The following is a 72,089-nucleotide window of genomic DNA, read 5'->3' as shown; positions in this document are numbered from 1 at the left end:
TTAACCAGAGCCCTGAGCTGAGTGGGGATAGAGTGGGGCTTTTCCAGCTTTTTGAGCCTCTTACTCTCCAGGCAGAGACAGCAGCAACCTCATAGCTGGATCATCAGGCTGCTAATTCAGGATGGAGAGATTAGGAGAGAGGCTCCGGAAAAAACAGATTCTCCCATTGTTGGTGCCTGCAAATGATAACAAGCCACAACTACCAAAGAGACTGAGGCCTAGTATTTGACACCACCATAGCAACGCTACAACTGCAAATCTCTACCTAAGCATGACATAGGGGTAGATCCTGGGGTACAGTGCCACCGACCAGGAAGAGGGAGAAGAAAGAAAAAGGAAGAAGATACCCTCTGAAAATCAAGAATAATCCACAGTCTTTATAACTGTTTCCACTTTTTTTTTGTTACTTTCATATTCTTATCTTTATTTTTTTCTTCCATCTTGATCCTTTTATCTTCTGCCCGTCTTATTCTTTTATCTTCATCTTGAACTACATTACCCATAAGTGTTACATTTTCCTTTTTTTTTTTCTTTTCTTTTTTCTTTCTCTCTATAAGGGTTACATTTCAAAACCCTTAACTCTACTTTATTGGGGGGGTTCACTTTTTTTCTCCCTCTCTCTTAGTTTCTTCTTTTCTCCTTTACTTTTTCTCTCATTCGATCCTTACTCACAAACAAATTATTTTATTTTGGATTCAAATTTTTTCTTTGTGGCATTTTGTGTGCTTTTTACTTCAATTTTTAACTCATTAGCATTCTCCCAACCTCAGCTCTCCATTCTATGTACTTTTTGTTCCACTTAATACAATACTATTTTTTTTCTTTTTATTGTTTTTTTCTTTTCTCTTACCCTATATCTCTCATTCTACCATCATTTACAAGCAAATCATTTTATTCTAGATCCAAATTTTTTCCTTTTTTGCATTTTGTGGGTCTCTACCTCCTTTTTGCCCCTTTGTCACTTCTCCCCAACTCAGGCCATTCGTTACAGGTAGTTTTTGTTTCATTTAGCACAATATACTTCTCAGTTTTTCATGGTATTTTTTCAAGGGAAAAAAAGAGAAATAATAAAATTTTTAAAATTATTTTATTGTCTATTTTTTTACTTTTTATTCTTTATTAATTCTTATTAGTGTTATTAACAAAACCACCCTCAGATGCCATTAAGAAAAAAAAATTGAATATCATGGATACAAAAGACAGAAATGTAGCACAGATAGATGAGAAAAAATCTATAGAAAAATTCTAATAGATTAGAAATCTTGGAGTTAAATGACAAAGAATTTAAAATAGAAATCCTAAAAATATTCAGAGATATACAAGAAAACACAGTAAGGCAATTTAGGGAGCTCAAAAAATAACTCAATGAACAAAAAGAATATATTACCAAGGAAGTTGAAATATGAAAACAAATCAAACAGAGATGAAAAACTCAATTCATGAACTGAAAAATTAGGTAATAAGCTTAGAACAGGCCAGATAGAAGAGACGATTAGTGACATAGAAGACAGGCAACTTGAGACACAACTGAGAGAAGAAGACAGAGACTCAAGAATTTTAAAAAATGAGAAAACCCTACAGGAATTCTCTAACTCCATCAAAAAGACTAACATAAGAATAATAGGTATAGTAGAAAGAGAAGAGAGAGAAAATGGAATGGAGAACATATTCAACCAAATAATAAACAAGAACTTCCCAAGCCTGTGGAAAGAACTAAAGCCTCAAATTCAAGAAGCAAACAGAACACCGAGTTATCTTAACCCAAACAAATCTACTCCAAGGCACATCATAATAAAATTAGCACAAACCAACGACAAAGAAAAAATTCTCAAGGCAGCCAGGGAAAAGAAGAATACAACATTTAAAGGAAGGCCTATTAGATTATCATCAGATTTCTCAGCAGACACTCTACAAGCTAGAAGAGAGTGAACTCCAATATTTAAAGCACTGAAAGAGAGAAACTTTCACCCAAGAATACTATACCCGTCAAAGCTATCCTTCAAATATGAAGGAGAAATAAAAACATTCACAGACACAGAAAAGATGAGGAAATTTATCATCAGAAAATATCCACTTCAGGAAATACTAAAGGGGGTTTTCCAACCAGATACAAAGAACAAAACAAAACCACAAATAAAAGCTCCACCAAGAACACAATAAAACCAAATTTAAACAGTGACAACAAAAACAAATAAGTGGAGAGGACGAAGGTAAACAGTAGCAAAGGATGATGGAGTGCAGAAGCACTCATAAGATAGTGTACTACAAGGAACATGGTAGGTACCCTTTTCATTACTTAACGGTAGCCACCCCAGATAAAACGACCACAGAAGCACATGACTTGAAAAAGGAAGTTGCCCTGGCCGGTTGGCTCAGCGGTAGAGCGACGGCCTAGCGTGCGGAGGACCCGGGTTCGATTCCAGCCAGGGCACACAGGAGAAGCGCCCATTTGCTTCTCCACCCCTCCGCCGCGCTTTCCTTTCTGTCTCTCTCTTCCCCTCCCGCAGCCAAGGCTCCATTGGAGCAAAGATGGCCCGGGCGCTGGGGATGGCTCTGTGGCCTCTGCCTCAGGCGCTAGAGTGGCTCTGGTCGCAACATGGTGACGCCCAGGATGGGCAGAGCATCGCCCCCTGGTGGGCAGAGCGTCGCCCCCTGGTGGGCGTGCCGGGTGGATCCCGGTCGGGCGCATGCGGGAGTCTGTCTGACTGTCTCTCCCCGTTTCCAGCTCCAGAAAAAATGAAAAAAAAAAAAAAAAAAGAAAAAGGAAGTAACAGAGGAAAGAAGTATGGATTATAACCAAATAAAAACAAATGACAGAAAATCTAAAGAGAGGAATGAAACAAGATACAAAATTAACAAAAAGCAATATATAAAATGGCAATAGGAAAACCTCAAGTGTCGATAATTACACTAAATGTAAATGGATTGAACTCACCAATAAAAAGACACAGAGTAGCAAAATGAATTAAAAAAGAAAATCCAACTGTATGCTGCCTACAAAAAACTCATCTAAGCAACAAGGATAAAAAAAAATTCAAAGTGAAAGGCTGGAAAATAATATGCCAAGCAAATAATATCCAAAACAAAGCAGGTGTAGCAATACTCATACCCAACAATGCTGACTACAAGACAGCAAAAGTAATCAGAAACAAAAATGGATATTTCATAATGATTAAGGGGACACTGAATCAAGAAGACATAACAGCTCTTAATATATATGCACCAAACCAAGGAGCGCCAAAATATATAAGACGGCTACTTATTGAACTAAAAACAAAAACTGACAAAAATACAATCACAGTACACTGCTGAGAGCTCTAGATCATATATCCAAACAGAAAATCAATAAAGAAATATTGACCTTAAACAAAACACTAGAGCAATTGGATATGATAGACATTTACAAGACATTTCATCCGAAAGTGACACAGTACACATTTCTCTCTAATGTACAAGAAACATTCTCAAGAATTGACCATATGTTGGGCCATAAAAACAACATCAACAAATTCAGAAAAATTGAAATTGTACCAAGCATATTTTCTGATTATAAAGCCTTGAAACTACAACTCAATAGCAAAAAAGAGGTAAAAAAAAAAACCACAAAAATGTGGAAACTAAACAACATACTTTTAAAAAATGAGTGGGTCGGCCCTGGCCGGTTGGCTCAGTGGTAGAGCATCAGCCTGGCGTGCAGAAGTCCTGGGTTCGATTCCCAGCCAGGGCACACAGGAGAAGTGCCCATCTGCTTCTCCACCCCTTCCCCTCTCTTTCCTCTCTGTCTCTCTCTTCCCCTCCCGCAGCGAGGTTCCATTGGAGCAAAGATGGCCCGGGCGCTGGGGATGGCTCCTTGGCCTCTGCCCCAGGTGCTAGAGTGGCTCTGGTTGCAAAGGAGCGACGCCCCAGAGGGGCAGAGCATTGCCCCCCTGATGGGCAGAGCGTCGCCCCCTGGGGGGCGTGCTGGGTGGATCCCGGTCGGGCACATGCAGGAGTCTGTCTGACTGTCTCTCCCCGTTTCCAGCTTCAAAAAAAATACAAAAAAAAATGAGTGGGTCATAGAAGAAATAACCACAGATATCAAAAGATACAGACTAATGAAAATACATACAGACAGACTAATGAAAATAAAAATACGACGTATCAGAATTTCTGGGATGAAGCAAAAGCATTAATATGAGGGAAGTTCATATCACTTCAGGCTTATATGAACAAACAAGAGAGAGCCCAAGTAAACCACTTAACTTCACACCTTAAGGAACTAGAAGAAGAAGAACAAAGACAACCCAAAACCAGCTGAAGAAAGGAAATAATAAAAATCAGAGCAGAAATAAATGAAATGGAGAACAAAAAAACTTTAGAAAAAATTAATAAAACAAAAAGCTGGTTCTTTGAAAAGATCAACAAAATTGACAAACCCTTGGCAAGACTCACCAAGAAAAAATAAGAAAGGACTCACATAAACAAAATCTAAAATGAAAGAGGAGAAATCACCACAAATATCATAGATATACAAAAATTTATTGTAGAATACTATGAAAAACTATATGCCATCAAATTCAAAAATCTAGAAGAAATGGATAAATTTCTAAAACAATACAACCTTCCTAGACTGAGTCATAAAGAAGCAGAGAGCCTAAATAAACCAATTCGCAGGGAAGAAATAAAAGAATTATTAAAAACCTCTCCCTAAATAAAAGTTCAGGCCCAGATGGCTATACTAGTGAATTCTATCAAACATTCAAAGAATATTTGGTTTCTATTCAACTCAAAGTCTTACAAAAAATTGAAGAAGAAGCAATACTTCCAAACACTATTTATGAGGCCAACATAACCCTCATACTGAAACCTGGCAAGGATGGCACAAAAAAAGAAAACTACAGACCAATATCTCTAATGAATACAGGTGCTAAAATACTAAACAAAATACTAGCAAATTGAATACAACAGCAAATTAAAAAATAATACATCATGATCAAGTGGGATTCATCTTAGAATCTCAAGGATGGTTCAATATACATAAAACAGATAACGTAATACACCATATCAAGAAAAGAAAGAACAAAAACCACACGATCATATCAATAGATGCAGAAAAGGCATTCGATAAAATACAGCACAATTTTATGTTTAAAACACTCAACAAAATGTGTATAGAAGGAAAATCTCTCAACATGATAAGGCCATTTATGATAAACCATCAGCTAACATCATAGTAAGTGGCATAAAACTGAGGACGTTCCCCCTTAAATCAGGAACAAGACAGGGTTGTGTACTCTCTCCACTCTTGTTTAATGTGGTGCTAGAAGTACTAGCCACAGGAATCAGACAAGATAAATAAAAAGCACTCATATGAGAAAAAAAGAAGTAAATGTTTTACTTTTTTCAGACAATATAATCCTATACATCAAAAACTCCAAAGACTCCACAAAAAGATTACTAGAAACAATAAACCAATACAGTAATGTCGCAGGATACAAAATTAATATTCAAAAGTCCATAGTCTTTGTATATGCCAAGAACAAAACATTAGAAAACGAACTCAAAAAATAATCCCCTTCACGGTTGCAACAAAAAAATTAAAGTACCTAGGAATAAACATAACAAAGAATGTAAAGGACTATATGATGAAAACTACAAAGCATTGTTAAAGGAAATAGAAAAAGATACAATGAAATGGAAAAATATTTCTTGCTCTTGGATAGAAAGAATAAATATAATCAAAATGACCATATTACCCAAAGCAATATACAAATTTAATGCAATTTCCATCAAAATTCCAATGACTTTTTTTTTAAATGGAACAAAAAATCATCAGATCTATATGGAAGTATAAAAAAACTCGAATAGCCAAAGCAATCCTAAGGAAAAAGAATGAAGCTGGGGGCATTACAATACTTGACTTCAAATTATATTATAGAGCCACAACAATCAGAACAGCATGATATTGGCAGAAAAAGAGACACTCAGATCAATGGAACAGAATAGAAAGTCCAGAAATAAAACCACATATATATGGTCAAATAATTTTCATTAAAGGGGCCAACAACACACAATGGAGAAAAGAAAGCCTCTTCAAAAAATGGTGCTGGGAAAACTGGAAGGCCACATGCAAAAGAATGAGATTCGACTACATTTTGTCCCCTTGTACTAAAATTAATTCAAAATGGATCAAAGACCTAAATATAAGACCTGAAAAAATAAAGTACATAGAAGAAGACATAGGTACTAAACTCATGGACCTTGGTTTTAAAGAGCATTTAATGAATTTGACTCAAAAGGCAAGGGAAGTGAAGGCAAAGATAAATGAATGGGACCACATCAGACTAAGAAGTTTTTGCACAGCAAGAGAAACTGACAAAAAATTAAACAGAGAGCCAACTAAATGGGAGATGATATTTTCAAACAACAGCTCAGATAAGGGCCTAATATCCAAAATATACAAAGAACTCATAAAACTCAACAACAAACAAAAAACAATCCAATAAAAAAATGGGAAGAGGACATAAACAGACACTTCTCCCAGGAAGAAATACAAATGGCCAACAGATATATAAAAAGATGCTCATCTTCATTAGTTATTAGATAAATGCAAATCAAAACTACAATGAGATACCACCTCACACCTGTTAGATTAGCTATTATCAAAAAGACAGTTAATAGCAAGTGATGGAAAGTCAGTGGAGAAAAAGGAACCCTCATCCACTGTTTGTTGGAATGTAAAGTAATACAACCATTATGGAATAAAGTATGGTTGTTCCTCAAAAAACTAAAAATAGAACTACCATATGACCCAGCAATCCCTCTACTGGTATATACCCCCCAAACTCAAAAACATTGGTATGTAAAGACACATGCAGCCCCATGTTTATTGCAGCATTGTTCACAGTGGCCAAGACATAGAAACAACCAAAAAGCCCTTCAATAGATGACTGGATAAAGAAAATGTGGTACATATACACCAGGGGTTTCCAAACTTTTTACACAGGGGGCCAGTTCACTGTCACTCAGACCATTGGAGGGCCGGACTATAAAAAAACTATGAACAAATCCCTATGCACACTGCACATATCTTATTTTAAAGTAAAAAAACAAAACGGGAACAAATACAATATTTAAAATAACGAACAAGTAAATTTAAATCAACAAACTGACCAGCATTTCAATGGGGACTATGCTCCTCTCACTGACCACCAATGAAAGAGGTGCCCCTTCCGGAAGTGCGGTGGGGGCTGGATAAATGGCCTCAGGGGGCCGCATGCAGCCCGCGGGCCGTAGTTTGGGGACCCCTGATATACACTATGGAATACTACTCAGCCATAAGAAATGATGACATCGGATCATTTACAACAACATGGATGGACCTTGATAACATTATATGGAGTGAAATAAGTAAATCAGAAAAAAACTAAGAACTGCATGATTCCATACATAGGTGGGACATAAAAAGGAGACTAAGAGACATGGACAAGAGTGTGGTGGTTACGGGGGTGGGGGAGGAGGAGGGAGAGGGGGAGTGGGAGGGGCACAAAGAAAACTAGATAGAAGGTGACAGAGGACAATCTGACTTTGGGTGATGGGTATGCAACATAATTGAATGACAAGATAACCTGGAGATGTTTTCCTTGAACATATGTACCCTGATTTATTAATGACACCCCATTAAAATTAATAAAAAAAAGAAAAATGATAAAAAAGTAAATGAAAAGTTATTTTACCAAAGGATAAACAAATGGCCAATTAACATATAAAAACTATTTTACCTCAATATGAAATGCAAATTATTTAGCATAATAAGAAATAATTTGTCATCAAAAACCTGACAGAAAAATTAAGACTAAAAATATCAGGTTTGTGAATGTGGAAGAAAACGGGCATATTCTATGGTAGCGTAGATCAGTACAGTCTTTTTTATGGTAAATTTTTCATTACTATCAAAATTTACAATGTGCATATTCTCTGCCTCAGAAATCTGACTTCTAGAAATACAACCTAGAGAAATATTTACGTATGTCCACTAAGATAGATGTACACAGATGTTCACTGCAGCATTGACTGTAATTGCACAATTGGAAAAAACTTAAATGCCCCTAAAGAGTCAGGTTAAATAAATTATGATACATTCTTACACTGGAAGGTTAAAAAGTCATTATAAAGAAATAGATAGATTTATAGATACTACTTGAAATCTCTCTTTGGTATACTCTTAAGGAAAGAAGACAAGTTGTAGAATAAAATTTATAATCCCATTATATGTAAAATTTTAAAAGATGCACATGTATCTATGTATACAAAGAGTAAGGTATAACAAAGTTACTTAGTAGTTACTGCATGTAGGGGTCTAAGAGTTGGAGTCTGCTGAGACAGAGACCTTCCAAATTTTGTTCTGTGAACTTATGTACTGTATGAATCTTACAACAAAAGTGTATCCATCTCTCACTTCTATATTAAGAAATGTTTGGTGCATGAGGCTGGTAGATGAAGCTGAAAGGGCTTGGAAGGACAGTCTTTAACTGGGACTACTTATGGATCCAAAGGGGCACAGACTTGGTAGTTAGTGGGGACCTGAGTTCAAATCTTTACCACTTCCCAGTTGTGTGTTAGTGGGAAAATTATTTAGCCTCTCTGAGATTGTTCTCCCATCTGTCTACAAAATGAGAATTAAAATAGTATCTCACCACAGGGTGGTGGAGAAAAATTTATTTTTTATTTTTTTTATTTTTAAATGGGCTTTTTATTTTTTTATTTTTTTTAATAATTTTATTTTTAATGGGGCGACATCAATAAATCAGGATACATATATTCAAAGATAACAACTCCAGGTTATCTCGTCGTTCACTTATGTTGCATACCCACCACCCAAAGTCAGATTGTCCTGTCACCTTCTATCTAGTTTTCTTTGTGCCCTCCCCCTCCCCCTTTCCCTCTCCCTCTCCCCCCACCTCCCTTAACCACCACACTCTTATCAATGTCTCTTAGTTTCACTTTTTTTTTTTTTTTTTGCATTTTTCTGAAGCTGGAAACAGGGAGAGATAGTCAGACAGACTCCCGCATGCGCCCGACCGGGATCCACCCGGCACGCCCACCATGGGGCGACGCTCTGCCCACCAGGGGGCGATGCTCTGCCCATCCTGGGCGTCGCCATGTTGCGACCAGAGCCACTCTAGCGCCTGGGGCAGAGGCCACAGAGCCATCCCCAGCGCCCGGGCCATCTTTGCTCCAATGGAGACTTGGCTGCGGGAGGGGAAGAGAGAGACAGAGAGGAAGGTGCAGCGGAGGGGTGGAGAAGCAAATGGGCGCTTCTCCTGTGTGCCCTGGCCGGGAATCGAACCCAGGTCCTCCGCACGCTAGGCCGATGCTCTACCGCTGAGCCAACCGGCCAGGGCCGTAGTTTCACTTTTATGTCCCACCTACGTATGAAATAATGCAGTTCCTGTTTTTTTTCCGATTTACTTATTTCACTTCGTATAATGTTATCAAGATCCCACCATTTTGCGGTAAATGATTCGATGTCATCATTTCTTATGGTTGAGTAGTATTCCATAGTGTATATGTGCCACATCTTCTTTATCCAGTCACCTATTGACGGGCTTTTTGGTTGTTTCCACGTCCTGGCCACTGTGAACAATGCTGCAATAAACATAGGGCTGCATGTGTCTTTACGTATCAATGTTTCTGAGTTTTTGGGGTATATACCCAGTAGAGGGATTGCTGGGTCATAAGGTAATTCTGTTTTCAGTTTTTTGAGGAACCACCATACTTTCCTCCATAATGGTTGTACTACTTTACATTCCCACCAACAGTGTATGAGGGTTCCTTTTTCTCCACAGCCTCTCCAACATTTGTTATTACCTGTCTTGTTAATAATAGCTAATCTAACAGGTGTGAGGTGGTATCTTATTGCAGTTTTGATTTGCATTTCTCTAATAACTAACAAAGATGAGCATCTTTTCATATATCTGTTGGCCATTTGTATTTCTTCCTGGGAAAAGTGTCTGTTCATGTCCTCTTCCCATTTTTTTATTGGATTCTTTGTTTGTTTGTTGATGAGTTTTATGAGTTCTTTGTATATTTTGGATATTAGGCCCTTATCTGAGCTGTTGTTTGAAAATATCATTTCCCATTTAGTTGGCTGTCTGTTTATTTTGTTATCAGTTTCTCTTGCTGAACAAAAACTCTTTAGTCTGATGCAGTCCAATTCATTAATTTTTGCCTTTACTTCTCTTGCCATTGGAGTCAAATTCATAAAATGCTCTTTAAAACCTAGGTCCATGAGTTTAGTACCTATGTCTTCTTCTATGCACTTAATTGTTTCAGGTCTTATGTTTAGATCTTTGATCCATTTTGAGTTAATTTCAGTACAGGGGGACAGACTGTAGTCCAGTTTCATTCTTTTACATGTGGCTTTCCAGTTTTCCCAGCACCATTTATTGAAGAGGCTTTCTTTTCGGTGGAGAAAATTAAATGAAATAATTAATATGCTCAGCACTGTGTCCAACCCATTATATAAGAGTACCAGATGATAACTTTATCTTTCTCTCTCTCTCTCTCTTTTATTGATAAAATGAGGAAAGTATTGTTGTAAAGTACCCAATTCACAATTCTGCAGGTTTTCATAGAGACACTATTGGGCAGATAAAATATATTATGCTCACTTTGTTAAAGATGGCGCTGCCTACATGGAAGCCCATCACCCAGGTGCTATTGGTTGCCCTTCTTGCTTGAGATGGGCATGATTATGTTAATATGCATTGGGGGAGGGCTTTCACGCCAAAAGGTTTTAAAAAGAGAGATCACATTTTTCTGGGAGAGGAGTGATTATGTTCTAGAAGGAGCCTATGCTAGAGGAAAGCAGAGAAAGGCCACGTGAAGGAGAGGAGAGGCATCCAAGATGGCGGAGTGCTGAAGGAGAAGCCAGTTTGTGCAGAGTTGTGCAGAGATAAGGAGATGGGGAACAGAGGTAAATAAGGCTGGTGAGGTAGAAATCTTTGATTCTAGGAAACTCGGATAAGTCAGTAGCTTTGTGAGCACTGAATGAGTGGGTTTTGGAGCCCAGTGTGTGTTTTTACTTGTCCAGCAGTGCAAGCTAGGATTAAAGCTAATGGAGCACCAGTTATTGGCTCCATTGTTTCACTACCATCTGTCTGAATCTAATGCGAACCTGCATGGGCCAGGCAGCTGTGATGGTGGCTATGCCTACTGGCTTTACAGACACCACGTCCAAATGAGTTTTTGAAGAGTTTTATTAAAAGAGGAAATTTATTAAATATGTCGGCCACCTATAGCTTACATGGGCAGTCCCAAATAATATTCTAGGGGCTGGTTATAGACCCTTAATTATACATGGGCACAAAAAAAAAAAAGCCTGACATCATGGCATAAGCTTATAACCTTTATTTTCACCTACACAGGTTTGGGGAAAGGATGAAGGCGGGATGGGACACAATTCATTAGCAAGTTTATAACATCTGTCTATAGGATTCATAAAAAGACATTTCTTCACATTAAAACTTACAAGGTAACACAATGGTAAAAATGTCACTTTACATGTTAAAAGACATTTGTATATTTTCTAGTGTTCACTTGCTATTCCTTTGTCCAGAGATGCATACACCAACTACATGCTTTCAGGAAGAGAGAGGTAGTTTCCATGGGGACAAATGCCTGTAAATGGCCCATTAATATAAGGAAAGATTTAATTTAATCTTTCTCTGCCTGCACCTGGCTAGCTATTCACCCATTTCCCCACAGGTGTGGGGAAATTCAGAGAATCCAAGTCTCCTTCCCCTTGGCATTTACAGCACAATGCCATCAGCCATCTTGGCTTTATGCTAATCACACACAAGTACAAAGACCATTTAAAAATCTCTGCATGCCTAGCCCAAATTAATAAAATGTTCTTCAAGCTTCCTAAAATATTAATTTTGTAGCTTTTGGTCCCTTACAACAAACCCCACTGGTTCTATTTCCTAAGTCAAATCCTTTACTTAATTTACTGATAAGCATAAGGAATATTAGTCTAGGAATATTAACTTATAACAGATATTTAACAAACAATATTAATAGTTCACTAAAGAAGCAAATATTATTGATTGATTTTCTATAAACTGCACAAACCTTTTGAAACTTACACAAAATTAACTGGCTTTTATAACAAGTTACTTTTAGTCAGAAATTTATTTTAAAACCTTTAACTTTTAGTGACAATTAAGTTGGTTTTCATTTTACCCTAGTTTCCCTTTTCCCAAAGTCTAATTAAAAAGAGTCCTTAGTTTCTTCATACATTCACCGTATGTAGACCAACCAGCTTCCAGTTTGTGGTTGGAGTAAGGCACGCCTTCTATTGTGGCATCAGTAGGAGTTGTCAGGATCATGGTGTGTGGACCCGTCTACATGAGAGTCCATCCTTGGGTGATGCACTGGATCTCCTAATAACGCTGGAAGCACCTCTTGAACAGTCTTTTGAACAGTTTGCTGAGTAACCTGTAAATCCTGCAAGTACTTAGGGAAGGGGTGGTTACATTTCTTTTACTATTTGATTTATGCATTTTATTCACCCTGAACCTTTGGGTACCTGTGAATACAATGTAACTTTAAATTAGCTTCTAATTAATATTGAGTTCCTTTCTTACTAGCTTTGAGACTTTGGACACAAATGCAGGTCCAATATTAGAATAGGCAAGCTAAACCTGGAAAGAACCATGTATAGCAATTTCCTAACAATTGCCAATTATTTTATTAAAGTCTCTTTTAAATGTTTACTTGGGAAAATTCCTTTTTTCCCTGTTTTTTTCTATAATTTCCTTATTTCACTTAGTATTCACTTGGACACAAACTAAATACTCAGATATTATGCCTTCTGTAATCCATTCTATGTCTGGCTTTCTTAATTATCCCTTTCATGTTGGAAAAATCTTTTTCTAATTGGTTTCAAATAAACCTTTGGCAATAAGGGTCCTAAGACCCCACTGTTTTTGGGTGGTATCTATTCATTTAAATTACTATGTTCCAATTTTGAGGTAAACTGGAAAAATATACAATTAACAATAAAATTTAAATAGCTAATGTTAACAAATACTATAACAAACATCGTACTATAATAAAGTGACTAAAGCCTACTAGAGGAGTGACATCACGGAAATGGCGCCGTGAGCAGCGCGTCTGACAGATCTCCCCAAAATCTCAACAAATCTCAGAAAAAGAAAAATTTATCCTCGGAGCATTCCAGAGTTCCACACACACTGAAAGCAAAAGGACTGTTATCACTTGAATCTGATAGATGGGTCGGAGCTGAGGGTGTGGAAGAAGCTAACTACCACACGGACGTTCATTCAAGCCGAGGAGGGAGTACGCCTGTGGTGAGTCAACCCACGAGTGCAACTGCCCACCCACACTCTGTGAGCAGCCGCCGGCATGCCGTGATAAACCATGCGCACGTGCCACCCTGTGCCGTGGTCCAGTCGCAGAGCGAGCTCCCTTGCACCGCGAGCGTCCCCAGCGGTCCGCGCACTGCGAATGAGAGTCCCCAGCCACCGGTGTGCCTAGAGCACCCCATTCACTCAGACGCCCTGAACGTCCCACTCACCCACATGCCCAGAGCACCCCACTCACCTGCACACCCAGAGTGCCCCATTCTCCCGCGCGCCCAGTGTACCCCAGCCGCCAGCAGCAAGGCAAGCGGGAAGGGCACCAAAGCTATCTTTCCTACTCCGGAGATTCTCTCCATGGACGGGGCACCTCACCCAGCCATTCAAGCTAACAATCAAGTGTTGGGGGAGGGGCGCACGGGCAGCTTGAAATACTTTCTGGAGCACAGCTGTGGATCCAATCACTGAAATTAGCTTAACCCATGAAATCTGCGCACCCACGGGGCTCTAATTGATAAGACCTCTCTCAGTTCAGTGATCCAAGACAAGAGGCGTGATATTTTTTAGTGCCTCTCGCTAAAGGGGTGGGGGCAACTTCTGATTGACAGAGCCTTCATAGTCAGAGATATATGCTAACAAGAGAGACTTGGCAGATGTTAAGATCTATACAGCAAGCAGCGACCAGTGCCACTTCTTCCCAGTCAAAAGAGGCTACAAAGTGTGGAAAGCCTGGGTTGAGTGGTCCAACTGAATGCTAGGCGCTGAACAGTCACCTTGACAACAATTGACTCCCAGCCCCACCTGATTACGCTGGAGGCTCTGACTGCCAGAGCCTTACCCAGAGCCTTGCGCTGAGTGGGGATAGAGTGGGGATTTCCCAGCTCTTTGAGCCTCTTACTCCCCAGGCAGAAGCAGTGGTAGCCTCATAGCTGGATCACCAGGCTGCTAATTCAGGAAGGGGAGACTAGGAGAGAGACTCTGGGAAAGCAAACTCTCTCATTGTTGGACCCTGCAAATGCCAACAAGCCTTGACTACCAACGAGACTAAAGCCAATTATATGACATTGCCATAGAATCCCATCAACTGCAAATCCCTACCTAAGCATGACACAGGGGCAGAGCCTGGGGTACAGAGTCACTGACCAGGAAGAGGGAGAGAAAAGAAAAAGGAAGAAGTTAACCTCTCAAAATCAAGAAAAATCCACAGACTTTATAACTTGTTCCACTATTTTTTTTTTGTTGTTGTTTGTTTCTTTTACCTTATTGCCTTTATTATTATTACTTCTATTTCCTCCACCTCGGTCCTTTTATTCTCTGCCCATCTTATGCTTTCCTTTTTTTCAACTACACTACCCATGAGTGTTACATTTTATTTCCTTTCTTCATCCTTACTCCCCTTTAGGGTTACACTCCAAAACCCTTAACTCTCACTCTCTCCCCTTTTGTTTTTTTTTTCTTTTCCTTTTTTTCTTCCTTCATTTTTCTCTTTTTCTTATTTTTTCCTTTCTATTCGTTTCTTCCTTTCTCCTTTTACTTTTCCTCCCATTCAATCCTCAATCACGAACAAATTATTTAATTTAGGACTCAAGTTTTTTTGAGGATTGTTTTTTTTTTTTTTTGCTTTTGTTTTTGGTTTTCTTTTGTTTGTTTGTTTTTGTGGCATTTTGGGTACTTTTTACTTTGCTTTTTGACTCATTAGCATTCCTCCCAACCCAAGGTTTCCATTGTATTTAGTCTTTGCTCCACTTAATACAACAGATTTTTACTTATTTCTATTTTTTTCTTCTTTATTTTTTTCTCCTTTTTTCTGTTTCCCTCTTATCCCTCTAATTATATCTCTTAGTTCACCATCACTTCCAAGCAAATCATTTTATACTGGTCTAAGATTTTCTTCTTTTTTTTGCATTTAGTAGGTCCCTACTCCCTTTTTTGCCCCTTGAACTCTTCAACCCAAATCAGGCCCTCCGTTATAGGCAGTTTTTGTTCCATTTAGCATAATATAATTCACAGGTCATCACGATATTTCCCTAAGGAAGGGAGAGGAGGAGAAGAGAAGAAAGAAAAAAGGGGGAAATAATAAATTATTACTGTTTTTTTTTTGTGGGGTGTTTTTCATTTTTCCTTTTTTTTTTTTTTACTTTTCATTCTTTATTAATTCTAATTAGTGCTATCAACAAGACCACCCTCAGATGCCAATAAGAAAAAGGAAATCAAATATTATGGATACAAAAGATAGAGAGGTAACACAAATAGATGTGGAAAAACCTATGGAGAAAACATTTAACATATAGGAAACCTTGGAGCAAATGACAGAGAATTTAAAATAGAAATCCTAAAAATACTCAGAGATATACAAGAAAACACAGAAAGGCAATTTAGGGAGCTCAGAAAACAACTCAACAATCACAAAGAATATATTACAAAGAAAATTGAAACTATAAAAACAAATTAAACAGAAATGAAAAACTTAATTCACAAGCTGAAAAACGAGGTAACAAGCTTAGCTGATAGAACAGCCCAGATAGAAGATAGGATTAGTGAAATAGAAGACAAGCAACTTGAGGCACAATAGAGAGAAGAAGAAAGAGACTCAAAAATAATAAAAAACGAGAAAGCCCTACAGGAATTGTCTGACTCCATCAGAAAGAAGAACATAAGAATAATAGGTATATCAGAGGGAGAAGAGAAAGAAAATGGAATGGAGAATATACTCAAACAAATAATAGACGAGAACTTCCCAAGCCTGTGGAAAGAACTAAAGCCTCAAATTCAAGAAGCAAACAGAACACCGAGTTTTCTTAACCCCAACAAACCCACTCCAAGGCACATCATAATGAAGATGACACAAACCAATGACAAAGAAAAAATTCTCAAGGCAGCCAGGGAAAAGAAGAGTACAACATATAAAGGAATGCCTATTAGATTATCATCAGATTTCTCAGCAGACACTCTACAAGCTAGAAGAGAGTGGACCCCAATATTTAAAGCCCTGAAAGAGAGGAACTTTCAGCCAAGAATACTATACCCATCAAAGCTATCCTTCAAGTACGAAGGAGATATAAAAACATTCACAAATACAGAAAAGATGAGGGAATTTATCATAAGAAAACCTCCACTCCAGGAAATACTAAAGAGGGTTTTCCAACCAGATTCAAAGAACAAAACAAAACAAAACCACAAGTAACAGCTCCACCAGAAACACAATAAAACCAAATTTATACTGTGACAACAAAAGAAAAAAAGGGGGAGAGGATAAAGATTAACAGTAGTAAAGGACGATGAAGCACAGAAATACTCATAAGATAGGGTACTACAATGAATATGATAAGTACTCTTTTCATTACTTAATGGTAACCACCCTTGAAAAAACCACCACAAAAACACTTCACTTAAAAAAGGTAGCAACAGAGGAAAGAAGTATGGAATACAAAGAAACAAAAACAAATGATAGAAAAACAAAAGAGAAGAATCAAACAAGATACAAAACTAACAGAAAGCAATTTATAAAATGGCAATAGGGAACCCACAAGTGTCAATAATTACACTAAATGTAAATGGATTAAACTTACCAATAAAAAGACACAGAGTAGCAGAATGGATTAACAAAGAAAATCCAACTGTATGCTGCCTACAAGACACACATCTAAGCAACAAGGATAAAAACAAATTCAGAGTGAAAGACTGGAAAACAATACTCCAAGCAAACAAAACTCAAAAAAAAGCAGGTGTAGCAATACTCATATCAGATAATGCTGACTACAAGACAGAAAAAGTACTCAGAGACAAAAATGGCCATTTCATAATGATTAAGGGGACACTGAATCAAGAAGACATAACAATCCTTAATATATATGCACCAAATCAAGGAGCAACAAAATATATAAGACAGCTACTTATTGACCTTAAAACAAAAACTGACAAAAATACAATCATACTTGGAGACCTCAATACACTGCTGATGGCTCTAGATTGGTCATCCAAACAGAGAATCAATAAAGATATATTGGCATTAAACGAAATACTAGAACAACTGGATATGATAGACATCTACAGGCACTTCATCCTAAAGCGACAGAATATACATTTTTCTCTAGTGTACATGGAACATACTCAAGAATTGACCATATGTTGGGCCACAAAGACAATATCAGCAAATTTAGAAAAATTGAAATTGTACCAAGCATATTCTCTGATTATAAAGCCTTGAAACTAGAATTCAACTGCAAAAAAGAGGGGGAAAACCCCACAAAAATGTGGAAACTAAACAACGTACTTCTAAAAAATAAATGGGTCAAAGAAGAAATAAGCGCAGAGATCAAAAGATATATACAGTCAAATGAAAATGACAATACGACATATCAGAATCTCTGGGATGCAGCAAAAGCCGTAATAAGAGGAAAGTTCATATCACTTCAGGTCTATATGAACAAACAAGAGAGAGCCCAAGTAAACCACTTAACTTCACACCTTAAGGAACTAGAAAAAGAAGAACAAAGACAACCCAAAACCAGCCAAAGAAAGGAGATAATAAAAATCAGAGCAGAAATAAATGAAATAGAGAACAGAAAAACTATAGAAAAAGTCAATAAAACAAGGAGCTGGTTCTTTGAAAAGATCAACAAAATTGACAAACCCTTGGCAAGACTCACCAAGGAAAAAAGACACAGGACTCAAATAAATAAAATCCAAAATGAAAGAGGAGAAATCACCACAGACATCATAGATATACAAAGAATAATTGTAGAATACTATGAAAAACTATATGCCACCAAATACAACAATCTAGAAGAAAGGGATAAATTCCTAGAACAATACAACCTTCCTAGACTGAGTCAAGAAGAAGCAGAAAGCCTAAACAGAACAATCAGCAGGGAGGAAATAGAAAAAACTATTAAAAACCTCCCCAAAAATAAAAGTCCAGGCCCAGACGGTTATACTAGTGAATTCTATCAAACATTCAAAGAAGACTTGGTTCCTATTCTACTCAAAGTCTTCCAAAAAATTGAAGAAGAAGCAATACTTCCAAACACATTTTATGAGGCCAACATAACCCTCATACCGAAACCTGGCAAGGATGGCACAAAGAAAGAAAATTACAGACCAATATCTCTAATGAATACAGATGCTAAAATACTAAACAAAATACTGGCAAATCGAATACAACAACATATTAAAATAATAATACATCACAATCAAGTGGGATTCATCCCAGAATCTCAAGGATGGTTCAACATCCATAAAACAGTTAATGTAATACACCATATCAAGAAAAGAAAGAACAAAAACCACATGATCTTATCAATAGATGCAGAAAAGGCTTTTGATAAAATACAACACAATTTTTTGTTTAAGACTCTCAACAGAATAGGTATAGAAGGAAAATATCTCAACATGATAAAGGCCATATATGATAAACCATCAGCCAACATCATATTAAATGGCATAAAACTGAGGACTTTCCACCTTAAATCAGGAACAAGACAGGGTTGTCCACTCTCTCCACTCTTATTTTACATGGTGCTGGAAGTTCTGGCCAGAGCAATCAGACAAGACAAAGAAATAAAAGGCATCCATATCGGAAAAGAAGAAGTAAAGGTATCACTTTTTGCTGATGATATGATCCTATACATCAAAAACGCAAAGGACTCCACAAAAAGATTACTAGAAACAATAAACCAATACAGTAAGGTCGCAGGATACAAAATTAACATACAAAAGTCCATAGCCTTTCTATATGCCAACAATGAAATATTAGAAAACGAACTAAAAAAAATAATCCCCTTCACGATTGCAACAAAAAAAATAAAATACCTAGGCATAAACATAACAAAGAATGTAACGGACCTATATAACGAAAACTACAAGGCATTGTTAAGAGAAATAGAAAAAGACACAATGAGATGGAAAAATATTCCTTGTTCTTGGATAGGAAGAATAAATATAATTAAAATGGCCATATTACCCAAAGCAATATATGAATTTAATGCAATTCCCAGCAAAATTCCTATGACATTTTTTAAAGAAATGGAACAAAAAATCATCAGATTTATATGGAACTATAAAAAACCCCGAATAGCCAAAGCAATCCTAAGGAAAAAGAATGAAGCTGGGGGCATTACAATACCTGACTTCAAACTATATTATAGGGCCACGATAATCAAAACAGCATGGTATTTGCAGAAAAATAGACACTCAGACCAATGGAACAGAATAGAAAGCCCAGAAATAAAACCACATATATATGGTCAAATAATCTTTGATAAAGGGGCCAACAACACACAATGGAGAAAAGAAAACCTCTTCAACAAATGGTGTTGGGAAGACTGAAAAGCCACATGCAAAAGAATGAAACTCGACTACAGCTTGTCCCCGTGTACTAAAATTAATTCAAAATGGATCAAAGACCTAAATATAAGACCTGAAAAAATAAAGTACATAGAAGAAGATATAGGTACTAAACTCATGGACCTGGGTTTTAAAGAACATTTTATGAACTTGACTCCAATGGCAAGAGAAGTGAAGGCAAAGATAAATGAATGGGACATCAGAATAAAAAGTTTTTGCTCAGCAAGAGAAACTGATATCAAAATAAACAGACAGCCAACTAAATGGGAAATGTTATTTTCAAACAACAGCTCAGATAAGGGCCTGATATCCAAAATTTACAAAGAACTCATAAAACTCATCAACAAACAAACAAACAATCCAATAAAAAAATGGGAAGAGGACATGAACCGACACTTCTCCCAGGAAGAAATACAAATGGCCAACAGATATATGAAAAGATGCTCAGCTTCATTAGTTATTAGAGAAATGCAAATCAAAACTACAATGAGATACCACCTCACCCCTGTTAGATTAGCTATTATCAACAAGACAGGTAATAGCAAATGTTGGAGAGGCTGCACAGAAAAGGGAACTCTCATCCACTGTTGGTGGGACAGTAAAGTAGTACAACCATTATGGAGGAAAGTATGGTGGTTCCTCAAAAAACTGAAAATAGAACTACCTTGTGACCCAGCAATCCCTCTACTGGGTATATACTCCCAAACCTCAGAAACATAGATACGTAAAGACACATGTAGCCCCATGTTCATTGCAGCACTGTTCACAGTGGCCAAGACATGGAAACAACCAAAAAGCCCTTCAATAGATGACTGGATAAAGAAGATGTGGCACATATACACTATGGAATACTACTCAGCCATAAGAAATGATGACATCAGATCATTTACAGCAAAATGATGGGATCTTGATAACATTATATGGAGTGAAATAAATAAATCAGAAAAAAAAACAAGAACTACATGATTCCATACATTGGTGGAACATAAAAATGAGACTAAGAGACATAGACAAAAGTGTGGTGGTTACCAGGGGTAGGGGGAGGGAGGATGCAGGAGGGAAGGAGGGAGAGAGTTAGGGGGACAGGGAGGGGCACAGAGAAAACTAGATAGAGGGTGATGGAGGACAATCTGACTCTGGGTGAGGGGTATGCAACATAATTTAATGACAAGATAACCTAGACATATTTTCTTTGAATATATGTACCCTGATTTATTAATATCATCCCATTAACATTAATAAAAATTTATTTTAAAAAAAAGCCTACTAGATTATTAAACAAAAATAATATTCTAACATATAAGAAGATCCAAAATAAAATTCTTACAGTCACAAATGTTCTTAACACATTAATGTAATTTCACTAAGTCTATGTTGACACTGTTGCTGGTTTGTATTATTCACAAATGTAACCTAATTTCTATATCAGTCTAAGAAATGTCTTAAAGAGTATGGGTCATACATATTCAGAAAAAGTCTACAAGGCACTGGAACTGTGGTCACATTTTTACACTTTGCAACTAGAGTTTAAGTTCTAATGATCATTGCTTTTAATTAGAATTAGGATCAGGTCCCAGCCTATAATAGGCATGGGACATTGAGACAAGAGGAATAAAGGAGACACTATACATTAAATAAAGCAACAAAAATCAGACTGTCTTTAGCCCCAGTAAAGATCTTCGAGGGATAAATAAAACTGAAATATTTAGGCAAGGCATAGTAAATGACCCTTGTGTTTACAAGAAATGAGATCAGTTTTACCTGCTACTTGGAAGAAATACCTTAGGCTTGTAAATGGTGTCCTGAAATGGGAGCCAACCTTTAATCCAGGGGTGTCAAACTCGCAGCCCGTGGGCCACATGCGGCCCGCAGAACAATTTTGTACTGATTTTTTTTTGTTTTCAACTGCAGTGAGAAAAGTGTTGCATAACAGTTGCCTTTTGTAGACCTAGTGCAGCCCGCCGAATGGCTGTGATCTTGCTCTGTGGCCCATATGCTGAGTTGACTTTGAGACTCCTGCTTAATCCTTCAGTGGCAAGTCCCAGCAGGCTGGGCAAGGTCAGGTCACAGGTAGCTGGATTAGGGCTGGAAGAGACTGAACCCTCCCTCCATGGAGCAAGGGGGCAGCTTACCTTCTCATGTCCCTTTTTTCACAGCAAAGGCATGTCCCCCAGTGGGGCCAAGAAGCCTAGCAGGCCTCAGCTCAATGACCTTTCTTTCCACTCTTGAAGCAGGGCCCTGATGGATCCTATGAAGTCCTTTGGGGCATAGGAGCCTTTAAGGCAGTGGTTCTCAACCTTTCTAATGCCGTGACCCTGCAATACAGTTCCTCATGTTGCGGTGACCCCAAACCAAAAAATAATTTTGGTGGCTACTTCATAACTGTAATTTTGCTACAGTTATGATTCGGAATGTAAATACCTGATATGCATTATATATTTTCCGATGGCTTTAGGCGACCCCTCCAGGGTCACGACCCACAGGTTGAGAACCGCTGCTTTAAGGGTATATGCCAAAAGCTGGTATTTTCCTGACCTTTTTTGGGCTTTATTTGCCTTTTCTGTTTCTATCTTGGTCATTATAGACCTTAAAAGCCATGCTCAGAAAATCTTGCTGAGGGGCTTGAGGGCCCTTTTCTATCTATATAAACTCTTGGAAAAAGACAAAGTGTTATTACCTGGATTAAATCAAGAAAAACAGGTTTTGGTGTCTCCTTTAGAATTCCTAAATCTCTTCACTGCTGAATAACTCAGTATATTAGTATTCAAAAGAAATTTTAACAAAAGCATGATAAAATAGGTTTGCAAGAGTTCCAGGATATGACTCCCTTTTTCTTAGATTACCTAGCATTTAATAATATTGTTGCAAAATGATAATAAACTAAACATTACATAAAAAGACATTATTAATAATTCTTAATATTTAAACTAAGATTTCAATATCACAATGCTATAAAACAGCAAATAAAGAATTAACAAAAGACCTTTGAAATAACATATGCATTTTATCATGGAAAATACTTTTTACACAATAGTGGGGGAACAATAAGTCACCACTCTTAACTCAGTAGTCAGAAAACCTATTAGTTACTAGAGCCAATTACTAACAGTACAATAACTGAATTTTCTTTTAGGAGCCAAATTTTTTTATTTAAACTACATATGTAGGCACCTTCCCTACTGAGGCAGCGCCCACACTTGGCACTCCGTTAGAGAGCTGTACCGAAGAAGGCAAAAGGCCCCCGAGCTGTTTGCGAATGGCAGTTTGCCAATCAGAGATCTTAGGAGAGGGAGAAAGGAAGAGGCATTTGATGTGTCTGTTCCTCTTTGCACAACTGAACCCAAGCCTGGCCAAGCGCAGGATGACAGCAACAGCGAGGCTCCAGGCTCAGTCCTAAAGCGGCACTCTCTCAGGACTTCTGTTCCCTTCTCTTTTGCCGCTGGATTAGGGACACGGTTGCCATGGGAAAGGTGGTGCAGCGGGTGGGCATTTGGACCCAGCACCTCCAAAAACCAAGCTGACTTTCATTCCATCCCCCAGCAGCTGTTTAGCTTTATTTCTTACAAAATAAAAGCAGCAAATAAAAATACAATTCTATAAATTTACCTTCCTAACAGTGGGCTGCTTTAGCCTATATGAGGTTTCCAATTTTCCCGCAATTTCCTAGAAATTCTTTTTACAACTTTTACTATTACTCCTTCTGGAGCTGCAATTTAATTTAAGAAACTGCCAATTAACTAGCAAGGTCTACACCTATGGTTTGTTAATTTCTATATTCTTTTTCTTTCCTTAAAGATTCTTCTAAAACAAAGTTCTAATTTTTAATACTATTCCTACCCTGTATTTTCCAAATGGGCAAAACTTCTTTTGGACAGTAAGTGGAGATTTGAAACTAGTTTCCATTTTATATTTTTAGTTATCTCACCCTTACTTTATTGCCTTTCCCTGTCACTCCACACACAGCAGGCTGAATCCTAACCTAACCATGCACCTGAAGGTGGCGGGGTTTGTCTCTTAGTGCTTGGTTTGCTGTTTACTGTCTGCCTTCCATTCGGGTGCAGCGTGACAGCTGAGACTGGAGAAATGGCGGGAGGTTAGGGGGCATGTGTACATTTGCTTCTTCTCGCCCGTGGCCCCACTCCATCGGTCTACACACCATGCATCCTCGCTTGGCTTTTCTTTTACTCAAACTGCCTATTTGCTAGTCTTTTGGCTCTAAAGTTGGGACAAACACTTTCAATTTGTGGGCTCCGCTTTACTTTCTTCCCTGTGGCTGCTTGTAATATGGGATATTTAATTTTTCAATGTCTCTTTTCCTTACAAGAAGCACATTGATTCTTTCCTAGCAGAATCTTATTCTTCTTTGAATTGTTCTCTTTCTCTTTTTCTTCCTCATAATCCTTCTCAAGAGTAGCCATGTCCTCACGTGCCTTGGAGAACTCTCCTTCCTCCTCCGATGGTCCTTTATTCTTAGAAGAGTTTGTCTCTTAAAGTGCTGCTGCTATTGCTTTAGTTATTCTTTTTTTCTGTTTTTGACTCAAATTTTGCATGACCAAGAAGATGTGGCACCTGCTTTGTATCAAGCATGTTTTAAGCCACTGTGGTGGATTCATTGTTAAATATAGCCGCCAATCAATGTATGGAAACTGATTGGGACAACCTGGGTTCCCAATTATTATGTTCCAGACTGTCCTTACTATCCGAGGATTAGAAGTCCCGGTTGCTACTACTTATTACAAAAATGAAACTTATTTCAGGAGAATCTAAGAATTGGTGCACTAACAAGAAAAATAAGACAGATAGCATCTGGAGTAAGAGAATGTTTGACTACAGAGATTAATTATTACACAAGACCAAGGGAAGAAGCCAACAGAAGAGAATAATTTCTCTCAGAAAAGAAACCTAACAGGGCACCCAAAGCTAATTTGAGAAAAAAGAGAGAATAACAATTCACCACTGCTTTTTAGTCAGAAGCTCCCAATTTTGATACAAAAGACTCAAACAGACATATTTAGACATTGAACAAAGACATACACAAAGACACACAAGCGCGCTTTTATAGACGAGGGAAGGGCTCTCCCTCTTGGCCTCTCAGGTGTAATGCAGGCCGTGTCCCCACAAGGACTTTAGACTTAAACCCAGGAATTTTTTTAGACAAAAGGAAGGAGAACAAAGAAGCATGAGATTTTGATAAATACAGAAGTGTCTTTATTCAGGGGTTTTGTTTTGTTTTTTGAGAGCATAACACAACTAGCTGCCTCTGGAAGTTCGGGGTCTCTACTCAGTCCCCTTTATCTTTCTAGAGAAATGTACAGATGTGCAAATACAAGCAAACGTCTCTGAAAGCCCGAGACAGAACTGATGGACCTGGTCACTTCAGCTCCTCCCAAATGTCCTTTCAGAGTACGACTAAATGTGCAAACACAAAACCACGACAGTAGCTGATGGACCTGCTCACTTCAGCTCCTACTAATCGTCTTTCCAGAGTATAACTAAATGCATCCCAGAAAATCCTAATTAAGACCAACAGACCTCCTACCAATATCTCAGTCTTTGAAGAGACCACAGTGGAACTAGTTTCAACTCAGTAATGCCAGAAAGCTGGTTTTATCTACATACTACAGAAGTTTTAACTCAGTGACACAAACGATCTGTTTTACCTACACACCTCTGCAGTTACAACTCAGTCAAAGCAACGAATTTGCTTTACCTAAAAAATTCCAAAGCTAGAACTCAGCAAAACAAAAGATCTACCTCACCTACAATTTTTCAGAGTTTCAGCTTAGCAAAGCAGCTTTGAGGGCCCTACTTACTGGAGTCACACATCTCCGGAGTCACAACTCAGCAAGGCCCCCAAATTACCTACATTCTAGTCCCAAACAAATTTGACCAGTACCAGTCTCAAACAGAAAAGCAAAAGCAAGAGTTTAAAGAAAAGCCAAAAAATTCACTAAAGCAAAAAGAATTGCTTTACCTACCTCCTCGAGTTCTCTGCTGAATAGTCCAAATTGTCGAATTTGGGAACTGGGGTGTCTACCGGAGAACTGTCCAGACACACAGGAAGACCAGGAGCCCTGAAAACATTTCAGGTGGTGCCTCTCCTCAAGATTCAAATGGGACCGGGAAGCCTCCTGGAGAGACCAGCCGATTCGGGGTGCCTCTGCCTGGTGTCATGACACACCATAGGCCCCGCATGGGTGCCAAATGTTGTAAAATACCCAATCCACAATTCTGCGGGTTTTCGTAGAGGCACCAAGTCCAAATGAGTTTTTGAAGAGTTTTATTAAAGGAGAAAATTTATTAGATATGCCGGCCACCTATAGCTTACATGGGCAGTCCCAAATCGTGTGTATCTATAATATTCTAGGGGCTGGTTATATACCCTTAATTATACATGGGCACAAAAAAAAAAAAAGCCTGACATCATGGCATAAGCTGATAACCTTTGTTTTCACCTACACAGGTTTGGGGAAAGAATGAAGGGGGGATGGGACACAATTCATTAGCAAGTTTATAACATTTGTCTATAGGATTCATAAAAAAACGTTTCTTCACATTAAAACTTACAAGGTAACACAATGGTAAAAATGTTACTTTACATATTAAAAGACATTCCTATATTTTCTAGTGTTCATTTGCTATTCCTTTGTCCAGAGATATACACATTAACTACATGCTTTCAGGAAGGGAGAGGTAATTTCCATTGGGACAAATGCCTGTAAATGGCCCATTAATATAAGAAAAGGTTTAATTTAATCTTTCTCTGCCTGCACCTGGCTAGCTATTCACTCATTTCCCCACAGGTGTGGTGGAAGGTCAGAGAATCCAAGTCTCCTTCCCCTTGGCATTTACAACACAATGCCATCTTGGTTTTATGCTAATCACACAAGTACAAAGATCATTTACAAAATTTCTGCATGCCTAGCCCAAATTAATAAAATGTTCTTCAAGCTTCCTAAAATATTAACATTAATTTTGTAGCTTTTGGTCCCTTACAACAGCATGAACTTATCACTTCTACTTTGACAGTATCTTTTACTCAAGGATCCCACTATATATATTAATATATATATATAATTTTTTTTAACAATTTACATAGAGGATTTTTGTTGTTGTGTCTTTAGTTTTCAATTCACTGTGACTAAGGCAGGATTGTAACAATGATCCCCACTTTCTCAGATGGCGTAGCTAAGTCCCCAAAAGACCAAATACCTGGCCTAAGTCATAAAGCCCACCTCTGAAGTATGGACACCCAGCTCCCATACCACTTCAGTACCCCTAGCCCATTCCTTTTCTAATCAGACCTTAATATTCACTGCTTCTGAACATGTAGCAGAAGACCTTTAGCAGAAGACAAACTTAAGAATTTGTTTGAAACACATTTTCACACAGAAAATCACGTGTTTTACACTTAAAAGCTTCTTTTTTTTTTTTTTTTTGAGTCCAAAATCTGATGAATAGGAAGGAAGCTGTAACACTGATCCCTTTCACCAGCAAAATTTACAACCCAATAGGGCTTTAAAGCCAAGATTTTCACAGCAATGAAAATGATGTGGCCAGAGAAGGGGAAGTAACGAAAGACCTCTGTGATAACATCCTTGGGATATCTCTGAACTCCATTGCACTATCCAAAAGAAATGAAATAGGATTTTAGGCCCAATTATTACTTCCTCCATCTAACTCCCTTCATTTAACATACCATTAGTATTTTTAGACAAGTCCCTTGGGACTCACACTTTTGTAGGTGAGTCAGACAGCAAGAGACATGGTAACAGCGACCCAAGGAAACTGATCCCTTTTTTAATGCTCCTTTCTGGTTACCTGATATAGTGCAGTTATCATGTACTGAAGCAATTTTCGAGAAAATGATTTGACAAGAACTCTCTCATTTTGTAAACAAGAACAAACGTTGTAATTGGATCTTAATTACACAATGCTCCGAGAGGGTTTTTTTATTTCTTTGTTTGTTAATGCAATTATTTAGCTTCCCTATTTTAGCCTTGACCTTGCAGAAAGAGGGTATTTTCCAGTCAGCATAATGCTTTAACTTTGAAAGCTACAATCAATAAGGATAATTAATGATGCCGGCTGCAATGATAGCCTCAGCAATCATTATCCCACATTAATCCCTGCAGTCAGACTGGGGTCAAAGCCATCTAAATCATTCATTTAGGGGTGGAGAAATTCAAATCATTTACCAATTTAAATCCTTGCAAACAAATCCCACTTTATTTTCAAAGCAGTTTGAATGCCACCTGGATTTGTTTTGTCAATTTTCACCAGGTGCTTTTTTTTAATGACAGAATACATATTTTACAATAGCATTGCAGTTTTGCTGTTTGTGTTTTGATAAACTGATGTTAAAAATACGCAGCACATTAAACGCTGCTGTGCCTGGAGGTACATGGCACGTTTAGCATTTCACACGTTCTCCCAGTTTTAAAAGAAGAAGGAGGAGGAAGTGGAAGAGGAAAAGAAGGGAGGGGGAAGGAAGAGAGGAGGATGGGGGGCTGAATGGGAGCCATGGCCTCAGGCTGGCAGGGACCTGGGGATAAGGTTGAAAACTACCAGCGGGAAAATCTTTGAGATGAAGCTGCAGGCTTACTCAGCATTATTGGGAGAGCTGTTGGATATGAAACTTCATGCAGGCTTTTACAAAACAGCCTCTACTAAGGTCTATTCCTCCCTTATTTCCCCTTTTCCCCCTGCCTTTCCCTAACATGCATGTTGGATGATTTGATGTATGCTCTTGTCTGCCTCAGTTCAGACTCTGTTATAAAGAATTCCACTGGGCTCTCAAATATTTTTCAATGATTTCATTTTAATTAGCGTTTTGCTATAAGTCACATTCTTAGTCTGTATATACTGGGGATGATATCGAAGGGACATCTGGTCCCTCTCTTTTCCCTCCCCCACCCATATCTCTCCAGAATTAAATTGGCAAATGGAGAAGTCTGTAGTGCATTGGGTCTCAATAAATATTTGCTGGTATTATATATCCAAGTTTACCTCAATCTTCTTTCTTTCTTTTTTAAGTCATGTAACATATGGGAAGGTGAACATTCCTGGAACAGTAATTAGAGACTAGAGTATTTATGTGAATTTGGGGGAAATAGAAGACAACTAAGAGATAGCTGCTAGCCGACTGAAAGATCTGTAGCCCACTCAGCCAGAGCCCTGCTCTTCTCTCTCAGTGGGAACTCCTTGCAAAGACTGTGCTGAAAGCTGCCAAGAATTTATCACTTGCTGCTTTTTCATTATGAACAGTGACTGCTAAGGAGAAAGCACTTAACATGTCTAAGCATGGTTATTATATTCACAATAGAGAACTCTTTTTAATGAGATTTTATCACTATTTTGTCGATCCTTGCTTTATCCTGGCAAAAGAAAACAGAAGATTTTTTTTAGGTTTTGGAACAAATCTGAGTGAAGGGAAAACATAAGCAAAACTGAGTTAAGATGGAAATAGTGAACATGAAAAGGTACATGTCATTCTAGGTAAGGCTATGAAATAGCATATTCCCTTCCAGCTCCCAGCTGTCTAGTAGTCTACCATCTGTCTTTCCAGGCTTCTGATTTTTGATGAAGAGCCCAGTCTTTGCAGAAACTGTCTTCTTCCATCTTCACTCTACCCTCTCTGGCCTCTTCACCTTGTATCCTTCTCTTAGCATTTTCTGTGTGTGGAGCAGCTACATTCAGGGCTGGTGACACCATGTGTGGGCCCAGTGCAATGTGAAAAAGCGGGGCCTCACTCAGGACAATGGAATCAACTTTCCCTTTCCATGGACCAGTCATCCCCATCCACAATGCAGTGGCACCCTCCCCAATGGTTTGCAGCCTTTGTTCTGGATGCTCTAGGCCCTGGATGAGTAGTAAAGATCTAGAGAGATTCCTATGGGACAGCTGCCCCAATGCACCATAAAGCTGCCAGCATGGGAAAGGGATGGTCACTACCTTACTCCACCGAGGTGTCATGGGGCACACACCCAGCTCAAACCCTCTCTACACCCACACCCAGGCACCCTGTGAGTGCTTAAAGTGACAATGCAATGCATACAACCCCCTATCTCAACAATGTGACCTAGTCATCCTTTGCCAGTGGAGGGTGGGAACAGTCCTGGAGCCAGCAGGAGGCAGGACACGAGGGACAGGGAGCATGCTGCTGGGAAGCCGTCCTGAAGGTGTGTGAAGGTGATATAAGCCCAGGCCCCAAGACCCCGGCATTCACTTCATTGCCTCATCACACTTCACTCGTATAAACTCCAAGACAAATGCAAATTCAAAGCTAAAATTTTTAAGAAATTCAAGACAGTAATTGTAGAGCATTAAACCCCAAGCAAAGGGTCTTATTCAATTGCACTGGTTACTCATGCATATAGCCAGCCTTTCTAGAATGAACATGGGGAGACCCAAAACAAATAAGACTTAACTCTCTAGCCTCTGGGAGCTCATTGTCTAGTAGAAGACACAGGCAGGTAAAGAAAAACAAAGTTACATCACAACGTGATGTGGTTCATTGAGCACCTGCTGTGTGCTGGCCAGTCTGCTGAACATGCTTATGTGTATCATCCCCATAATCTTCATAATGGCCCCATGAGTTAGTCCTATTATTATCCCTGTTTTAAAATACTGAAACTGAAGATTAAGTTAATAACTTTGTCAAATTTATATAGCTAAAAAGAGACAGAGCCATGATTTTAAAGCAAACTAGATGCTCTTCAGCTTGGAACCCTGCTGCTTCCTTTGTCAGAGAAATTTGTGCAAAGGCCTCTACAGAAAGCCCAGAGGTCATGAGACCTGCCATACAAGAGTTGAGAAAGACATTATAAAGGTGATGAATTTGAGCTTTTGAAAAATGAGCTAGAATTTTTCTATCAGAGAAGGAGAAATGTTATATATAGTCATGGAAGGATTTGGAAATTCCAGAATTTTTTATGGATGAAGTAAGGGATACATGGCAGGGAGCAGAGGGGAATAAAGCCAGTGAGGCAGGGTGGGGCCTGTAAGAAGTCTGTCCTGTGATGGCCTTGGACTTTGTTCTGTAAGCAGTGGAGACCCAACAGCATCACTAAACTGAATGGTAACATAATCAGATTGTTAATGTCCCAAGAAGTCTGGCCAAATTTATATGGATTACATTAAAAAAAAAAACAAAACACCACCCAGATTACGATCATCATTTGGAAACCATTGTCAGCTATGCCAAGGATTTTGCAAAAACCTCTTCAACAGCAAAGTCATTCTTCCATAACAGCTGCCAAGTCAGCGGAAGAAGCCAAAGAATAAGCGAAGAGGTGCTAGTCAATAAGAAAGGCCCCTAAACAGGAGGAAATTCCAGGTGATCAGAAAGGTGAGTCCATTCTCATGGCAGTAGAAGAAAGGGGCTATTGAATAAGGCCTCCTTTGTAACTGTGCTACTCATATACTGTTACTCACTGGACCAGTGTTTGAAATGGACTAATGTAATGGAAACAAATATGGACTCCAAAATGGTTATTTCATTTACAGTCAATCGGTGGTCCCAAATGGGATTGGTGTTAGGTGATGTCAGGTTTAACCCTGGTTCTGCTTCTAATGAGCTCTGCATTCTTGGGAATGAATAGTCACTTACCTTGAAATATTTTCCCAGGAGACAGATGGGTGAGACCAGGTGAGCATGTGCTTTAGAATCAGAGAGGTTGGGGTTCAAATCTCATCTCTGTCATTTGCCAGCTGCATGACTTTAGGCAAGTTACTACACCTCCATGAGGCTTGGGCTCCTGATCTGTACTGGGGATATCAATTTAATCATAAAAATATATTAGAAGTATGAAATGATGTGACAAAGAAATAGGCACTAGTGCCTGCCCTGTGGTGGCGCAGTGGATGAAGTGTCGACCTGGAATGTTGGGTCACTGGTTTGAAACCCTGGGCTTGCCTGGTCAAGGTATATATGGGAGTTGATGCTTCCTGCTCCTCTCCCCTTCTCTCTCTCTCTCTCTCTCTCTCTCTCTAAAAATAATTTTTTAAAAAAAATAGGCACTAGAATAGTACATGTGGTATGTGTCAAGAAATGTGTGTTTCCCTTACCCATTCTCATGTTCAGTCTTTTCATCTGTAGCGTAAGGGAGTATTAGAGGAGTTTCAAATAGCCTCTTAGTTCCACATTTCCTTGACTCTAAACTTTCCTCAGTCTCTCTTTTTGAGTATATTTTCTGTGCCATGAACCATGCTATGTCCTGGGGATATAGTGGTGAACACTGTCCTTACCCTCAAGGAGTTTATTATTCTACCAAGAAAACTCTTTTATAGCAAGTTATAATGAGTTGCCCAACAGTAGCCTTTATGTGAGGAATGGATGGTCAAGGTTTCCTCTCTCCTCTAACACCTGAAAGTTCCCTATTTGAGAATCAATCCTTTGAAATTTCCATTATTGAATAGGAGAGAAAATACCTTAAGCTATTCTTGGCTAATGCTTTGGAGAAATTAGTTAACTGTGAGGTAAGATCAGGAAGGGAATGAGAGAAATAATTATCTAGAAAAATGGCAGGGGTAGGAAGGCATCAAAGAGAAGAGGAAGTAAAGCAAACATCAAACTTCACATCTGTAATGTTTGTGCTAGGCAGACCTCCCCCCCCCCCCCTTATTTTCAATACTCACCTAATAACCAACATATGTGGGCCAACTCCTAGAATACAATTTTGGGATTTAGAAGATTCCTCAAGAGGGAAGGGTTGACTATGTGGCATACTCCAGTACCCTAGATTTTCCATGATTTCTACTTTAATCAAGCTCTGTGGCCTAAGTGATTTTAGTTTCCAGTTTTATCTGGATTTACATTGATTTCATTAAATCCCAGATAATACTGAGAAGTTGAGCACATACTTTCTTCACTTTTTTTTATTAAAAAGAAACATTTTAGTTCACCTAAACACTTTTGATTTTTTTTTCTGTACACACATACCCTGTCATACTCAGATTCAATAGTTTTTAATGTAAAATGGTTGTGGTAAAAGTTGAAAATTGTTGGGACTTTTTTGTCTAAAGTAGTTCAGAGAAGATGCTCAGGAATGAGTCTCCTGTATCAAAATGTGAGCAGTGATAACCAAATTAAGTTAGTCTATCCAAATCCACATGCTCATTTCTTTTCAATGTTTGCTACTTGAGGGATCCAATGTCTTGACAACCCTCTATGAGAAATAGACCTTCTCACACTGTTCTGTCCTAAATATGAGATCTGGGATTTTGCCAGCCTCTCAATCACTTCCTGATGACTCTCAATGCTAAACTAGCATTTCTTTGGCCTTGGGAAGAGATGCTTTCCAAAGAGATGTAGGAGCAGAAGATGGGGGGAAGGGAGAAGGGAAGGGGTAGGGGAGGATGCTCCCCTTAGCATCAAATTTTTAAGAAGACCATGATTGTTGTATCTAAGGTTTTAGGCTCCTTCTCTAATTCTCTTAGAAAAATGGTCTGGTCTATGAGAGATAGCTCTGACCCTGATATTACACACATGGTCACTTACCTTTGAGCAGAAAGAGAAAATATTATAAAGGTCACTCCAATGGCCATTTTATTTAACACCTAGGGGCTCAACAGAGTATAGATGAGGGACCTGGCTCTGTGATTCCCTCTGCTGGGTCCAGGTCTCATAAGCTTCTCATTGTGTGAGTAGCTTTTCATCTTGAATGGATTTTCTAGTGCTTCAAGCTATCTTTTATGTGTCTTAAACGTGAGCCAGTCTCAGTTCTTCACATAATGTGCAACCAAAAATCTATCCAAGAGATCTGAGTGAGGAAACTTTGACTATATACAATCCTTGCCTCCATTATTCTCTATGTAAACTCAAGTTCTGATGGCCACGTGCACCAAGGAACAGAAAGTAGCTTTAACTCTTGAAATGTTCTAGTTGAAAAAAAAATTAGAGAGCATGTAGTCTAGTCTTAACCCCTTGGCTTTATAAAGAACTGAGGTCATGGAAGTATCTTGCTCAAGGTCCTGGTTGCAGAACCAGGATGGAATTCTGGGTTCTGGCTTTGTAGTTGCATTTGAGAGAAGGAAGCACTTTGTGTTTCATTTTTATGAGGCCATTCTTCATCTGCCCTGTGATGTCTATAGCAGATTATAAGCATTTATCAAATTTGGAGTAATCATCATCAACTGAACAATGAAAAGAAAATCAATCAAGCTACTATTGGAGATGTCATGTGATGTATTTTTACCTATTAGCCTAAGATTCCTTTCCTCTGGTAATAATGAATTTTTTTTAAAGACACAATACTGCACTATAGGGAGTAAATTCAAAATCAATCAATCAACAAGTATGTATTGAATACCCTATGATATCTTCTACTATATACAAAATATAATGCTGGCTGATGTGATGGAAACATGAAACAAAAGTTTCTGCATTTTTAGGGCAGAAAAATTGGTAAAATACATATACATATATGTATAGGCAAAGTTAAGGAAGTGGGAATATATATGGCAAGTTCAAGAAAAGTGTATAATCTTGACTAAAGCTCTGGGTCTTATAAGAAATAACAAAATAAAAGAATTTACAATACCTATAAATAATGGAAATTCATTTAGGGTTTATCTAACCAAATGAATAAATTGTTAAACTATGTTTTGAGAATACAAACACAACTTTTGAATATGGAGTAGGTTGGAAGCAGAAAAGAAAGAAGGGAAAGGAACTAATAGGAAGTTATTGTAATAGTAGACCTTAAAAGGACAGTGGACTGAAGGAGGTCGGTGTGTATGTGAACAAAAATAATGGTAGGATGTGAACTACATCAAATGAGAAAAACTAACAAATTTAAGATCTGGTTGGTATGTGAGTAACTAGGGAAAAACAAAAGGATAACCATCCTGCTGACAGAAATGGAGCCATCTAGAGAGGGAGTTGTTGTGGGAACAGAGGGTGAAGTCTGTTTTAAAGCATATTAAGGTTTAGATGATGGTAGAACATATTAACAGAAATGGCCTACAGTGATTGAGATATCTGAGCCTGGAGTTCAGAAGTTAGGTCAGAACTAGGAGATGTTAATGTTGGGAGTTACCTCCAGAGAGGTGAGAACTAAACTGGAATGATTTGTGAAAGATGAGAGTGAACGGAGAGATGAGCAAATGCGATCCTTGCTCTAACAGAGACAGGTGCTACTGTTCCCTGTTCATGATCATCCTATATAAGTCCTTAGCCATGACCATTCGATTTCTGTCAAGTATGATAACAACATTAGCATTGCCTGGAAGCTTGGTGAAACTACCAGTGCTTGAGTCCTGCCCCCAGATATTCTAATTTAATTGGTCTGGGGTCTAGGCATTGGTAACTCTCCAAAATCTCCCTGTGTGGTGATGATATTGTGATGTTATGTAAAAAGTAGAGCCTTTATCTTTTAGAGATACAAAACAAAATATTTATAGATGAAATGTTATTATGTGTGGGATTTACTTCAAAATGATAAGTAGATGCCCTGAGTGGGTAATGCATAGAAAAAACAAGGCTGGTCAATGAGTTGATAACAGCTGAAGTCATGTGATGGGTATGTGGGGTTCATCATGTTTTCCTTCTACTTTCATATATGCTTGAAAGCTCAAATAATAAGAAGTTAAAAAAATAAATCAATCTAAAATCTTTCTAGCAATTCCACAGTGTACCATGTTGAGGACCCCTGAGACACAAGGTTCTTTGTAAGTAGAGCTCTCTTCCTAGATCCTCAACTCTATCAGCTGTCACTATCAGACTTCATGAAGATCCCCTCTTAGGTTGACAGCAAAGCTTTCTTGCTTCTTCTAACTCCTCTATCCTAGAGCTGAAGGCCCTAACAGCAATCCATACTCTCATCTTAAATTCTCCAGCAATGAAATTGACAGTTCCAAAGAAATTGCTCATGGAGATTACAGAATTACCCACAGCAATTATGCTGCATTTCTTAATACCTGATTACCAATAACAGAGACAGCAGGCCTGGTGGATGTACTCTTAAATCTTCTGATTGAAAAATAACAAAAAATATTGATTAAAAAAAGTGTTCTACTTTACACATGCTTTCAAAATAGATGCATTGGGATGCTTCTCCTCAATTCACACATATTAGGTCAAAGAAGAGGAGGCAACACACACAAAAAAAAACAACCTGAAATTCTGATAAAAATCTAGGTTGCTTTTATAAATAAGATTCTACCCAGTTCAGTTCCACATTTCCCATGAAGCTTTTCTTAGATCAACATTTCAAACAGCAAATCGAGCTTCAATCAATCAGGCACAGTTGGTGGGTCAGGATCTGTGATTTTAAAAAAATAAATAAAATAGAACAGAATAGAAAATATCAAAGTACATCACATGTGCTAGTGGTATTATTTTTGTGAACATTAGTTTCAGTAATTGTATATGCATATGTGTGTGTATTTAAATGGCCTTAATGTAAAATAGTCAAAATTGTTTTAAATCCACTATCTTCTAATTTCACTTTTTATGCTTGATTTCATGGAAAACCCCTTTTCCCTTCACTTAAGAGTGAATCACGGCGTTCTGGAGCTTGGGGCAGGCCATGGGTAACTGAAAAGAAGTCAGAATCTAAAAGATGAATGACATCAAGACTTAGGAACAGGTAGTCAGGGGAAGAAAAGGAAGCAATAGAGCTGGACCCAGCAGGCAGAGTAAGTCAAAACAGGCCTGGAGGATGCCAGGCAAATCCAGGTATAGGACTAGGTGATGTGGCTCTAAGTTCCCTGTGTTCAGTGACTTTGGGAATAGGGATCTCATTAGAAGGGCTATTGGGACTTTAAGTTATATACGCATGATAAACTTGGATTGTATCTTTTGGGGATGCATCTAATGGGTTCTAATGAAAATTATAGGGAACCTAAAGTCCCCCAATACATGCCACCAAGTTGCCTCCTTGGCAAGATTAACAGGACTAAGGAAGCAGAAGTCAGTCAAAATCAAAGTCAATTCTGACACCTGGGTTTCAGACGGAATTCTTACTTCAATCCTGTTGCCTTTCAAGCTGCCAACTGTTGGGGGCAGTACCTCTAGCACCCAGCCCACCAGCAGGGGGCCTTACAGCCTCTGAGCCACCTGAAATAAGCCAATAGCAAAGACGATAAGGGGTGGAAATGTGTTTAAGAGGTATTACAAAGGTGGAATGACAAAGATTTTTAACTTGCTGAAAGTTGGAGGGTAGTAAGAGAAAGGGAGTATGCTGACATGGCTTCATAATCTGAGTCTCAGTCACTGAGTGGTTGTTCCTTTGGGCAGGCTGTGCCCCAAGGTCACAGGGTTACACTGAGTTAGTCGCCCAGGAACAGATTGAGTGAGTCTATTGGAAACAAGTCAGGAAGATATAATGGGATTTGAGGTCGCCACTGTGAGGGCCAAAGAACCAGAGCAAGGAATTTGCTTCACAATAATCAAAAACTATTAGGACAGTCACGCTGCATAATAATAATAATATCCAAACCCTGCACTTGTCAGCTGACAGTAAACCCAAGGGCTACAAACCCTGAAAGGGGGCAACAGAAGAGGAGTACAATCTGGTAAAAATAATGAAAAGTTTTAAAGAGCATAATTTTTTAAAGTCAGAAATATTATATATAACATATATGTATAAACTATATTTATATAATATTTTATTTATATACTGGGTATTACAATACTCCTTGTTCTCTATTTTAATTGTTTACAATAAAAATCAAATTAAATAATTTCTATTTCATTAGTACAAATACAGGACGTCCTTTTTCTCTGGGCTCATTGGTACCTGAAAAGATTTTAAGTCCCTTTAAAATAAAAACATTATTAAGTAGTGAGGGACAAAAGCTTCTATTATAACATTAACTGAAAAAGAAATAAAACTAAAATTATAGAAATAAATTTTATACAATATTTAACAAAATGTAGCTCATAATTACAACTAATTTGCTAATTCTTCGAAAAAGATGTGTCAAATATTGATTGATTTATTTGGATTTTATATAACTTTTTAAATCAAACTAACAGTAAAATGACAGCAGTCTTCACTTTATCCACATCCAGAAGATCCTATAAAAAGTTTGAAAGGTTTTTTTTTCACAAATAGACCCAGGAACTTCAGAAATTCTTCTAAGAAAAAATTGGTATTTCAATGATTTCTTTTTGAATGTGCGTAGACATACTTCTTGACTTATTGTCAACTCTGACAGATCTGCATTTGTTAATGATTTAACATGTGATTGAAGACGTTTTCTAACATCACTTTTACTAACTTCATGAAATCTTTCACCTTTTTCAAAAATCTCCCATTTTTTCCTGCAATCTTTTCCCCTGTGTTTATTGTCAGGTATTTGCCACCTCAGAAACCCAACAGGAGCCAGCAGACAAGGACGCTGATGCCATGAGCATCCTTTTTCAGGAAGTGTAATAACTTTCACTCTAAAAAAATAAGAAAACAGATATTAAAAACTCAGATGGAAAAATCTAAGTTATCTATGCCCAAAGGCTGCCTCTTCTCACCCCCACCCACCCTTTCCACCAGAAGCCATAACTCTCACCACCTGAGGACAGCCCCACAGGTAGAGACATGTAGGGTATGCTCAATGGTCCCAGTGAGAAAGTCCCTAATGCCCCAAGTCATGTGAAAAACATCAGGGTCATAGTGCCAACCTGAACTCTTGACAGTGGTCTCCATCCTAGGACACCAATACTCTTCCATGGACCTATTCTTGTTGGCACTTCTCTTAGCACTGTTCATTGGAGACACAACGCCTGGCTTTTCTTAGAAACTGAGCAAAAAGTGAAGATGGTAGCTCATAGGAATTAGCAGATCAGAGGAAGAGAAACCACTAGTCCCATCTTTTATGATCCATAAATAGAGATAGATTTACATGTGTGTCTGTGAAAGGCAGTTTAGGGAAAAGGAAAGTATTGTACATCTTCAGATAAAGCTGATTGCATTAGCAATGCTGCTGGTATTCCTGACAACCAGAAATGTCAATAGAATTAGAGCTCTAGCCCTTGAGGTTAAAAGCAATTACTTGGACAAAGGTCTTCCCTTTGGCCACTGCATCAGCAATAGTCTCTCCTGTAATTTTTTACTCAAGAAAACATTCTAGTTAAATGAGTCATCTTCTTTCTAGACCAAGAAATAGAATTTTGACATCCTCAGGGTAACACTTTGGAGAAGTGGTTCAAAACTGAAAACTTGCTATTTTAGCCAATCACATTATCTGTGAAGGTTCACTGAGACCAAGTTTTCCATTTGATAAATATGGTGAGGGCTTAATGTAGACAGTGCTCTGGAGGTAATGAAATCTCTCATATTTGTATGTGGCATTTCTTGTTGATCCCCCAAATGGCAAGGATGTAAAACCAAGAGTCTGTTTTCAAGTCAGGTAGATGTGGGGAAAAGCCTGCCCAATGTTGGATGTATGTAAACTAAGTTTTGGTCCCTAAATTCTGGGCAACATTATCATCATAAGAAAAAAGCAGTATTTATCGATAGTGAAGAGAGTGATGCAAGTTCCAAGCAGGATATGTATTGGAATGTAGAGATAAGCTAAAAAGTACTGTCTGAAACACAAGCAAATAATTAAGAATCTATGTGGGAATAGTGAGAATGGCAACCTGCAAGATAAGCCAGTGCCACTGAGTGTAAGTCCACTAACTCCATGCCTGATCTAACTGTGGAAAGCCTGGCAAATATAAGTGAGCACAAAGAATATTTGATAATTGTTTACTAAATCTGCCACAATCCACCCTTCTTATCACTAAATATTTCTTTGTTTCCTTTTCCTACAGAAAATATATTATACTCTTCTTTGAGGGAAATAAGCCAAAGCTCCATTCAGCCACTGCATCCAACTCCAAAATCATCTTCTAGGTGATGTCCAATTGTCTTCCCACTAGATTCAGTTGGAAGTGATTTTTCAGGTCCTGAAGTCTTGATCTAAAAGGAATAAGTTACCTACTCACTCTCACATACCTACATGAGCACACATACCCACCCCCTAAGGTATGTGTAAATACTTCCATCTGGAAAGGGAAGAATGAGGGAAACCTAGCAGCCTCTGAGCTGCAGCAGTTCTGCAAGCCAGGCAGACACTGGGAAGACCTCAAGCCATGGGAAGAAAGGCTTCTTAGTTAGGCTCTGATCTGTTCTCTGACAAGAGCTCCCTTTTTCATGGTTCTTCATGGCTCTTAGATTGACCCTTTAGGAGATTCTTTTTTGGCTTATTCTTTGGACACATTGAGAAATTTAGAATCAACTTGCTTCCTAGTCATTGACTAGTAGGGGCTGCAGGATTATTTTAGGCTCTGAGCACTCAGATACCTTTACCTGGTTGCTTTAGTTATATGTTTTGCTACAAACTGTCTTTGCTTCTCATGTCATTGGACAGTGGGAACACTCACAGGACTTTCAGCATGTGGTACTCACATCTTCTTAATTTCTCTGCTTCCTAACCACCATGCCTTCTTCTCTCAACTTCATGGTGGCTACAGAAATTGAGTGATTAGGCATGAATTAAAAGGCCACATCTTGAGCAATGTTTGCCTTGAGGTGTATTAATCCACTGAGAGGCATTTTTCCTCTCAAAGTCATTTTAAATACTATCTCTTATTGTATGGGTTTTAGAAGTGGTCAACTTTTCCACATTGCTAGGCCATGAATTTGAATTTGCTCCATTCCTTTTTTTTCTGCTTATTGACTATTTCTTGTCTTAGCTCATCTCTTTCTTGTAATATCTTGCCAAATACAAGAAATAACATGACACAGTCCTAAAGCTCTGGTTTTTATTCTCTTCATAGCACTGCAAATTTATCAGATAAGTGATCTGCCTGCCTAGTCATTAAAAGCAATAGTTTACCTAAATATTTTGTCACAACGTAACAGGGATCGTCATCTTTCTAACTTCCAACATTAGTTTCCTCACAACCCACCCCCCCCCGCCACTGATGATGACTAAGACAATGCCATGTTTTTTACATGTTTCTAATGGAAGTACTCTGCTTCAAGACAACAACTTCTATATTGTCACAAGATTCCATAACAGTCCAATCCCAAAATCGTAATGATTTTACTCAACATATACTTATTACTTGCTCCCATAAAGCCTTCTACAAAACAGCAGGAACTCCCTTCCTTCCATTTAGTGACTGATGAGACCTCCTCCAGCTGTCACTGAAGCCTGATCACCACCCATGGTCCAGCTTATAAAATCTGAGTACTGATCTTGTAAAGGTGAGGGCCAGCCCTTTGGCACATAGTAACAACAAGGGACAGAAGTCTAGCCTTGGTGGATATAGACACCTCTGTCTCTTTATGCCGCCTTTTCAAAGGAAGCATATGCTGTGGTAATTACAGCTTTTTAAAGTATTCATTTGTAAGCTTTATTCATAATTACGATGACCAACTGCCTCAGTTCAGTCAGGACTGAGAGGGTACCCAGACCATGGGACTTTCAGTTCTGAAAAGAGGAAAGTCCCAGGCAACCTGGAACAAGTTGGTCACCCTGACCATTGTTCTCTTTACCAACCAGATGAAAACAGAAAGACACCCATGTCTGAAAAAAAAATGCCTTGGAAAAAGTCACACAAGACATCGTCATTATCTGCTTTCCACTGTGAGCAGACATTATCTACTTTCTAGAAGATACAAGCTCCTGGACTTCTGTGTCAATCTGATTAAATAAGAAAGCTTTGCTATGTTCTATTAAAATTTTTAAATGTACATACTCCACCCCAATACAAAGCATGTAGATAATGTCATAACAGGATTCAAGGAGGAAAATATTTAGCAGAAAATCCATAGGAAAAACTTGTCTCCCCAAAAAGAAAGTAGGGTCATGGATTAGGCATTCAGCAAGAGTTCATTGTCAGCCTGAAGAAAGACCTGCTCAGGGCCCTGCAGTTATGATGGAATAGGTCCATTTTCTAAATAAACGTTCACTATATTTTACCCTTTGAAGAAAAATGTTGCTTGGCCTTAAACAAATTAAGAGTGTTCAGGCTTTTTATTTGGGGTGTTTTTAGTTGAATATTATTAAAAATAATTACAGGCTGTGGATTTAATCTAAAACACAATCAACACTCTCAAGTCCCCTACAGTGAGTTTAAAGCATCCTCCTTCTCAAAATTCAAAATTAAGTAGAAATTCAGATTAGTTTTGATTTATAACCACATTATGAACTATTTAATATTTTTAAGAAGTCATTCCCTGTGCCCATATTAAATTAATTTACAACAGAAAATTATATAATTTATATATGCATGCATATAATAAATTATAGCCCAACTATATAATTCTACATGTATAATTAATTACATTAACCATCTACATTTTAAGCCTACAATTAGATAACCCTAAAAGACAACCCAGTTAGCATTTTTTAATAAATACTTGTGTTTAACAGAGCACCTGATAGCTGATAGAGCAGTGTTAACATCTGTTCCATTATTTCCAGAGGACGTTGGTTGAACACAAAACTATTCATATAAAATATGCATTTGTTCTTGACTGTCAAGTACCTCTATTATTTTATTAAAAAGTCAAAAAGGAATATAATCAGACTCCATAATTTATGTGTGACATTTTCATTACAGAAAACTTTATGCAAAATTGAATTCTAAAATTTAATTTCCTGTGATGTTTAAATTACTTACTATCTGGCTCCTCTCCAAACATCATGATCATTGAAGGCCCCATATGAATTCTATTAAGGATACATTTGGCTGCTGCCAGAATACACAGGGCATTTTTCTAAGTAACTCTAAGAATATGCTTCTTAAATACATTTTGTGCCAGTCTAAATAGTTTTTCTCACACAGGAAAGAAAAGCAGAAACTTTTCTTTCTTTTTCTTAAAACAAAAAAATAAATAAATAGAACCACAGACATATTTTCCCCACCTCTCTCCTTCCCACCTTGCCCTGATACTTTAACTCAGAAGAAGCCAGGCTGATCTCGTCTTGTCAATTAGGACTCACCACGTCATAGGACAATAACCAGGTCCCTCCTAGATTTCTTTTTCTTTCAGGCAGTGCTGAAAAAGAGGTTTTGTCTCAGGCAGAACCCACAGTGTGGACATCTGACCCTTTCTCTGTCTCCCACATGGCGTGATGGTGGGAAATGCCTTCTGCCATGCCCCCTTGCTGCCATGTCCATGGAAGCCACTTGACTTGGCATGGCCATTCCCAGCATGCTTTGAGAAACCTGGAAATGCCATTGCACCTCACAGCTGCCAGGGAAAATAGGACTACTAATAAGGAGTAATGATTTAAATAATGAGCCTTTGAGGGAAGGAGGTTATCATTACGTTACAGTATGAATTCTCTTAGAGAGAACAGATTTCCCAAATGGCGTTTTAAATTGGAAAAACGTGGAACTATCAGTGAGGAGGGGGAAGAAAAAGTGTGAGCAGTTGTCGATCAGCCAAGGTGTGGCAGATTGCCCCACATGGTTAGCCAGCACTTCCTGGCTTCATCCAGGCCAGCGCCACCAAAGGGAGCCTCCCTCCATGGCCAGGTGCCATGAAATGGACTTGGAATATAACAAGAAACAAGACAATTCCTTCCTTAAGGAGTTCATAGTTCAGTAGAAGGGTAACTTCATACAGTTGAGTAAAACTACATTTACAAAGTGATTTGACATGTTGCATTTGATGGTCACTTTACTGAAAGGCAGGAGGCCAGGTATAACCCCATCTAATGAATGAAGGGATTAAGCCACACTTAAGTGATTTTCCAGAGGTCACACCACACACAGGTAAGTGGCCAGGCCTCCCAGATTCTAGGTAATATGCTTTACTCAAATCCTAAACTGGACTTCAATGGAGGAAGCCATGATATATGTATGTCCTGACCCTATGCATGGTCTCACTCCAGCACCTTCCCTAGGTGGTGCCTCTACAATGTCAGAGCAGTGACCTCAACTAAGACCTCCATCCTCATAGCTGTCCTCATCCATCTGCTACTGCAATTTCTGTATGGTCTGATTTGGAGGATCTTGTAAGGGTCACTCTCCCAATCTCAGTCCCCCAGGCTATTACACTACTGCCTGAAATTCCACCACTGTGAATACTTTCTTCCTCTTTAGGCATTCTCTTTTTCAAAGATCACTCTTTTTCAAAGAGCTCAGAGAGTTAAGCCATAATGAGCCAGTAAGATGCTATTCGGGGTGAATTCATCAGATGCTTTTCTCTCAGCCACTCGACACGCCCTCAGAACCATGAATGGAGCACAGCAAATGCACTCCCAGAATTTGGGAAGTGTCTCCAGGGTGGTTGCTGCATTCCTATCTGCTTTCTCTTCACTTACTGTTCTGCTTCTTGTTCTTTAGACTTGATTTTCCCATCTGATCTCTCTCAACCACTTCCTTCAACTCCCCAGTGCGCACTCTGCTCAGGACTGCATTTCCTACAACCAGTCTGCCTCATTGTCAGTACATCAGGTGGACCACTGGCTCTTTGGGCCCCACCTACCACCGGGTGGCCTGAGACACAGAGGATATGAAGACTTGATGTGAGGCATGTGAAAGAGACTCTGAGAGTGAGTGATGTGGCACAGCTTTGTGGGCCCTGCAGATGGCCTGTGGTCTGAATGTGAAAGGACAAGTGGAAGGCGGGGAAGCGGAAATGAAAAAAGGATGTTTCCAGATTTGGCTTCACTGAAAAGTCAACTGATCCATTCCTCTGACTTGCGACACAGGAATTGGGAGGAAGACCCTTATAAAAGGGCAATGTAGGGGAAGGTGTTCAGCCAAATAACTGTTATTATGGGTTCTCAATAAGTAGAAATGATAATAATAATAATAATAATAAATGAATACATTTGGGTCTGTTGCTAGAAAGCTTGACAAGCATTTACACTTTTGCCCACCAGGCGGGTCGAAAGGGATGAGAAGAGGTAAAGTCACTGTTCCAGAGAGGGCTCCATTGTTGGAGGACACGGAGTGCTGTTATGTGGGGAAACTGCAGTCAGCACCGGTCTGTAATATCAAAGTGTCTAGTGTGCAAGTCTAATGTGCAAGTGACAAGGGCTGAGGCTATAAAGGCTCGCAGAGGCTGCATTTTTGGTAAGGAGTAAACTTTAGCTTTTAGCAATGTGGAGCAAAAGGAAGGTAATACTGACCAATAAGTAAGTCTTTAATTACTACCTAATAGAGGCTAAAATTCCCAAAAGGCTAAGGTAAGCAGATATGGTCACCCAACGGTCCTTATACCCTCTTGAGGATTAGTTATTCGCCTGATTTGGCTCAGACATCACCTCCTCAGGAAGCCTTCCCTGGTTTATTTGGATGGACCTCATTAGCACCTTAGTGTGGTGAGCACAGCTTCTGGGGCTGCCCCTTTCATAGCATGTACACTCTAAATCTTCACAGCTGCTGGGCTTGGTTGGTAGGACTGGTCATTGGCCTGCAGTAGGTGCTCAACATGTGTTGAAGGGAATTTCCCTTTGACCTCCTAACTCTTTCATCTACTACCCAATGTGTCTCCTTTGCTTTACAGCAAAATGTCTTGAAAAGAGCTGTCCATACTCACTGTCTCTACTTCTCATCCCACTTTCTTCTCATTCTCTCTTGAAACCACATCACTTAGGATCCCTCCTCTCCTCTATAGTGACACTGTTTTTTGTTAGTGCCACTACTGAGCACTAATTGCCAAATTCAGTGGGGACTTAGCAGTGTTTCTCTTAATCCCAGCAACACATTGAACCACCTATTCCAAACCTTTAAACATCTTCTCTTGACTCTGAGACATCTTTATACCTTGGTTCTCCTACCTCAGCAGCTCTTCTTAGGCCCATCTGCAGGTTTCTCTTCATCTCCTTCACCTGCAAATGTGCAAGATCCCTGCAGCAAAGCTTTGAACTTCTCTTTCAACTCATTTCCCAGGTGACCTTATCTGGTCCTATGACCTAAAATACCCATCTTTAGACTGGCAGCTCCCTGTCGATACCTTTAGCCTCAAACTCTCCCTTAAATTCCAGACTCATTTTTCCAACATGCTTCTCAACATCTTTATGTGAAAGTTTATTCAGCATCTTAAACCTAACATATCTAAAACCAGACAACAAACACAAAAGTGTTCTTTGCTCTTCCCCATCTCCTCCATCTCAATAAATGGCATTTATATTTGGCCAGCTGTTTTGGCTAAACACCTAACAACATCCTTGCTTCCTTTCTTTCTCACATACCCACCCCTTTTTTTCTTCCCCTTCTTTTCCAAGGGAGAGGAAAGGAGATAGAGAAACAGACTACTACATGTGCCCTAAGCAGGATCCACCCAGCAACTTCGATGATTTGCCCATCTGGGGTCACACTCACAACCAAGCTATCTTTAGCACCTGAGGTGGAGGCTCCACGAAGCCATGCTCAGCACCTGGGGCCCATGTGTTCAAACCAATCCAGCCATGGCAGCGGGAGGGGTGGAGAAGGAAACAGTCACTTCTTTACCGGGAATCGAACCCAGTACATCCACACACCTGGCTGATGCTCTTCAGCTGAGCTAACCAGCCAGGGCCACACCCACATCTAATTCATCAGCAAACCCTCTCTGCCTACCTTTGAAATATATCCAGAATCCAACTACTCTCTACCACCTCCACCAACTCACAGGCTCCAGGCTGCCCTCATCTCTCACCTGGATTACTGCAATAGCTTCCTATTCAATTCCACCGTGACCTTCCCACTTTTGACCCCAAAGACAGTGGCAAGAAACATTTTAAAGCATAAGAAAGCTCATACTCATTTTGTCAAAACCTCCCAAAGATGCAGCCTCCTCTCCTCTAACCATACCTTCTGCTCCTCTCCCTCCTCTGCCTACTGCAGACCAACTACTCTGGCCTCTGTGCTGTCCCTCAATCTGCCAAGATGCTCCCTCCTTAATCCCTCTTACCTTATGATTTCCTCTACATCAAACAAACACTCCTCCCCACAATATCCACAAGAATCATTTTTTTACTTTCCTTGGGCCTCTGCTTAAATGTCATCTCTTCAGAGAGGCCTTTCCTTGTTTCTTTTTTAAAAAATTGTTTTTTTCTCTCTCCATGAGAGCAAGGAATTTCTTGTTTTGTTTACTACTGAATCTCCAGAATCTAAAACTCAATAACTGTATTAATGAAAGAATAAATGGGGGAGGGTATCTCTAAACAAGGTAGGAAGCACTAACATAAGGGCATTATTTCAAAATTGTGAAAGACAATTTTCTTAATGAAACTGCGTGAGTTTTTGTTGTGGTGATGGTGGCGGTTTCTTTTTTGTTGTTATTAATCTTTATATTAAACTCAGAACTGCTCACTAGTTAACCCTGCCAGCAAATATGAGTTTCCCCTACTGCTGCTGTGATCACTCTGATAGCATCAACCAGGAAATGAAATCTTAATCATAGCATCTGCCACACACTTTTCACTTACAAGCCCACAGATGAAACTCCAGCTAGGCAACCTTGTTTCACTAAAATATGGTTTGACCCAATAACTGGAGGCTGGTGCTCACAGCACATCGTTCTGCTCAACGCTGTGTAATCTTGACAAGCTTCAAGGTTTATAGCACCCTAACCTTTAACTTAAACAGAACAGCATGTGCTGGCCTATGTACTTAGCAACCCACAACCACTTGTGATACAGAAGTCTATCTGGAGGCTTTCCAGTGTTATTGCCTCAGTTCCTTGCCAGGCGAGAACAGAAAAGATTTTTTAAATCTTTTGGGACCTACGAGTACCACTATTATTACCATCTTACAACCTAATGGCACTTCATGTTGATGGAGAGAAAAAATGAGACAAGTCAGATCAGATCCAGCTTGGCCTACTCATGAACACATGAGCAGGGGAATGCAAGGGAGAGGAGCAAGTTTCTTCATTTCCCAGGGGACTAGGAAGAAGGAACCATAGAACCTTGGGGTCTTGGAGGAGACGGCACTCAGTCAGATGGCTGTATGTCAACAACAGCCCAAGAGTGTGGTAGAGCTCCCACCCTGCTTCCTGTCCCAAGCTGCTAGGCTGTAGTGTGACTTCCAGGTACCTGACTAGGCCAGGCGATCCCAATATGGGACCCTGTGAAAAGCGATTAACATTCCAGAGCAAATGTGTTACCGCAAGAAAGGCCACTTTCAGGAGCACCTGGCGGCCACTGAGCCAGGTGCAGGTTGGTCTCTGTGACCTCAGGGAGTCACTTGCAGATTGTATGTCAACAGGTGAGAGCAGCAGTCACTGGAGCAGGCAATTTTATTGATGGAATTGGGTTTACAAATTACCCTCAAAACACACTAAAGTGAAATATTAAATTCCCTATTTCCTAGCGAACCCCTTCTGGATTGGAAAGAAGGGAAGGCAAGCAGCACCTTTCCTAACACCCACAACCCCAGGACCGTAATACCTATTCAGAGTAGGCTGAGGGTTTTTAGGATCGACTACGGTGAAGGTTCGCTGTACAGATGCAAACTAAAAATACATCAAATAGCTTGATCAAATGAGATCTAAAAGTGATTACTACAAGCTGGAAGACTCAAAAAATAACTACAGACTGGTTCTTAGTGTGCTGGAAACTTCTTTTAATGAACTGAAGAATAAGAACCAACTATGCTTTAGAAACCACAACACTACCAATATCTTTCAGCATCCACATTCTGGTGGTAATTTGGGTCAGAGGTGCTCTCCTTGATCTCATATAGGCTTGAATGCTTGAATGATTGGCTATACACAATGGTCCTCAATTCTAGATACACATTAGAATGACCAATTACATATCCCAGTCTCTATAGATGGGATCCAGGCAATAGTGCTTGTAAAGATCCCCTCAATGATTCAGAAAGACCAGGAATGAGAAGAAGCATGATGAGAGAAAAGGGATCTTGGGGCTCATTTAGTCCAGGGTTTCTCAAAACTTGTCTGGTCATAAGAATCACTGGGTGACTCATCTTATACTATAGACTACAAGGCACCTTGCCCTCCAGAATCTGATTCAGTAGACCTGGAACAGGGCCTTGGAATCTATATAGTTTTTACAAGCACCACATGAGATTTTGATGGCCAGGAAAATTTGTAAAACCCTGATTCACTACACCCCCTCATCTTATAGAGGCAGGCTGGTATGACTCCCATGTGTAAGAGCCTCAGAGGTAGAGCTACTACTCCTGGTGCACCTTACTATTGTCCTCAGAGCCCGATGCACACAGTAGGTGCTTAATAAATAATTTTTGCATGAATAAATGAGATAATGGAAAAGCAGTCAACCAGTTTCAAATTTTTGATTTGGCCTTTTAATGATCACATAATCTTGGCCAAGACTCAAGACTTTGATCTTTCATATTAAATGAAGATAAGACTATTCCACCTACTGCCATAAGGAGCAGATAAAATATTGTTTTCAAGTAATTTTTGTACAAAATTTCAGACATACATTAAGTATTGTCAATATAAGCATAGAAATTAAGGGCCAGATGTGAGAACAGTCTCACTTCAGAGTTCATGAATGGCAGAACTAGACCTAGCCCAAAGTTTCCTAATTCCCAGCCAGAATCACTCACCTCCCTGCTCCTGGGCATGGAATTTTCTTGTAAGTGACCAAGCTAAAATACTTCACCCAAACTAGTGCAGTAGCACTATATCTTCAAGGAAGCTACTTTTCTTCAGATCTCTCCAGAAGCTCATAGTTCTCAGAATTGAGCTTCAAGCCCCTCCTTGATGAGAAACCAACAGCCACATCACCCCAATGGAAAGTTAAGATTCCTACATTTTTCTAGTGGAGCAAAGTGCAGGCAGGGAGAATGGAGTTGTGCACCTGCTGGTGCCTGCATGAAGACAAGCCCCACTAGGAGAAAGAAATACCATGGCAAGAGTGGTCTTTAAGCTGTGGACTTGGTAATTGAACCCTCTCAAAACTGACATCCAAGGCAATTACATGAGAGAAACGCACTGTAACAGGAATCAGAATGGTCAAGGCAACTTCAAGTACTCTGATTAGTCTATTTTTATAATAATCTTTCAGCATATGTATGCTAAGTGAATATACATACTACAAACTGAATCATGGAAAAATTGTCATGTTAATGAGTTTGTTGGGGAAGAACCTGAGATCAAGACTGTCCTGAAGATCTACTGTGGCAGCCTATTTTCTAAGGCAGCCAACAATGTTTTTGGTTTTACTAGATCTCTCTCGTCTACTTTTTGAAGGGTAAAATAAAAGTTACAAACCACAGCCTGACCAGGCGGTGGTGCAGTGGATAGAGCGTCGGACTGGGATGCCGAGGACCCAGGTTCGAGACCCTGAGGTCGCCAGCTTGAGCGTGGGCTCATCTGGTTAGAGTAAAAGCTCACCAGCTTGAACCTAAGGTCGCTGGCTCCAGCAAGGGGTTACTCGGTCTGCTGAAAGCCTGCGGTCAAGGCACATATGAGAAAGCAGTCAATGAACAACTAAGGTGTCGCAATGTGCAACGAAAAACTAATGATTGATGCTTCTCATCTGTCTCCATTCCTATCTGTCTGTCCCTGTCTATTCCTCTCTCTGACTCACTCTCTGTCTCTGTAAAAAAATAAAACAAATAAATAAAATTTAAAAAAAAAAGTTACAAACCACAGAGTAAGAACCAGGCATAGGAAGTCTATGGATTGCCCACAAAGCTTGTAACCTTATCACAAGGCCTTTGAGATGCCAGTGAAAAGCTGACACCTTTAAAAGGTAAGTCCACATGTTCCTGACCCAGAACATTAAGGCAAATATAGTTGCTGACCTAGCTCCTAACAGTGATGGGAGGAGCATAATGTCAGTGCAGAGCACACTTAGATGAGCTGAGAGAGCTCAGCCATTGTACCTGCCCTTTATGCTGGTTGAGAGCTGGGAACAGGCTAAGTTTCTTTTTTCCCTTTAATGATCCTGTTACTTGAGAAGATCATGATGGTTAAATGAAATAATGATATAAAGAGCATAGTCTCTAGTACATACTAAGGTATCAATAAATGTTTAGTTTCTTATGCCTGGCTTAAAATAAATATACAATGTTTATAGAAAGAAGAAATCCCCATCTGTGCTAGAACACAGCTCTAAATATTTTAGTAGTTATATTTCAAATGACAGTGAGAGGTCAGTATTACTCCTGAGTGCTTACCAGTCTCTCTCTTCCTCTACATTTTCTTCTCTTTCTTGATCCTATTCTTTCTCAGGCTTAAGTTGTCATAAGCATGGAAGTAGAGCACAAATGACACATGTATTCCATATTTGACCTAGACCATAAGTCTAAAAACATCAAGTTCCCACTTACAAATTCATGCAAGTCCTATTGATCACTTCTTTTTCTCTAAGTGTTAGTAAAGTATGCATTTAGTAACCTACATTGGATTAACATCAGATTTGATGGTCCAGGGTTTACAGACTTCTCCATTCTCCTTGATTTCCTAAAAATGCAGGGCAATTTAGGACAATCCATCTGTGTGAGTAAATCAGACTCACATAAAGATTAGGCTATATTAAAGCTATTGTATAGAAAAGCTTGTATAAAAGCTCAAGCATATTTCCTATGAAACACTGGTTATTCATCCAAATCTATTTGCAGTTTAGTATCTAGAAAGACGCATACAATTTGGAGAGATTAATATACTCCCTGTCTGAGAGTTCACACATACCCAGTGGTACCCAGAGAGGAGGCCTGCAGAGTTCCCATTTAATATTTTTACTGAAATGTGTGACTCTGGCAATTGAAATAAGAGTTGGCCTTATACTGGTGACAAACAATTTCAGGATAGTAAAGAGCACTATATGCCTACCTGGCCCCAGTTCTGGATCTTCTAATGTGGTGAAAATTCAGCACACATTTGGGCTTCCAGTTGGGAAATATGTTACCTTAGGAGATCTGCCATGACAAAGTAGGAGCCATAAACTGATTTTCCTGGACTTCTTTGGTGCTAGATCCAGGCCTATGGCCCAAGCTTGGGACCATTAGATACCCTTGGTCAAATAAGGTACATTTCAAATGGAAAGAGAGAGATGAGAAGAAAGAAATCTCCATGTGGAACCCACACTGACAATGGGTGGAACATGGCAGAAAGTCACCCAGCACCCAGAGGTGGTGGGAGGACAGGCCAGTGCTCATGTCCCACGTGAAGACTCATGCCTGCTTCCAGCAACAATAGTGCTGCATTTCCAGTGGAGACGCTACCAGTGCAATTTGGGAATTGCTTCTGGTCACAGGGCCACCTAGTCAGAGCACGTGGTCCTTCTGGAGGCTCTATCGCCACCTACTGTTATTTAGTAGAAAAATTCTTTTTCTACTTGACTACTTAAGGATGATTCTGCTATTTACAACGAGGTACTGTAACTGATTAACAGATATAACCGCCTTAGACAAGTTATTCACCTCTATGACCCTCAATTTTCACAGCAAAAAATGAGGGCTTTTGTCTAAACCACCTCTAAAGTGCTTTCTAGTCCCAAAAGTCTGTATTTATTTAATACTTCCAGCTGATTTTTCAAGGTGCTTTTCAGGCCAATTGATAGACCAGCCTTCAGAGATCTTGCAATTTGGAAAAAGAAAAAAAAAAGCACACCATGTTTCAAAAAGCAATTTTTATCTCTTAGAAGTGACTGTCCTGCATTGTTCACAGTGGCCAAGACATGGGAACAACCAAAAAACCCTTCAATAGATGACTGGATAAAGAAGATGTGTTACATATATACTATGGAATACTACTCAGCCATAAGAAATTATGACATCGGATCATTTACAACAACATTGATGGACCTTGATAACATTATACTGAGTGAAATAAGTAAATCAGAAAAAACTAAGAACTGTATGATTCCATACATAGGTGGGACATAAAAATGCGACTACGAGACATGGACAAGAATGTGGTGGTTGGTGGGGAGGGAAAGGGGAGTGGGGGTAGAGGAGGGGCACAAAGAAAACCAGATAGAAGGTGACAGAAGACAATTTGACTTTGGGTGATGGGTATGCAACATAATTAAATGTCAAAATAACCTGAGATGTTTTCTCTGAATTTATGTACCCTGATTTATTAATGTAACCCCATTAAAATTAATAAAAAAGAAAAGAAGTGACTGTGTTTCCATGGCATCATGATCCCTCTTACTCAGCAAGCATTACCAACAATGTGTTGGGTCAGCTTCATCTCCATTGAGGAAGCACTCAGTATCACTACAGGAAACAAAGGACTTGGAGAGAAATTAACATTTTTGACTGCTGGTGAAATAAGCACCAGCTTAGGCACAGTCATGCACATGAATGTCTCATTGTAATCTTCAGAGTAACTCAGAGATAAAAATTATAATTTTCATTCTAGAAAACAGAGACTCAAAAGCCACGGGATATCTATTCAAGTTCAAGTAGTAAGTGAGTGGTAGAGCAAAGACTCAGTCAGGGGTCAGGGGTCAGGAACCTATGGCTCACGAGCCAGATGTGGCTCTTTTGATGGCTGCATCTGGCTCACAGACAAATCTTTAATAAAAAAAAAATAATGTTAAAAATATAAAACATTCTCATGTTTTACAATCCATTTATTTCCTACCACTCATGTTCATGGTTGCAGGTGGCTGGAGCCAATCACAGCTGTCCTCCAGGAAACACCAAATTTTTATTGGATAATGCATAACGTACATGGGTTGTTGTATGGCTCTCATGGAATTACATTTTAAAATATGTGGTGTTTATGACTCTCTCAGCCAAAAAGCTTCCTGACCCCTGGTCTAGGTCTTCTCTCTGCAAGTTTATGGTGTGGCCTAACACTCAGAGTAAAATTGGTCAGAAGACTTCATCTCCATGCTCATTACCAAGTCTTCTTAAAATTGTCTTTTAAAATTAAGGGCAAGTTGTTTTTGCCTGAATAACCTAAGAAAGTTCTAATAAGGCTCACGATGAGCTTCTTGGGAGAATGGAATCTTAAAGAGAATTTCAAAGATGGGAAGAAAGTCAGATGCACACCAAGAATACAAAGACTCAATAAGGAAAAATACAATCTTGTTTCTTAATACCATCCCTCCCACCTTTTTAATAATCTCTCCTATTAACCCAATTCATTTACTAAAAACAGAAAACAAAATGAAAGTCTAGCATTCTAATATATGTGACGCTCTAGCAGGAAACTACTAAATTTTATTAAGGCCATATCATACATGAAAGCAAAGAGGGAAAGCATGGAGCCTGTTTCACATATTGTTACAAATCTGTAATGTTAGAATAAAAGGGAAAACTGATTCCTACCAATTATGAAAATGTACAGGATTAAATCAATATCTCTGCCAGATCTGACCAACATCTGGTCTGCAGCAGGGGCCAAATAGATCTCATTTGGGATATTTATGAAAAGTAACTTCTAAAACATAAATCAGGACTATAAAATCATCATCTGATTACCAAAAATTTTAAAAGCAGAGAAGAAAGCGTATTCAAGTGTGAAATATGGTTTTGGAGAAGGGAGGAGGCAGGCAGCTTTAGCACAGACAAGAAGTGAAATTCAAAGAGCAAGAAGAGGGAGGGATGAACGTCTCCTGCAGAAAATTTAGGCTGTGCCTTTCTGGACATGGTGCATGGTGAGGAGTCAAAGCAATTAGCCATTTCATCCCAGCGCTTCTCATAACCCAACACTTTCATTTCAACTGATGTTTGAGACCAGCCGAAAAGAGGCTTGAGCCTTATTAATCCAAATAAGCATTTGTTTCTTTTCTACCTGGATGTGGTCTTAACCCAAGGAAACCCAAACAAAAACTTAAAACGCAAGTATAAGAGAAAGAAAATATTGGTGTATTTAGAAGTAAATAGGATATATAGACATAGAAATTTGGTTTAGACATTTGTAATTTGTTACACAAAGATAAACTGAAGGCTCTGGACTGCTGAATCTGCCCTGAGGATCCATGTCAGGAAGATCATGTGAGTTCTTGGAGCCTTCGTGCTCTTCATCCCCCATCCCATAATAGACAAATTCAGGTCATAGAGAGGTCTCATTTTCTCAGTTTCAAGGCATGTCTCACCCTGGCCAGTTAGCTCAGTCAGTTAGAGCAATGGTCCCCAACCTTTTTTGGGCCACGGACTGATTTAATGTCAGAAAATATTTTCATGGACCGGCCTTTAGGATGGGACGGATAAATGTATCAGGTAACCGAGACAAGCGTCAAGAGTGAGTCTTCGATGGATGTAACAGAGGGAATCTGGTCATTTTTAAAAAATAAAACATCGTTCAGACTTAAATATAAATAAAATGGAAATAATGTAAGTTATTTATTCTTTCTCTGCAGACCAGTACCAAATGGCCCACGGACCGGTATCCGGTCCGTGGCCCAGGGGTTGGGGACCACTGAGTTAGAGCATCATCCCCAAACACCACAGAATGCTTAATCTTAGACTCAACCTAGATAGATTTCTCTGATTACATGATTTTTAATTAGATCATTTCAACATTCTGTGCTTCCATCTCTTCCCGAATCATGAAGAGATTTACAATAATCCTTTTTTTTAGTAGGGTGGGCAGGGGTGGGGCAGTGAGATTTGATAGGGGGAAAAAATGGCTCAAATAACTGTCTTTGCAGAAATCTTTTTACTGGCTGGACATAAAAGCACCCAAAACCATTTTTAAAATTTTTTCTAGTTTCAATATATAAAATTAAATGAAGAAATTAATTTGACAAGTATTTTTAGCACTCACTCTCTGTCATGTACTCTAGTAGAAGTGAAGGACGTAGGATGAAAAAGATAATGTTATCTTCTTTGAGGGACTGTCCAGTTTAGTCAGAAGGATAAGAAATATAAAGAGATTATTTCAATGTACTATGGTGATAGAAATGGAAAATTTATGCTCAGCTGTGGGGGCACAGAGGAAGTGTGAGATCAAGAACAACTTCCTGGGAGAAGCACTACCTGAACTAGACCCAGAAGAGTAATCTGGAGTGAGCCAGGGGAAAAAGGGGCTTCCAGGGAAGGGAAAAGGCTTGAGCTAATCGGCGGCCTGGCCGGTGGACAGGACTAAAGGTAGCTCAGTGCTTCTGAGTGTACTGAGAAGTGGAAAATGACAGAAGATGATTCCAGAATGTTCAGATCAGAGAGAACCTTATATTCTATGTTAACGGGAAGACATAGCTTTTTGGGAGAAGTTCATTCAGCAAACAAAGGACTAAACATCATTGCTATTTAGGAAGTCTAGAAAATGCCAGAAGATTTCATTTTCCACCTGCCAAAATAGCAAGGCAGGGACAATGCTGATCGTATTTTATCCACTCAGATGTAGTTACAGCCTAAAGTGCTTATAAGGTACCCAGAGTCCAAAATGGCTTAAGGCAACAAATGAGGCTAAAAGAAAAAATAGGTGGAAGATGAAATTTGGAATATTGTAATTAGTCTGGGTAGTGAAAAATGATGATGTAGAGTAGGCCAGAATCATAAGAGGCAGCCAGTCAAGGTCCTCTTTCCTCTGTAGGAAGTTACTGATGTGTGTGTGTGTGTGTGGGGGGGAGATAAGGAGCATCAGCTCATATTTGCATCACTTTAGCTGTTCATTGATTGTTTCTCATACCTGCCTTGACCCCTTGCTCAAGCCAGCAACCTTGTGCTTAAGCCTTTGACCTTGGGCTTTAAGCCAGCAACCTCATCATGTTGATGATCCTGCACTCAAAAAACTGACAACCCTGCACTCAAGCTGGCAAGCTTGTGCTCAAGCAGAATGAGCCTACACTTAAGCTGGTGACTTTGGGGTTTCAAATCTGGGACTTCAGCATCCCAAGTCAATTATGGAGTTGCTGATGTCTGTTGGTTTGTTGTTGGTTGGTTGGCTTTGAATTAATGTAAGATAGAGGATTATTCTGAAATTTTTAGTTAGCTACTACTTCTCTTCCTCAACAAATCAGTCCTTGTAAACTGAGTGCCTCTCATTATGTAGCAATTTCCTCTTAAACATTTTTATGAACTTTCCCTAAATTGCATTAGCAAGGAAGATAGATGACAATCTTTAGTGCCATTTTTCAGGTGAGAACACTGGAATTCCCCTCCAGAAAGGATGACTACTTCATCTCAGTCACCCAACCACCCATTGGTGAGCAGAGCAAGTTTTAGAATCCTGCCTTCTGACCTAAATGCAGTCACTCCCCAGTGACATTGTTTGAAAGTTTGAAATAATTAGTAACTTATGAACAGAAAGACTAAACAGTATTGGCTTAATTATTTTGTCTGGTTTCAGGTACACAGAGTCCACACACAGACCTGCATTTCAGAGATTCCAGACTAACATAGAGGAAGAGAAGAAAGAAAGCAGCTTTATTCACACAGAGAAGAATTCAAAATCTGTGTGACTTTGGGCATGTTACCTGATGCTTATAAGTATCAGTTTTCTTATCTGTAGATTGGGGAAATAAAATAATCCTCACAAAAAATAAAAGTAATAGAATAAAAGCATTTTAGGAGAGTATCTGGTATTAAGTGTTATGTCAATGGTCACTGTCGGTGAAATAAGTTTATAAATATGATGTATATGTTTGCTCGCTTATATTTTGCACTGAATGTGGGAGACAGGCTGTAAACCAGCAAAGTCATTATAGTCTAAGGCTTAGTTTTAAGACTAAGCCTTTCCCGCCCTTTTAATACTAAGATCTTCTCAACACTAAGCTTTTCCCCAAACCCTTGACTGTTGTTGCATGATGTGGGGTGGTGCACTCTTATAAGAAATTCCATTTATGCCTCAAATAAGTAGCTTTGTATCAGAGACTTCCTTATTTGTATATTGGATTAAAGGTTTTGATTTCTACACTATAAAATGGGGCAGACCAGAGGCTCGCTCTCTTGGTTCCTGAAATTAGCATTGCAGCAGAGAGGCAGCCAAGATGGCTGAGTGCTGAAGGAGAAGCCAGTTTGTGCAGAGAGAAGGAGATGGGGAACAGAAGTGAATAAGGCTGGTGAGGTACAAACCTTTGATTCTAGGAATACTCGAATAAGTCAGTGGCTTTGGGAGCCCTGAATGGAAAGGGAAGTGTTTTCCCACTGTGTGTATTTCTCGCCCGCAGGGTGCGAGCTAGGATTAAATGTAATGGCCCACCACTTCTTGGCTCCATTACTGTCTGTCCGAATCAAACCTGAACCTGCACAGGCCAGGCGGCTGTGATGGTGGCTGTGGCTACTGGCTTTACAGTCACTATCACAAATATGAGCTTGATTCTGTACCAATTTATACACCCTTTGTCCCAGAGCACAATACTAAATTTTTTTCAGCAAATCTACAGAAAGTTTTGTCCTATATATACTTTGAAAGATTTCAAAATATCAAAAGCTCACCTTTGGCTCACAGTGATGCATCTATACTTTCTAAGCACCTAGTAACCTGTTGGAATAATGTTCTAATGCTGCCATAAGCTAGTTTATTATTAATTTCCCTCCTCTGATCAAGACAGAGAGGATACAAATCATTGATCACCAGCAATTGCTTTTCCATGCTTAGGATGTGATTAAATGGTCTGCAATGTTGAAAAAGAGATGATTACTAGGAGAAAAGTGATAAAACAGATGTTTAATAAAGAATACAATTTCCCAGTGACTGAAGTAGTAGTTTTGCCCATGAGAATTAGCTAAACAATACATTCTTCCCTCAAGGTCTTGAGAGGCATTCTGCTCCCATTCACTTGCCCCTGGAAGAAAAGCCCAACACCCTCAGGAAGTCATGAATTATTCTGTTTATTACCCTAGTCTGTAATGTACTCTATATCTTAAGTATACAGATTTTAAAGTTAAAATCCAGTATATTTCTTAATGCTTTCTTGGTCTAGGAGTCTAACAAGCAGTACCACACCTTTCATGAACTTTAATGACAACTTCAGCAAGCTGTTTGCTCTCTCACTCAAAAAACCGAGAATGAAATATAATATCATCATGCAAACCCTCTGTTGCTATAGTTTCAAGGGAAGTTACCAAGAGCTCTTCCCAAGTGACTTTTTGCTAGAAGAGTCTACAGTCTAGTAACCAGAAGTGAACCTCAGGGTATGTCAATATTTTCTTTTTGGGGGGCTAAAAATCAATAAAATTAAAAGGGAATGAAGGGATGAGTAGAAAAAAATAAAACAAGAGACCTGAAATAACACAGCATTATTCAAATGACCTAACATATTCCATGTTGTATAAAGGAATGTAAATATCACCCACGTGACCAGAAACTTGAAGAAAGCACAGAACAAATTATTTGCTATTGGATTTTTGTTTAATATCCGTAAGAAGCTTTCAAACAATTCCTTCATTACTCCCCCATCCCCCAAAATATAAAGATGCTGAGTCCACCACCTTAGGTTATTGGGCTTCATTTTTGGAATTATATACATGAAAAGGAATTAAGATACTTTTGATAGAAAAAAATTGTGATGTGAATAATGAGGAGGACATAGAACTGAAAAATTTGTAAGAAGGGCCTTCTCATACTTCACCTACTGAGAAATAATTCTAAATTAAGCTTCTAGTTGCCAGGAGTTAACATTCTGAAGCATTTAAATTCCAAATGGGAATTTTTCAACTAATTTCAAAAGAGTCTGCCATGCTCTTTCAAAGTAAATTATAATCATTAAGCAAACATTTTGACCTAACTTCTGAGCACATGGGAAGATTGTACTTCTTGGCTCTCTTGTGTTGGGTGAAAACAGTGACTAGCTCTGACCAGTAACTTCTGAGCAGAAATGACATACATCACATTTGAGTTGTTCATTTAATCCCTGGAATCATTCCCCAGAAATTTCATGTTACCTCTGCTGCGATACTGGCAATACTTTAGATGACTGCTCTGTCATCCTGGATCCACAGATGAGTACAAGCATGAGAAGAAGCATCTTGTTAATGTGCAATGGAAATGTAACATATGAGAGAAATAAGACTTCATTGTTTTAGGTCAATGAAATTTGGAATTTTGTTACAGAGCATAACCTAACCCATGCTGATTGATACGCTTTTGATAACTGCACAAACTCTAACTCGCTGAGATAACTTCCCTCATTCAGGACCATTGTTCCTTCTTACTACCTATCTCTTCCCTCCTACTAATTCAGCCATAGCACAATTCAATCTTAAAATCTCTAATGTACTGTGCTTAATAAATTTGATGTTGACAGAACACAATAATTTATGGCCAGTATCTTAATTTATTTATTGGGGACTTTATCAACCTATACTATTTGCAGCCTGTAAATTTTTAATGGGTTTATAGTGGGATTATTCATTTATCCCTGTGTGTAAAATGGGTTATTTATAACTCACCTGTGTCATGATCAGACATCAGAATCAGGATCTCACTAATAGTGAGACTACTAATTGTGAAAACAAAATATGTTCTCTTGTACTTTGCAAAATCCTTTGCCATAGCAATGACAGCACATTTTATTAAATTTAGATTACTGGGTTTGAATCTAATTTAGATCACTAATTTGCCTAACACTTTACAATATCATAAGCATAGGATAGGGAGGAAGAATATTAAAATGAATAAAAAAATATTTTATTCTTCTCTCTGATAAAATAATAAAGATATATTTTTCCAGAATCCTCAGTATTCTGGAAATGAAATCTAAATGCCTATTTTAGGGTATTCCCAGATTATGCATTTATCAGAGTTCTTTGATTACAAGCAACAGAATCTATCTTTGGATAACAAGAAAAAAGAAGGATGTTGTTGTGATGATATGTAAAAGCTCACAGGCACTAGAAGAAGGCTGAATAACATAGCTAAAAATGTGCAGGCATCAAGAAGTTCTCTGATGTGTCTTCACAAGAAGAATGGGCTAGGCTGCCTTACCGGGTACTTCTAATGAAAAAAATGCATTGGGCCTTTAGTTATTCTCTTCAAGGTTTAAAGTCAAAGAGAAATTATAATTGCTGATTGCAAAGCTTAGGTCACACATTCATATTAGGTCTACACCAGGTGATGGGAAGAAAAATCTGGGAGGAAGAAACTTTAGCTTACAAAGTAGAAGAAGAGGACCCCTAATTTATCATCCTAACCAAATGGTATGCATTTTGGAGAAATAATGTTTATTCCCCAAAAGGAAGTCAAAGTTGCTATTAATAGAGGAGATGTTTGCTGGAGATATATATAAAATATCTACTATAATCTACATAAAAGTATTTTATGAAGGCTTTATTGAAAGCTTCCATAAGTTAACATGTACCAGGATATGTACATAATCCATTTAATTCTGTAATACAGTGTATCAATCAGAATATAGTCAATGAAAAGAAATCACTCTGGGTGTTTCAAGAAGAAAGAGACTTAATTGCCCTGGCCTGTTGGCTCATCAGTAGAGCATCGCCATAGTATGTGCAAGTCCTGGGTTCAATTCCTGCTCAGGGCACCAGGAGAAGCGACCATCTACTCCACCCCTCCTTCTTCCCCTTTTCTTTCTCTCTTCTCCCCTCCCACAGCCATGGCTTGAATGGTTCAACAATTTGGCCTGGCACACTATGAATGGTTTCATGGCCTCACCTCAGAAGTTGAAATAGCTCAGTTGCCGAGCAATAAAGCAGCAGCCCCAGATGAACAGAGCATCCCGAGTGGATCCCTGTCTGGACACATGTGAGAGTCTCTCTCTGTCTTCTTGCCTCCCGACTGTCCCTTAATAAAAATAAGTAAATAAATAAAAGACTTAATTCAGAGAACTAGAGGCTTACTCAACCATCAACATACAGAAATCAGAAAGTGCAAAATGCAGAAAACTACCACCAAAAATATCATCAGCCTTTAACACTTAAAGTGTGTAATTTTCAGGAGATACCTGCAAGCCAATGGCAACACTTTCAGGTGTGTCATCTGCCAAAGCCTGAGACCTACCTTCCTCTGCCACAGAAGAAATAGTGGCTTTGCGTATGCCTTTCCAAGTCTCACACCTCTGTTTGGTGAACTCGTAACTTGGAACCCTGCTGAAATGATTCTGGGACAAGCAGTTCTCAGGCTTTCAGGTCCTCTGATTCAGTAAACAATTCTGAAAAAGGAAAATGGTACTGTTTCCAACAGACTATCCAGTACTGAATAAATAACTCATTGTTTGGTCTTTTTTTTTTTTCTTTTAGAAACCATCACATACTGGAAATTTTATGTAAAATTGGGACTTTAAAGTTATTAATCCCTCTCATACCTTTCTAAGTAGGTCTTTATAATTCAAGAGTATATTCTTCCATCTACTATTTCTTCTCTCATTCATTCAATAAATATTGGGTATCTACCATGTCCCAGACATTGAACTAATACATGTGTTGGAGATGTAAGTTAAAAGCACAGGTCTTTCCTTTGGGAATCTTACAGCCTACACAAATGACTAAAATATGTGTTCACGGTACAATAAAATAGAGGGAAGGAAAGAAGACTCTCCAGAGAAGATGACTTTTTCAACTAAAATTTGAAGGATGACTAGGCTACCTTTAGGTAGTTAAGAGTAGGGATGATATTTTGGTTGTTTTTCATCTGTACAGGAGTTCTGTTCACCTTTCCTGGCACCAGCATTTCACTATTTTGAGTATCTGGTAGGCCAACCAAGTTTTCCTTCATATACTTCATTTTCAAATGCTTTATTTTTCCACACTCATTTTTACAAATAAACACTAAACTTGTTTTTACAACTTCCAAGGGCATTTTGATTAAGATTGCCTTATACTTGATTAGATGACAGTTTCTTTTTTTTAAACCAGATGACAGTTTACTCTCCAAACCTCAAAAATAAAACCAAGAATTTATCAGAACAATTAGACAGCATCTAGTTAGCCCTTATTTGATGCCTTTTGTATATATTTTTTGCTTTTTAAGTCTGGTTCTCCGCAGTTTTTAAAATACTAAATCTACTATAAGTTATTGGTATGGAATGCTCTGTATTAGTTTTTCCTAGAACATACTGTGTTCTTTGATTTATTGATGTATGCCTTTTCTTTTAGGAAAAGTTTTCTTCTATAATAGCTTTAAATATATTTTCTGCGTTATATTTTCTCTCTTTAAGGAATACTAATTTTGCATGTGTCGAACTTCCCATGTTCATTTAGTGGAATTTTCATCAATCATTTTCTCTAGAATTGATTTTACACTTATTTCCTTTGTAGTTTATTTTCTCAATCCTAGCACAGTGTTACTATACTTTCTGGTCAATTCTCATCTTAAAATATTTTATATTTTTCTTTGTGTCATTAGTTTTCTTTTTATCTCCTTTCATTCATATGACCCACAATCTCTTCTTTAAATAACTGTATCACTATTCAGAATTTATTTTTTTAATTTTTTAATTTTTTTTTTCCCCCTGAAGCTGGAAACGGGGAGAGACAGTCAGACAGACTCCCACATGCGCCCGACCGGGATCCACCCGGCACACCCACCAGGGGGCGACACTCTGCCTACCAGGGGGCAGCGATGATCTGCCCCTCCAGGGCGTCGCTCTGTTGTGACCAGAGCCACTCTAGCGACTGGGGCAGAGGCCAAGGAACCATCTCCAGCGCCCGGGCCATCTTTGCTCCAATGGAGCCTCGCTGTGGGAGGGAAAGAGAGAGACAGAGAGGAAGGAGAGGGGGAGGGGTGGAGAAGCAGATGGGTGCTTCTCCTGTGTGCCCTGGCCGGGAATCGAATCCGGAACTTCTGCACGCCAGGCCGGCACTCTACCACTGAGCCAACCGGCCAGGGCCCAGAATTTATTTTTTTAAACAGATCATATTGTATATAATTTCACTAAAGTATTTAAGATCTTCCTTTATTTTTGGGAAATGATTCCTCATGTGGATGTATATATTCTTCATCTTCCTTTTGATTATCTTTCTGTACTGATTTCCTTCTGCAAAGTTTCACACACATTTCTCATCTTTCTGTTTATTTTTTTATGATTTTAATTTATTGTGTTTACATAGATTCAAGTGTCCCAACAAATATATCTACCCCAACCCCCATGTTCATCTTACCCCCCCTTATGCCCTCTCCCCCCAATGCCTTTCCCCATTCCCTCCAGGATTTGCTGTCCAGTTCTCTATAATGCTGTGTTATGTATATATAATTTCACTAATCTCTTTTCCTTCTCTGATCCCATCTTTTCTTCCACTTTCCCTCTGACTGCTTTCTCTCTGGTCCCTTTGATCCCACCTCTGTCTCTATTCCATTACCCAGTTCACATTGTTCATTGGATTTCTCAAATGAGTGAGGTCATATGATATTTTTCTTTCTCTGCCTGGCTTATTTCACTTAGCATAATAGTTTCCAGGTCCATCCATGTTGTTGCAAAAGGTAAGATTTCTTTCTTCCTCACAGCCACATAGTATTTCATTATGTATATGCATCACTGCTTTTTAATCCACTCGTCCACTGATGGTCACATGAGATATTTTCAGACCTTGGCTATTGTAAACAGTGCTGCAATAAACATGGGGGTGCATTTCTTCTTTTGAATCAGTAATTTGGTATTCATAGAATATAGTCCTAGAAGTGGGATATCTGGGTCAAAGGGCAGTTCCATTTTTAACTTTTTGAGGAATCTTCATACTGTTTTCCACAGTGACTGCACCAGTCTGCATTCTCACCAGCAGTGCAGGAGGGTTACCTTTTCTCCACACTTTCGCCAGCATTTATTCTGTGTTGTTTTGTTAATGAGCGCCATTCTGATAGGTGTCAGGTGGTATCTCATTGTGGTTTTACTTTGCATTTCTCTAATGATTAGTAATGTTGAATATTTTTAAATATGCCTATCGGCCACCTGTATGACCTCTTTGGAGAAGTGTCTATACATTTCCTTTGTCTATTTATTTATTTAATTAATTATGTTTACATAGATTTTAGGGTCACCCCGAATGCATCCCCTCTCCCCTCTATTCCCCTCAACATCTCTCTTTTCCCCCTCCCTACAGTGCCCTCCCCCCTTCCTTTCAGGTTATCCCATCCTATCATCCCCTTTCCCTCTATCTTCTTTTCCTCTGATCCCTTTGATCCCTCCTCTGTCTCAATTCTGTTCCTCAGTTCTCATTATTCCTTGGATTCCTCAAATGAGTGAGGTCATATGATATTTTTCTTTCTCTGCCTGGCTTATTTCACTCAACATAATAGTTTCCAAGTCCCTCCATATTGTTGCAAAAGGTAATATTTCCTTCTTTTTCATAGCCCCATAGTATTCCATTGTATATATGTACCACAGCTTTTTAATCCACTAGTCCACTGACAATACCACCTCACAACAGTCAGAATGGCACTCATTAACAAAACAACACATGATAGGTGCTGGCGAGGATGTGGAGAAAGGGGAACCCTCCTGTACTGCTGGTGGAAATGCAGACTGGTGCAGCCACTGTGGAAAACAGTATGGAGATTCCTCAAAAAATTAGAAATGTAACTGCCCTTTGACCCAGCCATCCCACTTATAGTAATATATCCCAAGGATACCATATCACCGACTGAAAAAAGAAATGCACCCCCATGTTTATGGCAGCACTGTTCACAATAGCAAAGATCTGGAAACAGCCCAAGTGTCATTTGCCTATTTTTTTATTGGATTGTTTACCTTCTTGGTGTTGAGTTTTACAAGTTCTTTATAAATTTTGGTTATTAACCCCTTATCAGACGTATTGGTGAATATATTCTCCCATTGTATGGGTTCTTTTTATTTTGTTAATGGTGTCTTTTGCTGTGCAATAGATTTTTAGTTTGATATAGTCCCATTTATTCATCCTGTCCTTTATTTCTCTTGTCCATGGAGATAAATCAGCAAAAATATTGCTACAAAAGATATTGGAGAGTTTACTGCCTATGTTTTCTTCCAAGATGTTTATGGTTTCATGACTTACATTTAAGTCTTTTATCCATTTTGAGTTTATTTTTGTGAATGGTATAAGTTGGTGATGCAGTTTCATTTTTTTGCAAGTATCTGTCCAATTTTCCCAACACCATTTGTTAAAGAGGCTGTCTTTACTCTATTGTATGCTCTTACCTCCTTTGTCAAATATCAATTGTCCATAAAGATATGGGTTTATTTATGGGTTCTCTGTTCTGTTCCATTGATCTGTATGCCTGTTTTTATGCCAGTACTAAGCTGTTTTGAGTACAATGGCCTTGTAGTATAACTTGATATCAAGAAGTGTGATATCTCCCACTTTATTCTTCTTTTTCAGAATTGCTAAAGCTATTCATGTTTTTTTATGGTTCCATATAAATTTTTGGAATATTTGTTCTATATCTCTCAAGTATGTCATTGCTTTTTTAATGGGAATCACATTGAATTTATAGATTGCTTTGGGTAATATAAACATTTTAATGATGTCTATTCTTCCTACCCATGAAGACAGTATATGCTTCCACTTGTTTGTATCTTCCTTGATTTCCTTTATCAATGTTTTATAAGTTTTTGAGTACAAGTCTTTAACCTCTTTTGTTAAATTTACTCCTAGGTACTTTATTTTTTAGGTTGCAATAGTGAAAGTGATTGTTTTTTTAATTTCTCTTTCAGACAGTTCATTGTTGATGGATAAAAATGCCACTGATTTATGAATATTGATTTTATATCCTGCCACCTTGCCAAATTCATTTATCAGGTCCAATAGTTTTTTGAGACAGAGGGAGAGAAGATGGCAGCGGAGTAGGCGGATGCACAGACGCCCAGCTCTCAACACCAAACTGGAATACAAATCAATTTAGAAAAAATCAGCATGAAAAACCAACACTGAACTGCAAGAACAGCTCTCAAAAACCAAGGAGCAAAGAGGAAGCCACAATAATCCTGGTAAGGAGTGCCTGAATCTCCTCTGCTTACAGGAACAGAAGGAGGGGGGTGAGGCTGAGAGCCCAGAGAGGATTTCACAGAGGAAAAAGAGCAGAAACTACTGCTCACAGCCACTTACCTGGCGACCAGGGAGCAAGGTGGGTTGAAAAGACCAGCTTATCTCCCAAGTGGAAAAGACAGGGAGAGGGACAGACTGTGAGGGGCTAAGGTATGCAAGAAACGAAATAAAAAAGCTGACTCATTCGTGCTGGAGGCGGCCATAGCTGGGGGAGGGACTGAACCTTTCACAAAATAGAGCTGAAGTGCTTCCGGATCAGAGATCTCTGGACATCTATCCAGCTCCAATCAGCACAACAAGACACAGCTGAAAACAAGAAGTGGGGAGGAGGGGCAGTAACTCAGGTCTCCATGGAGATCTGAGATACACCTCCCCCTACTGAAGCTGAGAAAAAACCCTGCCCCCAGTGAGATTAGTTGGTGGAAGAGACCTTCAGCGTCTCAGGTTACACCCACAGCATTCCTGGATACAGTTTCAAGGAATCCCCCTGCTGAGATCAGTTAACAAGACTATCACCTGTTAAGAAAACAAACAAATCAAGACTTCAAAGCTGCCCAAATCCGAAAGTGGATTACAAATAATAGCTGATACCAACCCACGAAGACCTAAAAATAACACAACTGAAAACTGGAGGCAGACAACACCAAGCCTAGCCTCAACCAACTCGACAAATAAAAATAAAAAAAAAAAAGAAGATGAGAAGACAAAGGAGTGCAATCCAAATGAAACCACCAGAGACACCTTCGAGAGATGAACTGAGTGATATGGAAATAATCAAACTTCCAGATGCGGAGTTCAAAATAATGATTGTAAGGATGCTTAGGGATCTTAGAACAACAATGGAGGGACAGTTTGAAAACCTAAATAAAGAAATAGCAAGTATAAAAAAGAATCAGTTGGAGACAACAAATACAATATCAGAAATAAAGACCACAATGGAAGGAATTAAAAACAGGATAGATAGAGCAGAGGATCGAATCAGCGAGTTAGAAGACAACTGGAATGAAGGCATGAAAGCAGAGAAGAAAAGAGAAAAAAGACTCAAAAAGTCAGAGGAAACTCTTAGAGAGCTCTGTGACAACATGAAGAGAAATAACATCCTGAAGGGGTTCCTGAAGAAGAAGAAAAAGAACAAGGGATAGAGACTTTGTTCAATCATATCATAGCTGAAAACTTCCCTAAATTAATGCAAGAGAAACTCTCACAAATCCAAGAAGCACAGAGGACTCCATTAAAGAGAAACCCAAAGAAACCTACACCAAGACACATCATAATAGTTTTTTGACTGAGACTTTAGGGTTTTCTATGTACAGTATCATATCATCAGCAAATAATGATAGTTTTACTTCTTCTTTTCCAATTTGGATGCCTTTTATCTCTTTTTCTTGTTTTATTGCTGTGGCTAGGACTTCCAGTACTATGTTGAATAAGACTGGTGAAAGGGGGCACGCACCCCTACCTTGTTCCTGATCTTAAGGGGATTGCTTTTAATTTTTGCCCATTGAGTATAATGTTGGCTGTGGGTTTGTCATAGATGGTCTTTATCACATTGAGGTATGAGATCCCTATATCCCCACTTTGCTGAGAGTTGTGATCATAAATGGGTGCTGGATTTTATCAAATGCCTTTCTGCATCTATTGATATTATCATGTGATTTTTATCCTTTCTTTATTTATGTATTGAATCACATTGATTGATTTGCAAATATTGTACCAGCCTGTCTCCCCAGAATAAATCTCACCTGTTCATGATGTATGATTTTTTTCATGTATTGCTGGATCTGGTTTGCTAATATTTTGTTCAGAATTTTAGCATCTAAGTTCATCAAGGATATTGGTTTATAGTTTTCTTTCTTTGTAGTGTCTTTACCTGGTTTTGGAATCAGTATTATGCTTTCCTCATAAAAGGACTTTGGAAGTCTTCCTTCCTCTTGAATTCTTTGAAATAGCTTGAGAAAAATAGGAGTTAGTTCTTCTTTGAATATTTGGTAAAATTTGCCTGTGAAGCCATCTGGCTGGCCCAGGACTTTTTTTTGTTGGGAGTTTTTTGATAACTGTTTCAATCTCATTTGATGAAATTGGTCTGTTTAGGTTTTCTGATTCTTCTATATTGATTTTTGAAAGATTATATGTTTCAAGGAATTTGTCCATTTCACCTAGGTTGTCTAATTTTATGACATACAGTTCTTACATAGTATTTTCTTTGTATTTATGCTTTGTCAGTTGTTACTTCTCCCTCATATTTATAATTTTATTTATATGAGTCCTCTCTCTGTTTTTCTTGGTTAGTCTGGTTAAAGGTTCCTCTATCTTGTTTACCTTTTCAAAAAACCAGCTCTTAGTTCTACTGATCCTCTGTATTGTTTTTTTGTTTTTTTTTAGCCTCTATGTCATTTATTTCCGCTCTGATCTTTATTATTTTCTTCTTTCTACTTCCTCTGGGTTTTACTTGCTGTTCTTTTTCTAATTCTTTTAGATGCAGGATTTAATTGTTTATTTGAACTTTTTCTAGCTTCTAAGGGTATGCCTGTAGTGCTATGAACTTCTCTCTCAGGACTGCTTTTGCTGTGTCCCATAAATTTTGAGTTGTTGTACATTCATTTTTATTTGAATCAAGGACATTTTTTTATTTCTTCCTTTATCTCATTGTTAACCCATTTGTTATTTAATAACATTATATAGTTTCCAAGTGTTTGGGTGTTTTTCAGTTTTTCTATTGTAGTTGATTTAGTGTCATGCCATTGTGATCCGAGAAGATGCTTGATATGATTTCAATCTTCTTAAATTTATTGAGACTTGTTTTGTGTCCTATCATGTGGTCTATTCTAGAGAATGTGCAATGAGCACTTGAAAAGAATGTATATTCTGCTGCTTTAGGATGAAAGGTTCTGAAGATATCTATTAAATCCAGTTGATCTAGTGTGTCCTTTAAGTCTGCTGTTTCTTTGTTAATTTTCTTTCTTGAGGATCTGTCTAGTAATGTTAGTGGGGTATTAAAATCTCCTAATATTATAGTATTGCTGTTGATCTCGCCCTTTATATCCATCAAAGTCTGCTTTATATATTTAGGTGTTCCTATATTAGGTGCATAAATATTTATAATGGATATCTCTTCCTGTTGGATTGTTCCCTTTATCATTATGTAGTGACTTTCTTTGTCCCTTACTATGGCCTTTATTTTAAAGTCTATTTTGTCAGATATAAGTGTTGCTACCCAGCTTTTTTTTTTTTCATTTTCATTTGTATGCAATATTTTTTTCCATCCCAATCAATTTGTATCTTTTGTTTTGAGGTGGGTCTCTTGTACACAGCATATGTACAGGTCCTGTTTTCTTATCCAAGCAGCTACCCTATGTCTTTTGATTGGAGCATTTAAGCCATTTACATTTAAGGTTATTATTGATATGTAGTTGTTTATTGCCATTTTATTTTTTAAATCTACATTCCTCTTCTACTAGATTTTTCCTCCTTTGTTCTGTTTATAGCAGACCTCTTCACATTTCTTGTAATATTGGTTTGGTTGTAATGAATTCCTTGCATTTTTTTTTAATCTGGGAAGCTTTTTATTTCTCCTTCAATTTTAAATGATAGCCTTGCTGGATAGAGAAGTCTTGGTTGTAGGCTCTTGTTTTGTATTACTTTAAATATTTCTTGCCATTCCCTTCCGGACTCTAATGTTTCTGTTGAGAAGTCAGATGTCATCATTATGGGGGCTCTTATGTAGGTAATTGACTGCTTTTCTCTTACAGCTTTTAGTAGTCTTTCTTTAACTCTTAATTTTTGTATTTTAATTATGATGTTTCTTGCTGTGGGCCTCTTTGGGTTCATCCTTAAAGAGACTCTCTGTGCTTCTTGAACTTGCGTGACTTTTTTCTTCATCAATTTAGGCAAGTTTTCAGCTATGATTTCTTCATTCAGATTCTTTATCCCTCGATCTTTCTCTTCTCCTTCAGGAACCCCTATGATGTGGATGTTGTTTCTCTTCATTCTGTCACAGAGCTCTCTTAGAGTTTCCTCAGACTTTTTGAGCCTCTGTTGTTTTTGCAGCTTTGCTTTCATGCTTTCATTTATCTTGTCCTCTAAATCACTGATTCGATCCTCAGTTTCATCTATCCTGCTTTTAATTTCTTCCATTGAGGTCTTCATTTCTGATATTGTATTTGTCATTTCTCACTGATTCTTTTTTATTATTTCAATGTCCTTTCTGATATTTGCTATCTCTTAATTAGGTGCTCGTTATGTCCATCCATTGTTGCTTTGGGATCTTTGCACATCCTAACAATCATTATTTTAAACTCTGCATCTGGTAATTTTGTTATTTCTATCTCATTCAGATCTTTTTCTGGGGATTTCTCTTGTTGATTCATTTGGGTTATATTTCTCTGCCTTCCCATTTTGTCTGTGTATAAAAAGGGTGTAGCCACAGGAGTCCAATGGGTGTGGCTTCTGTGTTCCCTAGGTGTTGTCTGTCTGCAGGCCTGCCACACCCTTAGCTGCTCCCTTGGCATTCGGGCACAGGCTTTGCTGATGCCAGCCCACCGCCGCGGTCGCTGTGGTCATTGTGGCTTCTGCCTTGCCTCTGCGGGCAGAACTGCATTCATGTTCCCCAGCTGCAAGCCCTGGCCAGTCCCAGGCCTTTACCCTGCCCCCACAGGCAGGACTGTGCTCACGCACTTGGGCCGCAAGCCTCAACCAATTCCCCGGCTTCTGCCTTGCCCCTGCAGGAGAGACTGCAGGTGGAACCGCTCTCATGCACCCAGCATGCAGCCACGGGTCAGACCACTTTTGTATGCCCTGTCCACAGTTGCTGCCAGCTGTCGGCTTCTGCCCCTGTGGGTGGGACTGCTCTCCCATATCCCACCACTGCCCATCCTCCTGGGAGCACTCTGCAGTGGGGGGGGGAGTGGCAATGTAGCTCAGACCTCAGCACTCAATACTGTATCCCTAACAGGCTCCCTGCTTCTAAGCAAATCTTTGCTCTGACTGCAGCAGGAGAACTTCTGTTTGGCTGGTGACCTGCTTTCCTTTGCCAGTATTGCTGGTTTCAGGAAAAATATTCACATTAGATTTGGGGAGTGACTCAGCCCAGGGGTTAGGGTGGCTGTTCCTCAAAGTGTTTCTCCCTGTGCCTCCTAGATTACACTCTCTTCCTGCTACTCCAGTCCTCCCCAGTCTCCCTGTCCCCCAGAGTCCCAGGTGAGTGGTTGTGAAAGAGGTTTTCTGTGCTGTCACTTTAAGATGAATATTGGGTCTGAGAAATCTGTCTCTTTCTTGCAAACAGTATCCTGGCTTGTTTTTCAGCTAAATACTGTCCATACATCTCTACTAGGCCCTGGGGCTGTAAACTGGGGCTTCAGTCCTAGGGCCCAGAACCCTCCCCTCTCTGTGAAACTTATTTCCCCACACACAAGTCCCTCTGGGATGCTGCTCACTCCCGGGAGCTGGGCAGCCCTCTCCGCATTTCCACTTTTCCTACCAGTCTCAGTGTAGCTTCTTCAGTGATCCTTGGTTATAGAATTCTCTTGGTTTAGGCCAAGGTTGTTTTTTTTCAAATGATGGTTTTTAAAATTAAGTTTTAATCCACTTTGGTTCTGGGAGGTGGAAGTTGGAATGTCTACCTACTCCATCGCCATCTTGCCACTCTCTCTTTCTGTTTATTTTTGAAAGATGGCACTACCTGA

General features: G+C 38.9%; 1 long non-coding RNA gene across 1 annotated transcript; it reads right to left on the bottom strand.

Annotated features, from left to right (window-relative positions):
- Positions 1 to 38,024: 38,024 nt before the first annotated feature.
- On the bottom strand, positions 38,025 to 67,035 carry LOC136393263 (uncharacterized). The gene is made up of 3 exons (XR_010749067.1): positions 66,469 to 67,035; positions 61,109 to 61,237; positions 38,025 to 38,103 (listed from the first exon to the last, which is right to left on the bottom strand). It is a non-coding gene; the product is annotated as an uncharacterized lncRNA (long non-coding RNA).
- Positions 67,036 to 72,089: the final 5,054 nt, after the last annotated feature.

This window comes from Saccopteryx leptura, chromosome 2 (assembly GCF_036850995.1).
Source record: "Saccopteryx leptura isolate mSacLep1 chromosome 2, mSacLep1_pri_phased_curated, whole genome shotgun sequence".
NCBI classification, from domain to species: Eukaryota; Metazoa; Chordata; class Mammalia; order Chiroptera; family Emballonuridae; genus Saccopteryx; species Saccopteryx leptura.
Note: the sequence above shows the minus strand (reverse complement) of the source record. Positions and strands in the feature narration are given on the sequence as shown.